Source organism: Ochotona curzoniae, unplaced genomic scaffold (assembly GCF_017591425.1).
Source record: "Ochotona curzoniae isolate NIBS_2020 unplaced genomic scaffold, NIBS_Ocur_1.0 scaffold_2587, whole genome shotgun sequence".
NCBI classification, from domain to species: Eukaryota; Metazoa; Chordata; class Mammalia; order Lagomorpha; family Ochotonidae; genus Ochotona; species Ochotona curzoniae.
In genome coordinates, this window is record NW_024467096.1 from 6771924 (window position 1) to 6843631 (window position 71708).

Genomic DNA, 71708 nt, shown 5'->3' on the forward strand with positions numbered 1-71708 from the left:
TAGCAGTACCCCCAGCTAGCTTGGGGGTTGTTCAGCAATCTCCTTTTAGGCGGAGGGAGCAATGCAGCCAGCCCCATGGGAACCCTGATCACTAGACTCAGGCTTGTCTCTCCCCTGTAGAATACATCTGGATAGTCAGCTTTGTCTCAAGGATTTTTCCAGAAACCCCAGGCCCTGAGCACTCTCCCACATGACTGACTAATGTCCACTTTGGCATCATTCAAATTCCCCAGAGAACTGAGCAAGGAACTGCTGCAATCACCCAGACCAATCAGAAACAAGCACCTCTTAACCCTATCTTCAGTCTATAGGAACCTTTATATCCAACCCCTGGAGGAGCCTGGGAATTCAATAGAAATGGCCTGGCTCCTTGCTAAACTTTGTCCCACCACAGGGGTGTCAGTAATTGGTTCGCTGTGCAGAATGGTAAGCCATCCCAGCAGAAGGAAGAAAACAGAAATTGAGGTGAAGTAGAAAGGCCCGGGTCCCAAGGCTTGTCACCCCGAGTGAGGGAAACAGCAGCTTTTGGAGGGAGGGAATCTGGCAAGATGGCCCTTGAGCCTGGCTGCACCCTGGCACACAGGGAGCGTTGAGAGGTCCTGCTGCCTTGGACCCCAGAGACTCTTCTTTAATTGACCCGGAGCCAAACTGGCATAAGCTCCCTGAGTGATTCCACAGTGTAGTGCAAAGCAGAAAGCCACCATTTCAGAGGGGAGCACTGGTACTTCCGGTCCTGCCTCACTTGTCTTCACCTGTTACTTCTCCCCCATCTCCCTCTGGTCTTTTTTTGCCAGCTCCATTGGCCACGAGGGCTCTCTGCAGAGATAAGATGTGGAAGAGTACCCACTGACTACTCTAAGTCTGGGAGGGTAAGTCGGTGCCCCAGGGCTGTGCCCTCTAGCCCAGCAGGCCAGACACTCAGGCCCCTCTCCCAGGCATCATCCCTCTGTGATGTGAGCAGAGGAAATCCCAGCTCTGCTGGCATTCAGAATACAATCTGAGGAAGAATGCTGTGAGTAGATGAGAAAGCTTGGGATAGAAGGCAGCTGGGGTGGCAATCCAAGTCTATCCAACCAGAATTCTTCTAGTTTCTCTTTAAATTGATTTCTAGTGGAAGAAAATCCCTTAGTGTGAGTAGGAATTAAGGATTATTTTCCTCACTGAGAAGTCTGCACCCAACACCATTCTGAAGAAGTGGAACAGGTGGAAAACAGTTCAAAATTCTCTGAAAAGTTAACCAGTATTCTTTCGGGGTCAGATCAACTCTTTCTGCTGAGACTGCTTGAAAATGTGGAAAAACTCTTTTTAGAAAGGAAATAACTGGTGATCAAGCACTTTCTACAGAATTCTACATTCTACACAACTATAGCTTTTCATTGCCAGAGACCTGATTACTCTTTGTAAAATAAGTGGGGCTGGTGCATGTGTAAATCAGGAAACTCATTGTGGAATACATTATGGAGTTTCCTCAAAACACCAGAAATAGAACTACCATATGATCCAGCAGTTCCACTTCTGGGTACATTAACCAAACAAATCGGTATATGAAAGAAACATCTGCACGCAAGAAATGGAAACAACTTGTGTGCATCAGCTGATGAACCGATTTTTTTTTTTTGATGAACAGATTTTCAAGTGCTATGCATTTACACAAGGAAACACTACTCAGCTATCAGAGTGACATCTTGTTATCTGTGAGATAGAACCAGAGGTCGTTAAGAGAAAGAGCCAGGTGCAGAAAGACATCACAATCATGCCATTTGTGTGGTTGAAAACAGCTGATCTCACGATGAGTAACATGGTGGTTATCTAAGGCTGGGAAGTGTAGTGTAGTCAGGTCAAGATGAGTCCACCGGCCAACTCACAACAGAGGGCCAAACGTCAAAGCCACAGTCTTTCACAGACAGAGTTTATGGCAAGGTGTCCAAACAAGGCATCTGGAGCAATGCTCCAATCTGATTCCCTGTGCAGCTTTTACCAAAAATGTTTCTTGGGAAGGGAACAAGGAGTGAGGATGGGATGTGAAAGTTACTGGGCTAACTAAGACAAGGTGAGTTTTTGGTTCATCTGTGCATCTCGGGTCAGCTGCATGTCTCTTCACAGATCTCATGTTCTAAAATGGCAACTTTGGCATACTTGGAGGAGGTGGATTTTGGCTTGGTCAGCGTTTCATCCATCAGCTAGTGATATCTGTGCTGTTTGCTGCACCTGACACGCTCCGTTGTTGCAGCCAGCTTTGTCTGCTCTGCAGTAGATCTAGGAATCGGTGAGTCCCCTGTTTCTTACCCTGGAGGGTGTGGTTTCAGTAAGGAGGGTTGGGGAAGGTTAGCTAATGGGCACCAAGTTATAAATACACAGAAGAAAGAAGTTCTAGGGTTCTATTGCATAGTAGGGCAAGTATAGATAATGTTCTGTATTTAAAAATATTTATTTACTGACCTTGTAAGTCAGAGTTAGACAGAGAGATCTTCCACCTGCTGGTTCACTCTCCAAATGCTTTGAATGCACCAGCATCTCCCATATGAGTGCTGGTGCTAATCCTGGCAGCTCCGCTTCCCATCCAGCTCCCTGCTTGTGGCCTGGGAAAGCAGTCAAGAACAGTCCAAAGTCTTGAGACCCTGCACCCACGTGGGAGACCTGGAAGAAGCTCCTGGCTCCTAGTTTTGAATTGGCTCAGTTCTAGCTTCTGTGACCACTTGGAGAGTGAAGGAGTGGATGGAAGATCTTTCCCTCTATCTCGTCTTCTCTCTGTAAATATACCTTTCTAGTAAAAACAAACCTTTTACAAGTTATTTTTTTCAAAAAGAAAGAAATACACATTCTCAGATGCCCTGCCAGACCCACTGAATAAGAAACTGGAGGTGATTCAATTACATGTAAGGGTCTGGGAGCTGCTGCTCCAGGTGGTTCTTAGGGCCCTGCCTGACGCCTGAAGTCAGAGAGAAGCAAACTCAGGACAGCTGTTCCCCTGCCGCCCACCCACAGCCCTGGGGTCCTGTCCAGGTGCCTCATGCCACCCATCTCCAGACTTGCGTGGACTTGCTCAAGCCGGAAGCAGCAGCCTGACTGTTACCTAATGATTTGTCCGGCCAACACCACTCTGCTAATGCAGACCACGTGCATTACACACTTGTTACATGACAGGTTCCGGAGTGCTTGACTGTCAATCATCTGGTCTCGTTTAGTTTTGCTCTGAAGAGAAACAGTTACGTCTTATGCTTCTAATTGGATGCCTTCCAAATGGAATAAATCAGAAACACTCCATTAATTTTGTTTTCAAGCAATGCAAAATATTTTTACATTCCTATGTTACTTTACTTCCAACCATTCAGTCCCCTAAGTGCTGTCCTGTCCTGTGGCCAATCATTGCAGATTGAGAATTCCTTAAAGGAGCAATTTAAGCCAGGCCAAATGTTTAGAGTCTCCAATTGGAGACTGGGGAAAAAGATTGTCCATCGCAAAGGATGAGGTGGGTGTTGACAAAGATGGTCTGGACCCCTAAAGTCACGGCCGCCACCCAGTCTCACCTCCTGAAGTTAGATGTCTCATGCATTTCCAAGCTTTCCCTGAACAGCGTGGACCTCCAATCACCGGCTTCTGCCTCTCACTGCTGGGCTGGACGGCTCCCGCGTCTCTTCAAAGAACTACCGCCAGATGTCGCCCTCCTCCAACATCAGACCAGTCTGGTTCCAACCGAAGGAATCGCCACGTCCTGTGGGAAGCGAGCAGCCAGGCCACCAGTGCAGGTGGCTGCCCCTGACCACCCGCCACAGGTGGGAATCACTACCCTGGGGCAGAAGCTGGGTCGACCAAGCTGTCAGGGAGGCGCAGGAGAGGCTGTGCTGGGTTGGATGCTGGGAGTAACCTAGCTTCCTGTAAGGGTGCTTCAAAGAGTTCTCAGAAAATGGAATAAAAAGATACACCTGTTTTGATGCCAACACTTTGAAACCCATGAATAACTTTTTTGTAATATGCATTTTCTAATTATTTTATTTTTAAGACATAGAAAGGGGGACCAGTCTTCCACGTGCTGGCTCAGACACTCCTTGAGCCATCTGCTTGCTGTCTCTTGGGATGCTTTAGTAGTAACCTAGAACTGGAAGCAGACTTGAGCCTTGAATGCAGGTCCTCCAACATGGGATTTCAGCCCAAGTGGCATGCAGCCCAAGTGGCGGTTAACCACTGCGATGAATCCTGCTCCCTCCTCTTCCAAAAGAGTAAAATAAAATAAAATAAATAGGGCCCGATGCGATAGATAGCCTAGTGGCTAAATCTTTGCCTTGCATCCACCAGGATCCCAAATGCACACCAGTTCATACCCTGTTGCTCCACTTCCCATCCAGCTCCCTGCTTGTGGCCTGGGAAAGCAGTCGAGGATGACCCAAAGCCTTGGGACCCTGCACCTGCATGGGAGACCTGAAAGAAGCTCCTGGCTCTTGGCTGCAGATTGGCTCAGCTCCGGCCATTGCAGCCAATTGGGGGATGAAGCAGCAGATGAATATCTTTCTCTCTGTATCTTCTCTCTGTATATCTGCCTTTTTAATAATAAGTAAGTAAATAAATCTTAAGAGAAAAACATTCCTCTGCGAGCCTTTTGAATATATCTCATAGACTGCTCCTCTGGCCTATGGGGAGGATGCTAAACCTGCAGGGAGTCCGGTGCCTTGGGATCCTGTTTCCAGGCACAGGGCTGTGAAAGGCTGAGTCCTTTCCACGGGGATTAACTCCCAGGAGCAGGGCTGAAATCTGCAGAGCGCAGCGTGCATGAACTGCAAGGCAACAATTTTTAACCTACGGAAAGGAGGCGGGGCGGGGGCTGCCTGCATCGCCCTAATGCTCTTCTTGGCCAAGTTTTTTCCAAGCAGAGAGGACGCCTGCTCAGCTTGTTTTCACCTGGGAAGTGAGAGATGGGAATGGCGAGGCTGCAAGGGGTGAGGCACCCACAGCTCCGAACTGTCTGCCCTCCGTCCAGGCAGATACCCTAAGCCTGGCCGCCTGCTCCACATGGGGCGCTGAGGGCCTTCCGTAGCAGAAGAGGGCCAGGCCTCGGGGGAGCGTCTACACCCAGCTCCCCACAGGCACCCAGGCGGGCTGCGTTGGCCATCACCCGGAGCCCTGGGTCGCTGGCCTGCCCAGCCGCGTGACCCTTGACAGTCTGGGCTTTGCATCCACTGGAGATGCGTGACAGTCTCCAGGAACCGAGGAGGACTTCTGTGTGGTCAGAAGCAAAACAGGTGGTTCTTCAGGACTCCAGCCAGGCCTGTGGCCACACCTCCTCACCCGAGGAGGCCACGGCGGGGGGTGGGGGGGCCAGGTCCCAGCTCCAGGCTGATCCCTCCAGGCAGGCTTGCTGAGGGCCGAGCTGCAGACTGTGGAAAAGAGAAGCTGGAAGCTGCCTGACAGGGCTGAAGGCAGCGTCCCGGCCATACCCCCACTGCACTCCTGATATGTCCCAGCTGTCCCTGCTGCGCCCAGGCTGTGTCCCGGCTGTGTCCAGGCTGTGTCCCGGCTGTGTCCTTGCTGTGTCCCTGCTGTGCCCAGGCTATGTCCCGGCTGTGCCCCTGATGTGTCCAGGCTGTGTTCTAGCTGTGTTGCTGCTGTGCCCAGGCTGTGTCCTGGCTGTGTCCTGGCCATGCCCCTGGCTGTGTCCTAGATGTGTCCCTGTTGTGCCCAGGCTGTGTCCTGGCTGTGTCCTGGCCATGCTCCAGGTCATGTCCTGGCTGTGTCCTGGCCATGCCCTGGCTGTGCCCAGGCTGCGTCCTGGCTGTGTCCAGGCCATGCCTCAGCTGTGCCCAGGCTGCGTCCTGGCTGTGTCCTGGCTATGCCCTGGCCGTGTCCTGGTGCTCCACAGACCTGACTGAGCTTCCCGAGGGCATCCCCCTCATGCCCATGCTGAGGAAACACGTGCCTGCCACTCACGTCCACATTTACGTTATCACGTTGATGGCATAAATGCTCACATCACACATGTTCTGGGCTGAGCCAAGGCCGACCTCCCTGGCTTTTTGCTGGAATTCAGGGAAATCCTCAGAGATAACAAAATGGATGTTCTGTAACACCTTTTGAGAGACATGTGTTACTTTGAAAATTTTATTTATTTTATGACACAGTTCCATAGGCTCTGGACTGGAAGTGGATCAGCTGGGACGTGAACCTGCGTCCATATGGGGTTAGCCGATGAGCCAATGTGCTGACACCTTTGATTTTATTATTGGAAATTCAGATTTACAGAGAAGAAGATACAGACAGAAATATCTCCCATTCACTGGTTCACTGACCAAGTGGCCGCAGTGGCCAGAACTGAACAAATCCGAAGTCAGGAGCCAGGAGTTTCTTTTGGGTCTCCCACATGGGTGCAGGGTCCCAAGGCTTTGTGCCATTTTCTTCTGCTTTCCCAGGCCACAAGCAGGGAGCTTGGAAGGGAAGTGGAACATCTTGGACACAAACCGGTGTCCATATAGGATCCCAGTGAATGCAAAATGAGGATTTAACCACTAGGCTATCAAATCAGGCCCTCTCTGCTTCTTAAATAAAGAAAAAGCTTATTTTTAAATGATTTATATATTTATTTGAAAGGCACATCATCAGAGAAAAGGGAGTGGTGGAGAAGTTTTCTATTGCTAGCTCACTCCCCAAATGGCCCCAAAAGTCGGGAGCCAGAAGCCCCATCCAAGACTCTGATGTGAGTGGCAAGGACACTTGGCCCTCTTCTGTTGCCTTCCCTGGCACATCAGCAGTGAGCTGGATCAGAAGCAGCAGCCGGGAGCTGGGCCAGCACTCACGTGAGATGCTGGTGTAGTAGGTAGAAGCTGGACTGTGGAGAGCGGAGCTGCGCCTCAAAGATGGCACTTGTTGACCATTGCTTCGTGGCACAAAGGTGGTAAACAGGTTTTGGGAAGTTACTGAGGATTGGGCTGAGCACGCAGGGAAGCTATGTGACCTAAGTCATGATTGGTGTGCTTAGCACATGATGTGAGGAACTGTGTATGGATTGGTTTGTGTAATGTAAAAAGGTCTGGGTGAAAAATAGTTAATGAGGAGATTCCACCAGGCGTGCTTCAAGGCTAGAGCTAGAGCTAGAGCTATCGCTATCACTTCAAGGCTATTGCTAGCTAGCACTAGGCTGCTTTTGCTTTACTGTAATAAATCTTACAAGTGCTGTAACTGCTTTCACTTTGCCACAACGCTTGAAGTCTTACCCAATAAACTTTTTTAAGAATCTTTACTGCATCGGGGTCTTGCTCGCGGGACGAGGGACCCCGATATTTGGTGCCGTGACTCGGATAGAAGATATTTAATGCCGTGACTCGGTGGAAGATATTTGGTGCCGTGACTCCTTGACTTGAGAGAATTTGCATCATAATAGGTAAGTAAATTTAGATAAGAAGCTGGGCAGCATTCGCCCAGGAAGAAGCTGGGATTAATACCCAGGAAGCCGCAACAGCGGAGGGCCCATTTAAACTGAGGTCTTGCTTACCTCAGGGAGCCACTAATTGCAGCGGGGACGTGCACGTCAGGTTCGCCAGGGTTACAGGTTGGCGACAATCCAGGTTCCCGGTAAAGGGACGAGTCAAGTTCCCGGTAAAGGGACAAGTCTGAGTCTGCAGTGCTGAGCAATATGGGGAACTTGGCTTCCTTGGCACGTATGCAGAACTTATTACAGAAACTGCTACAAAAGCATGGAACGCCGGTAAAGGCGGGGACGGTACTTTCATTTCTGCAAACAGTGCAGCGACATGCCCCTTGGTTCAAGTTTGCCTGGCCACCTGCACTGTCTCCTCGAGGCTCTTTGTTGCCTAGTGCGCCACCTTGGCCACAATCAGGAACCCAGCAGATGACTGAGGCTTCGCCTTGTTGTGGCAAGGTGGGCCTTTGGTCTGGGTATATTTACCTATGCAGCCCTCTAAAGTTTTAGCTACTTTTCCAGAATTAATGGACCAGGTAATTCTTAAAGCAGTAGAATGAGCTCGTGAGCAGTAATGATTGATAATCAGATTTTTCCTGTTGCAATTGCTACATCTTCTCCTTAGCCTGCAGAATTGGCTGCTGTTGCTTTAATTTTAAAATTAGTGCCTAACTCTTTGAATATTCTCTCAGACAATCTGACTAGCCAAAAAAATGGCCTCTAAAGCAGTCTAACCAGACCCTGCGAGGCCTTGGAGTAGCTAACTAGCCACAACAAAGTGCCTCTGTTATCTCCTGGGTGGACCGTGAAGGTCACAAAGGATTTTTTCAACCTTATGTTTGTGTCATTCCCATGAGTTCTTTTTGCCTCTGCCCATACTGGAGAAAAAGTTCGGGATGTTATTTCCCATTGTCTGCAAGCTTTTGCTGCTTGGGGTGTTCCTCAATGTTATAAGACAGATAATGGACCTGCATATACAGCCAAAGCTTTTGCCACCTTTTGTACTGAATTTGGCATAAAGCATTCCACAGGCATACCTTACAATCCTACTGGTCAAGCCGTGGTAGAGCGTGCCCATTCGGTCCTTAAAACATTAATAAAACAAAAAGGGGGAATAGGAGCCTCCCTATATCCCTCTAGTCCTAAGCATCAGCTGGCTTTGGTGAATGTTTTAACAAAACAATGGATGGGCCCGCATCCTGTCTTACGACGGACGCGAGGAGCGGTTTGTGTTTTTCCACAGGATTCAGACAGACCAGTGTGGGTGCCGGAACGTTTGAGGCCAGAGCAAGATGAACCTTTAGATGTGGTGAATGCTGACCGGGTTGATATTTCTTCAGATGATGGATGCTTGGAACTCTGGGTTCTCAATGACTAAGTCTATTACAGCCAAGCATGTTGTCTGGAAGTGGGGATGGGTGAACTCTACCCACAGTTGAACCCAGGACAGCTTCACTTGTGCCGCAAATCAAGTCTACTTTCTCCACATCAATGCCTACTGTGATCCCTCATCAACAAACTCTTGGTTGGACCACGTGCTCTATGCTAAACATCTATGCGCTAATACAAACAGAGAATGCCCAGTGGCTGCTGATGCAAGGATATGCGGACATGTGGCGTGTTATGTTACAAATATCTGAAGATGCTTGGATTGCTAAGACACACTCTCCTGCTAATTGTACCCCAACTTGGTGTTATGGCATGGTAGTGTATTATGTTCCCCAAGTTACCAAAGTGTTGTTTTCCTTTCATGTGTTACCTGTATTAATTGATTCCAATTTTCTGAAGCCTCAAATTGATGGAACCCATATTGATGGACATAATGTTACTTATCAATTGCAAGATTGTGTCCCTACTGACAGAGGTCCAGTGTGTAATGGTCTTGTTCATGCTGTGGAACCTTGTTTACTTACACATGCTATCAATGTATGTCATTTCACTGTGTTTCCAGTTGCTAATTATTCAGTGCTGTATGAGATTGAATCTCAGCATGATTTAATTCATATGGAATTGCCCTCTCCATTTGTTGGATGCATAGAACACCTTGAGGTTCTTTTTTGGTTTGATGAAATGTTCTTTTTATTCTGGTATTGTTACTCATTTTTAATTGCTACCTTTATTGTGCCTCACGTAAGCAGCTTCAGCAACAACAGATCATGGCTCAAGCTGTGTTTGCTCTCCACAAGCGTGATTCCTCAGGTACCTGGCTTAATATGCTGGACCGGTAGCCAGAGACGGGTAAGTATCTGATACAGCTTTACCGACCTAAGACAGGCGCCACGCCTTTAGCCACGTGGTTAGCCCATGACGGGTAAGGAAAGTCTGGATTCGGAACACCTAAGACAGGCACGGTCCCTTATTTTAATAAAACAAAAAGGGGGAGCTGTGGAGAGCGGAGCTGCGCCTCAAAGATGGCGCTTGTTGACCATTGCTTCGTGGCACAAAGGTGGTAAACAGGTTTTGGGAAGTTACTGAGGATTGGGCCGAGCACGCAGGGAAGCTACGTGACCTAAGTCATGATTGGTGTGCTTACCACATGATGTGAGGAACTGTGTATGGATTGGTTTGTGTAATGTAAAAAGGTCTGGGTGAAAAATAGTTAATGAGGAGATTCCACCAGGCACGCTTCAAGGCTAGAGCTAGAGCTATCGCTATCACTTCAAGGCTATTGCTAGCTAGCACTAGGCTGCTTTTGCTTTACTGTAATAAATCTTACAAGTGCTGTAACTGCTTTCACTTTGCCACAACGCTTGAAGTCTTACCCAATAAACTTTTTTAAGAATCTTTACTGCATCGGGGTCTTGCTCGCGGGACGAGGGACCCCGATACTGGACCTTCGCCACAGTGCTGGTCCACGAAGAAAATTGTTAAAAACGAAAACTACTTAATCCAATGCCTCCCAGTAGAGACTATCAGTCAGGTTTAAGTAAATGAAATTATATAAGCTTTATTGGGTAAAATTACAAGCTTCATTGGGTAAAATTATATATAAGGGACCTGGAAAATCAGTTTAATATAGAAGACACAAAATCTAAGCTGGGTTACTTTTCTTTCATTTCTTTTTCTTTCTATTAAGGTGATTGAATTTTCATTTTCTTCCAAAACCTGTCCCTGCGGAGGGCTGCTGCAGGGGAAGTGGCTAACTCCCTGATGGCATCGCCAGGTAGTACAGTAACCTGACATGGTTCCCAGACCCCGTGCTTCTCTCTGAAACCCAACCTGCCTTGTGCAAGCACTGGCCTTGGAGACGCCCAGGCTGCCCCAGCCACCCAGGGTCATGCCCCTACTGGCTGCCGCGTTTTCAGTTCATGTTCTGGCCGTGGAATTGTCCGTAAAACCTGTTTCAAGCTGAAGTCTCCTGGGGCATCAAGCCTGCAGAGCAGCCTGCCACTGGTTGCAGGTACTGGGGAAGACACACAGCACTGTTTCCTGTTAGTCTACCCCTGTCCTGCTCACAGACTCACTGTCCATCTGTGCGTGGGCTGTGGGAAGCACTACCCTTCTCAGAGGTTCTCCCAGTCACCCTGGTTCTCCCAGGAGAAGCTCTTACACTCCCAGGGGTGGGAGGCTGAGTCAATGGGGGTCGTGTCTGAGCGGCCCTGTCTCCTTGGACCTCACTCTTCTTCCACAGACCTCAGACATCTCACGCCAGCACTCTGGAGGACTTTGGGAAAGCTGTGAGAGCCCTGCCCCTGGATGAGAAGCATTCATTCGCTTTGGGAAAAGGACAAAGACCCCCTCCCCCATGGAAGAAAGCATTCTCCCCAACCCCCTCCTCACAGAAATAAAGGGGGGGGACTCAGGTGAGCCGCTTTTGCGGAAGAACAAGGTGCTAACCTGACGCTCAGCACACGCACCCAAAATGTCACCCTGTGTCCTGCCAGTAGAAGCACTGGTCGCTAGTGTTCAGTGAATGTGCTCCAAGTCATGCATGCACTATCCCATTTAATTCTAACAATCTCTGAAGGTGGAGGCCCATCCTACAGGAAAGGTTGATTTAAAGAGAAAAGAGACACAGACAGAGATCTTCTATCCACTGGTTTACTCCTCAAATGGCCACAATAACCAGAGCTGAGCCAATCTGAGGTTAGCAGCCAGGAGCCTCCCACTGGTCTCCCATGTGGGTGCGGGGGCCCAAGGAGTTGAGCCTTCCTCCACTGTCCTCTCAAGCCATAATCAGGGAGCTGGATCAGGAAGTGGAACAACCAGGACTTGAACTGACAGCCGTAGGCGGAAGGTTGGCCTTATATACCACTGTACTGGCCCCCATTATCTTCTTATGTTTCTCTGCTGTCCATATACCATCTTTGGTGGTGTAGATCTTTTAACCATTTAAAAAAATTATTATTTATTTTTATTGGATTGTCAGATATACAGAGAGGAGGAAAGACAGAGAAGATCTTCTGTCTGCTGATTCACTACCCAAGTGGCTGCAGTGGCTGAAGCTGAGCTGAGCTGAAGCCAGGAGCCAGGAACTTCATCCGGGTCTGCCACATAGGTGCAGGGTCCCAAGGCTTTGGGCCTTTCTCCACTGTTTCCCCAGGCCACAAGCAGGGAGCCAGACAGGAAGTAGGGCCTTGATATATTTTTTTTAATTGTTGAGTTTTTAAGAGTTTTGTGTTTTGGACTCAATCCTTTATCAGATATGTGCTTTTGTAAATATTTTTCTCCAAGCCTGTGGTTTCATTCACTGAACAAAATAAACCAACCCTGGTGGGCAGGATTTTTTTTCTTTTCATTTTAATGAAATCCAAAGTCCATTTTTCCCTTTTATTGTTTGAGTTCTTGGTGTTGCATCTAAAAAGTCACTGTCAAACCCAAGGATATTTAGACCCGACCCTGGTGTCTTCTCCAGACCTCATACTCGTCGATGTTATAAGTAGGTCTACGATCTGCTTGAGTAAGTGTGTGGATTAACATCTTTTTTCGCACACGCGTATCCAGCTGTTCTAGCATCACTTCCTCTCTCCGTTGATTTTGCCTCTGCTCTCTTACCAGAGCTCAGTTGGCTGTGTTGCATGGGTCTTCTCCCAGCTTCTCACTCCATGTCTAGTCTGTCCTCCAATACAATTCTGATGACTGTAGCTTTACAATAAGTCTTGAAGTCAGGAGGTATCAACACCCCAGCTTTGTTCCACAGTAATGTATCAGCTAACCTGAACCCAGGCAGGAGTTTGGTAAGAGAAGTGTAAGTGACACCCAGGAAAGGAATCTACACAATGGGTGAAAGGGGGAGAGGCATTTGTGGCCACCTGCTGGCTCCAGCTACCTGTGCTCAGATTTGAGAAAGTAGGAAGAAGGTGCTGCCTAGAAATACTTGCTTCCGGTTGGAGATGTTCCTCCTGATGAAAGGCAGGAGGGAGCCCTCTATCTCTCACCCTCCCACCCCAGAAGCACCTAGGACCTAGCCAGGTTGATGGCATTGTGCCAGCTGGGGAGGTCAGGTCCCTCTGGAGGTTCTCAGCGGCAGCGAGTCAGAGGTGAGTGAGGACACTGACCTGAGTCCCAGCTCCGGCTCTGCCCACTGCTGGGCTTGTGTTGAGGTGAGTGCACTCCACGCTGCCAGGCCTCTGCTCAGTCACGGCTACAGGAGGAGCACCCAGCTCTCAGCTCTTAGGGAAGACGCTGTGGACTGCAGAGGCCTGGGTCACCCCAGGGACTGTTTTACAATGATGCCCTGCTGCCACTCCACAGATGCATGACGGTTTTGCAATAGAGTTTAACTGACCCAGACACTGGTTGCTAAGGGGTGGCGTTTTGCATAGTGATCAAGGCATCCTTTAGGATAGCTGCATTCCACACCTGAGTGCCTGGGATGGAGGCCCAGCCTTGCTCCCATTTCTGGCTTTCTGCTCAAAGACAGCCACGAAGGCTCAAATAAAGGAATCACTGCGAGGGACTGTGGATTGAGTTAGCTCCCTGTGTTGGCTTGGCCCAGGCCCTATTGTTTCAGGCATTTGGGGAATAAAACAACAGGTGTCTCTGTTTCCTCTGTTTTAGTCTGTTTCATATTAAAAAGGGGGAAAAGACATCTACTGGCCATTAAGAAGTAGGCTTAACATTTTAAGGCCTATATAGGGAACGTGACTAATGATCCTCTGCCCTCTTCCTGGGTACAGATGACATCAGAGAGTGAGACTATAGGGCAACCCCTTCATCAATGATCAAGGCAGCTTTTGATTTTCCATGTGATTAATAGCCATGATGTAAGCCTGTCTGGTTTAAACCAGACTCCATGCACGAACACAACCTGTAGGAGGAGGATTAACTTGCAGAAGCTTGTGGAGCAGTTCTCCAGGCTGCTGCTGGCTGTTTCCAGGCTTCATGCCTCACCCTGACTGCTGAATAGACTCCAACCAGACCCTAATCATTTTAGTTGGTGAGAGAATAAGCAGCAGCTGGACAATGTGAATGCAGGCACTTTGGAGGGCCTGACGGTCCATCCAAGCATACTGAATTGCAAAACTAAAGGAGGTGGTTATGGAGGGCAGGTGCTGTTGGCCACGTGCCAGGTTGCAGGTTGTGTATCTTCACTGGGGCAGCAGGGTAGAGGGGAAGTCTTCAGGCAGTGGTGGAACAGATGGGAGAGCACTGCACCTGCAGACCCAGCCCTGCACAGGATCTGCCTTCAGATGCTCATGCATTCTTCCAAGGCAGAGGACCTGCCATCTGACCGTATGCCCACAGTGGGTATGGAGGGAGCTCTTATAGGAGCCATTTAGTTCAACGCAGGGCCCGCTAGGGAGACTTCCCCCTGTAGGGTCTTGTGTGATGAAATTTGCTGACCCCACACTTGACAGAGATCAGTTGATGACAGTGTGAGTGTGCAACAGCTGGTAAAGGAGATGATGTCATTGACCTTCATTGTTCCCCACCCCGCTAAACCACCAGCCCACAGTGTCAGGGTCAGGAACCCTCGCTGCAACATTGTGTAAGATAACAGAAATTCCCAGCTGCTGGAAGAAAGATAAATACATTGTAGACAGTTCAATGGATAATGAAGTAGCAGTTAAAATGCATCACTCCAGATCAGTCTCAGACACTAAAGTTACAGAGACACATTCAGCGTGTCCCGGTTTGTACAAAGTGAAACATGAAAAACAATGCTGTCTCTTTGTTTTCTCACTCATGCATTTAGACAAATAAAATCATGAGTGGGAAAGGCAAACACCAATGTCCTGATAATGATGTCCCCAAAGGAGAGGGGTGGGTGTGTAGAGCCAGTATAGAGGGCTTCTCTTTGCTTTGAAAAGTCTAAGGCAAATGTGGTACCACATCCAGTTGCTAAAACAGAAGCCGTTCTTATGTGACTATTTTATTCAGCGTTTTAATATAGTCGATCTGTATCAAAAATTTTAAAATGATTATTTAATAAAGGCAGGGGAGTTGTCTGTTCTGAGTTATTTGAAAGGCTGGGTGACCCAGCGAGATCCACTGGTTCACTCCCCGAATGCCCACAGTAGCCATGTTGGGATAGGCTGCAACATGCACTCCACCTGGTTCTTCCATGGGGGTGATGGAACTCAAGCACTTTGGGACGTCATTTGCTACCTGCCAGGCACATTAGCAGGAAGCTGGCTTTGTAGCAGAAGAAGCAGAAGTACGGCTTGCCTCCAGCAGGACATGTGGTGACTCAAGTGGCAATGCCTATACTGGACACAACATTTTTGGTGAAACATAGGCTGTGTGTTAGAGCATGCACTGCAGGGCACTGACCACTGTCTGGATTCTTAAATGCATCTGAATGAGTTAAACCAAAAGAGCAGGAACAGTGTCCTGTAAAGAGATGGAATGACCACAGCCCTCAGGGATGTGAAGTGGACAGAGACACGTCTTCTGTTTGATCCACAAGGAGGGCAAGGGTGGACAGGGAGAGTAAGAGAAGGGACCCCCCCCACAGTCACAGGTGGGAAGGCATGCTCCCCTAACAGCCTATCTCTTATGTTGTTACCCCCATGATCTTAAGCATTGCTACAGTCACAATATGATTTGGCTCCTAAGCTCATGCAGATACTTAAATCCCAGCTTTAACTACCCATATCCCACATAAGGTACTAGAATAAGCTGAAGACGTCACCTCATGGCAGTGTTTGGAAGGTGGTCAATGGGAGGTCCTTAGGCTGTGAAGGATGTGGTCTGTGAGGGGAATTCCTGCAAAAGCCTTAGGTTCCTTAGGTTGTGAAGTCTGAGTGAGGCCCAGCTGCTCTCTCCTGCCTTACTGTGTGAGCCCCTTGTTGCCCACTCTGCCATTCCCACCTGCCCTTCCCTCCACCCCTCCAGATGCCAAACCAGGGGGCTGCCTGAACTTGGACTTGAACTTCCACATGAGCTCAGTAAACATGTTCTCTTCATAAAATTCCTTTCCTCACATATGTCACTACAGCAATGCACAACTGGGAGCAGGTGTGTAGCCTGTTAGTGATGACACTGGACACCCATGTTCCATGTTGGGGTCCTGGATCCCATTCTCAGCTCTGGCTCCCGACTCTAGCTTCCTGCTGATAGAGTTCTGCCACCCACATAGAGCACCTGGACTGAGTTCTTGACTCCTGGCAAGGCCTTGGTCCACCATTTGGGAATTGCTACCATTTGGAGAGTGAAGAAATGAATGGGGCCCGGCGGCGTGGCCTAGCGGCTAAAGTCCTCGCCTTGAATGCCCAGGATCCCATATGGGCACCGATTCTAATCCCGGCAGCTCCACTTCCCATCCAGCTCCCTGCTTGTGGTTTGGGAAAGCAGTGGAGCACGGCCCAAGGCCTTGGAACCCTGCATCCATGTGGGATACCCGGAAGAAGTTCCTGGCTCCTGGCTTTGGACCACTTGGGGAGTGAAACATCGGACGGAAGATCTTCCTCTCTGTCTCTCCTCTTCACTGTATATCTGACTTTCCAATAAATAAATAAATCTTAAAAAAAAAGAAATGAATGAGAACACTCTCTCCCTCCTTCTCATACTCCTGGCCTCTCAAATAAATAATCTACAAATTTTAAAAAAGACATTTACTCAATACAACTACTATAGTCTTACAGTCAGTCTTGAAGTTAAATCTCTTAAGTTCAACTTTATTCTTTTTAAAAATTTTTGCTTCTATTATTTGACATTCCATATAAAATGTTAAATGATCTTATCAATTTGAAACAACAAAGGTTGTTGAGATCTCGACATTGTATTAAAGCTGCAGGTTGATTTGGGGAGGACCAACATAATTTTGAGTCTTCCGATTTTTAGTGTGATACATACTTTTCTATCTCAGTTTTTACCCATTTGTTCTTTATATTTGAAGATTTTGCTGTTTTGTAGATAACATAAGGTTAGATTTTTCTTTGTATTTTTTGGTTTATTTTTTAAATTACCTTATTTGAAACTCAGAACTTGCTGCACAACAACACTGGTCCCTAAGGCTTACATTTTAAATATAATCTGACAAGCCTTGATAGCTGAATTATTTACAACATGTCTTAGTTCATTTTGTGTTACTGTAAAAATATATCTGAGGGGTTTATAAAGAGAAGCAGTTGATGGAGTCCACAGTTGTAGAAACAGGAACACTCAAGGTGCCAGGTGCAGGTGCTTGGCAAAGTGGTGAAGATGCCACTTGTGATGGCCACAGCCCATGTCAGAGTGCTTAGGCTCAAGCCTGGCCTCCTTGTCCAGTTCTACCTTCCTGCTATGGTGTACCATGGAAAGTAACAGGTGATAGCTCAAGTAAAGGAGACCTGGCTGAGGTCCCTGCTGTTGTAGGCATTTGAGGATGGAAAATCTCCATCTCTTCCTTAAATATATACATATTTATATGTATACACATATAAATATACACACATATAGATAGAGCCAGTATCTACTCAGCTGTTGCTAAGGTCCTCATGGTGGATGGCGTGTTCAACAAATGCGTGCAGAAGGAACAAACGCCAGGGCTAAAACTTGCTTAATAACGACCCACTACCACAGTGATTAATCAGTACTGTGAGACACAGCTCATGCCTGCGAGCCCTAGTCCAGTCTCCAAAGACCTAACCGACTCTCCTGAGAAAGACACAGATGTTCTCATGAAGATGGGAATTCCATGCTCTAATACTTTTTAAGGTTGTATCACTTTTCTGTACTGTTATATTAGGAGTCATCGTAGTATACCATTTATATTTAACATGATTTTTAATACAATGAGCCAATAAAATAGATACATTGACATCACAAAGACAACTCAACTCAACTCAACAAGAAAATAGGAAGAAGAAAAACACCAAATAGCAAACAGTAGTAAATTAGCAGGTTTAAACATGCATTCATATACACACATATGTACATATAATGTTTAATGGTATTCTGTCACCAGGTAAGTCTTAGTTGAAAGACGCAACTTCATTGCTTCCAGCTTACATGCGTCCTGGCTAGAAGCCTGTTATGTTGTGGGAGGCGAGAGAAATCATGCCAGACAAATCTAGGATTTATTAAGGAGTCTTCATTAACCAAGTTTGATGATAACAGGGCCCACTAAAAACTAACAAATGAAAAGTCCATGTGATAATTCAGTCTGAATCAAGACCCTGAGAGGAAAAATGGTCATTACCCTTAAGTCCATCCATTAAACTAAAGACCTATGTCCCAGCTTCCTCAGCAACATAAGTTCGCCTAAGAGACACACAGCAAACAACCTGGGCACACTTACAAAGCTACAGACATTTGCCTTTCCTTCTCTGCCCACATTCTATCACTGCTGGGCCTCGCCTCTCCTGGAACTGTAGAAAGTACACACATTAGAAATACAAAGCATCTTAGCACTAACATGCTCCCTGATTAGGCCAAGCAGTGAACAGAGGGTGAGGAATACAGACACAGAGGGGCCATGCCCAGGGGCTACCCATTCTCAGAGCCTGTAGGAACTGGGTACAGGAAGCAGGTACTGGGAGGCCAAGAGTGCCAGAACACGCAACCAAGAGAGAAAGTCCCTCCTCATCGTGGGCCTTTATGGGAGTTTGCAAGGGGAGTGGACACTGCAATACTGCCCCCTTGCAGGTTCCAGTGATGACATCACAGGTGGGCAGGAGGGGACACCGAGGGGACAGGGGGAATGGCTTCCAAGCTCACGACCCTGAATAGCTGCCTGCCTCACCACAGTTGCTACTTCTTTATTTCTCTTCGTGTATTATGTCCCTTCCCTGATTTCTCTCACAATTTCCTCTGTATTGTTAGTTTTCTGCATTCTGACTCTGATGTCCCTTGCATCTGGGCTTTTCTTGATGCTGATCTTCCTTCTGGCTTTTTGTTGACTCTGTGCATTGCTCTTTGGTTTGTTTTATTCACTTTGGAGAATTCTCAGCTACTATCTCTTCCAATGTTTTGCTTCCCAAATCCGCTCTCTTGTCTTCTTGGAAGGTGCCATGGAAGGCAGAGCATTCTGGTTGATGATGGTTCAGAGCTGGTTCTTGACGTTGTTATCTTGTTTCCTCTGCGTGTTTCAGTTTGTGTAGTTGCTCTTGGTCTTTCCTTAAAGCCACTGATTCTGTGTCCTGTCTGATATGACAGTCAAGGTCTGTCTGTCTTACTTTCTGATGTTGTTTTCTGCAACATTTCAGTGTAACTATTTTAGAGTCTGCTGTAATTCCCTACTTATGTATATTGTACACCTTTTCCAATAGCTCCTCTAAACTTCATGTTATAATTATTGTACGGACTTCTTCACACAAAGTATCACACACTTTAAAAATGTGTTAAAATAACATAAATTGACTTTCCCATAGTTCCAGAGGTCAGGAATCTGTAAGGAATCTTACAAGGATAAGAAGGAGGGGAAGGGGGCAGGCGGAGGAGTCTAATGGGGCAGCAATTCTTTCTGGGGCCCAGCAGGGGGAACTCCTTCGCCTTCTCCTATGTATTGTGGATTTGCACCACAGGAATGTGAAAGTTGCTGCTTAATTATAAGTTCACTTCTACCTGAATTTCAACTCTCACACCTTTCTGTTCCCTGAATGGGTAATTCTATTCCATGGCAAGATGAATCTCCGTGTTTTATACACTATGTTTTATTGCTTATATAAAAGAATAGTTCAGAAAATTTGAGGGACATTTTATTTTTAGATCTATTTTGGTGCAAAATTTTGGAATGGAGAGAAGGACTCTTTAAAGAGTGGATGGAAAAGGCATATTATGAACACATTGTGGAGACCCCTTATGGGAATGGATTTCACAAAATTTTTTTGCACTAAAACCAACTTCAATTTTTATTCCATTTTCCATTGACTCTTTGAAAGTACCCTCACGTGTAGGCTTTAATGATAAAACTGGCAGGTGGTTCCTAGTGTGATATCTTACTTTTTAAGGTTTATTCATTTTTTGTTGTTGTTGGAAAGTCAGATTTACAGAAAGGAGGAGAGACAGAAAGGAAGATCTTCCATCCTATGGTTCACTCCCCAAGTGGCTGCAACAGCAGGAGCTGAGCTGATCTGAAGCCAGGAGCCAGTAGTCTTGAGTCTCTTCCAGGTGTCCCACATGGGTGCAGGGTCTCAAGATTTTGGGCCATCCTCCACTGTTTTCCCAGGCCACAAGCAGGGAGCTGGAAAGGAAGCTGGGCTGCCAGGATACGAACCCGGCGCGTGCAAGGTGAGGACTTCAGCCCCTAGGCTACTGCACCAGGCTGATGCTTTACATTTGAACCCCAGTTCTGTATTGTTACATGCACAGGCTACCTTTTGCTTCCACCTGCTGGGCAGCTCTTCAAGGCGCACATCCTCCAGAATTGCTCCTCCCATTTCTCCCATGGTGCACACCCAGATTTCCTCCAGTTCCTCAAAGATCTCTCTGTGCTCACGGCCCTGTGTGAGCTTACCTGTGACACTCAGCGGGAGAGGATCTGTGGGTTCCAGGATGTGTAGTGTTTGCCTGCACCCTGATTCTCCCCAGAAAACAGCAGCCCAGGCGTGTCCCTACAGCCTCCCACCCCGCCGCATGAGGCGTGAGTCAGCTCTCTGGCCTCTACCAGTCTAAGGGGCCAGCTATCTGCTACTTAACTTTCATCCTGCTCTGTGACTGAGGCGGTTGATCTTTATCCGTGTGACTCTCAGTTGATGTTTCTCTCTTGTGTATTCTCAACTGGAAACCTTTCCCAGGCCCTCTTCAGTGTTTCCCTCAGGCGTCCTTTGGTCTTTCGGCTTTGTTTATTGTTTCGCTGTGGACAATCGCCTGTAATCAGAGGCAGGCTACTTCCTTCCTGCCATGGTGGGTGGCTTACACAGTGAAGAGTCCTAGGAGGCGTCAGGTGTGTGCGTTTCACACGGAGGTTGTCATCAGCCAGTCTTTTTGCTACCAGAGTGTTTGCTTTTCTTTTAACTGCAAGAAGAAATTAAATAACAAGGACTTTTTCATCAGTGTGTTTGGAACTCTGTACTCAATGAAGGGAAACTATTCTCTTGAGGTGTCTGCAGCCTTCCAAAGTCACCCGTTTTGTGCCTTTCCCACAGGAAGAAGACAGAACTTGGATGTTTGTGCTCATATGTCCCGGCTCCCAAGGCTGTGGCTGTGAACATGTGTGTGCGCTGGGAAGGCTGTGCTGTGGGAGAAGTCAGCTCATCAGATGTTGGAAAATAGTTGGAAGACAGCCCTTCACACACATACACACGAAGAATTTGGAAAATAAACATGACTTTGCTTGAGCACTCTAACAAGCCACAGCAAAAAATGATATGAATTTCCTTTAAGCACTTCAACATTTCTGAACAACATTGTGATCTGATTATGCAGGACTGGCCCTAAGGGTTCCTAACACTCATTCTAAGTGAATGATAATGTTAAAATTTTGTTGTCTTAGGCTGGCGTTGTGGCACAGAAGGCTAAGACTCTACCTGCAACACCAGCATTCTGTATGGGTAGTGGTTCGAGTAACAGCTGCTCTACTTCCAAACCAGCTGCCTGCTAACATGCCTGAGAACACAGCAGAGAACAGTTCATGTGCTCAGGCCCTTGCACCCACATGGGCAACTTGGGTGGAGTTCATCGGTCTTCAGCTTGTTCACTCCCCAGCCAATGTGAGGAGTGAACCAGAGAAAGGAAACGTTTCTTTCTCTCTATTTCTCTGTCTCTCTCCATGTATGTGTGTGTGCAACTGCCTTTCAAAATAGATCAATCTTTTTCAAAAATAAAAGAAAGTGGAAAATGTGACTCCCATCTTTCGCCCCCATGGATGCAAAGCACCTCAGCCAAGGATACACTAGAGAATGAGGCTGCCATGGCTTTAGGAGAACTTACTGCAAGTTGCTCCAGTACCTGGTAGCTGGCAAAAGGGAGGATGCTGCCTGAGGCTGTAGTACCCAGTTGTCCAGTTTATGCACTGCACAAAAAGACCCCACAGAGACAGAGAAAGGTGACTGACTGGCTGCCTGCTTGCAAGCTTGGTGTCCTAACTCGGAGATGGAAGAAGGGGGCAGCATAGGCATGTTCTGTGGACTGCAAGGCCCATCAGGTCTGTATTGGATCTCGCAGAGCCACACTTGGCCCTGGGTTGTTGGATAGACCCTGCAGAAATGTGAAACATTCCCAAGAGTCCTTTCAGATCCTGGGAGAAGCGGCCTCAGCAGTGGTGGGGAGAAGGAACACTGCGCAAAGCCCGAGATAGTTTGGATCATTTGACTTGGGGGCTGCTTAGGGTAAAGAAGAGCCACGGGTGCTGCCCAGTGTCCTGCACCCTGGGGGAACCTGTCTTACAGGGTGAACAAAGTCCAGACATCAGCAGTGCTGCTGTGGAGGGAGACGGACTCTATAGCCCTAAAAAGGAACTTTACCTAGCCTTGGTGGAAGGACCATGCTAACAGCTTATTTTAATCTAACAGATATGGGGAGCTGGCTATGCATTTTTAGATTTTCCCTCCAAGTGTGAGCTCCTCTCTTACTCCCACCCTCCCTATCCTCAAGTCCTCCTTCCCAACAACCACCCCCATTGCCCCAGGAAGACAAAATGCTCCAAAGAAACTTTACATGGCGGTGTGTGAGTCTGTGTGAGAAAGAACAGACTCCCAAACAAACAAATAATAACCTCAATGCTGCAGAAATAGTGCAGAGTGATGGACGGTGGAAGGAAAAAAAAAAAGAAAAAGAAATACAGCCTGCATTTAGTTCATTTTGTGATTGTGCGGACAACAGAATGCAGGCTGACCTTCGCAGGTCCCTGCTCTGAGTGAGCCCAGGATTTTTCTAACAGAGCTGGAGGTGGAAAATGCCTGGCTGAATCACAAAGCACGCTGCAGGGGGCGCGGGGGTGGGCAACATCAGGGGAGGTGAGTGGAGGAGCAGGAGGAGGAGGAAGAGGGAGAGCCAGCTGAGCAGGCACTGCTAAGGGGTGGGTCTGGGAGAGTGAGGTGAGTCAAAAGGTGAGGATGTGTGGTGGTCTTGGGCAGGGAAGGGGCAACAGTTGCAAGGTTGAAAGGACAGCTCCCACCCACATACCCGCAGGGCAGGGTTAGACCCAGAAGCTCTACTCTGGACTTGCCCCCGGTAATCCACCTTGAAACCTGTCCACTGTATGTAGGTGGGGGGTTTTCAGCTGGGACTGGAGGCTTATAAAAGGGCTGAGGAGTACCAGCTAGGTGCTTTTTGCTCTCTTGTGTCCTTTCCGCCAGGCATGGGGCCAGCAGCTGTGCCCTGTGGAAGAGGAGGCAGCAAGGTACCACCCTGGGTGCAGACCACAGCCCTCAACTGAATCTCCAGGTGCAAAAGTCTCCATCTTAGTCTTCCCTGCCCCTATAACTGTGAGAAAAACTTCCTGGTTCCTGGGTCTCCAGTATTTTGTTACAGCAGCAAAATCAGACCATGACACCCACTCTAGTTAACAACCATATGAAAAATGTCTACCCAGCCCCCTGGTACTCCCAGCCTCTTACTCTGTCTCTCTTTTTCACTCTCCCCACATCTCTCATCTGGAAACTTTCTAGACATGAACTTATTGATTTCTGGTTGTCATCCTCCCACTAGAAGATTAACTGCATGAGAAAAGGACTTTCTTCATGGGTGCATCCCCAGTGCTACAGAATGCTTACTGAGCAACTGATGAATGAATGAATGAAAATGAAGGCTGGAGGCCTCCCCTGGCTATGAACTCCTCAGAATATCACAGTTATGGGGCATTAAACTGTGTAACAAATTACCATAGGCTTAGAGCTTACAACAGCACATGTATTCTCTTATGGCTTGGATGAGTCAGGAGTTTGAGACAGCTCAGCCGGAGATTCTGAGTGGGGTCTCCAAGCTGTAGTCCAGGTGCTGGCTGGAACTCATTCTCACCCGCTTCTACTGGGGAGGGACTCACTTCGACTCACAGTCCAACAGAGGTCGATCTTGGCAGCCACAGGACTGGGGTCTTCAGGGTCCTGTTGGCTGTTGCTGGAAGTCGCCCTCAGCTCCTACAGCCCACCTGGGCTTCCAAGCCAGCGTCTGAGCAAGGGACCCAAGAGACCTCAGCAAGGCATGCATCATCATTTTAGGTAAAGTGAAAACTTGGTTATGGCACAGGCTGCCCTGTCATGGTGGCTGGCTGTGGGCCCCAGAGCATCTCCACCCCCCTTGTTTCCAACCGTCTCAGCATCCCATTCATGCACCTGTCTCCCTAGCTCCTGACACCATGGTTAGCATCACAGCCCACAAGGGTGTTGACATCCTCAGCAGGCACGGCTGTTGGCGGCCTCCAGGTGGTGGATCTGATTCCCCATTGAATTTCGATGAGTGACTCAACAGAACACGAAGGGCCTTGGGGGAACAAAGAGAATGCCCAATTTCCCCCAGCCAAGTGGGCAGGTGGCCACTCTGGTGGAGGCCCAGAGGATCCTGGGTCATCGGGACTGTGAAGAAGGAAGTCCTCAGTAGCCAGAAGGGAAAAAGTGATATGCATGAAGACAGGGTACAGCCCTGCATGCCAGCCTGTGGCAGAGTGAAGAGGGGCCTGTGCAGGTGCACTTGAGACCAGCTCTCAACCCCTACCCCAGCCAGGAGACTCCCCAGGCTGGTCCAGGGCTAACGCCCACTCTGACATCTTGTTTGTTTGTTTTCTCCATACTTGTGACCAGGACACCTTGAGCCTGACAGCATGTGTTTGGAACTTGTTTCATTAAAAAAAAAAGAAAAAAAGGAAGGAAGAAGGGAGTGAGGAAGGGAAGAAAGGAAGGAAGAAAGGAAGGAAGAAAGGAAGGAAGGAAGGAAGGAAGGAAGGAAGGAAGGAAGGAAGGAAGGAAGGAAGGAAGGAAGGAAGGAAAGGAAGGAAGGAAGAAGGAAAGAAAGGAAGGAAGGAAGGAAGGAAGGAAGGAAGAAAGGAAGGAAGGAAGGAAGGAAGGAAGAAAGAAAGAAAGAAAGAAAGAAAGAAAGAAAGAAAGAAAGAAAGAAAGAAAGAAAGAAGGAAGAAAGAAAGAAAGAAAGAAAGAAAGAAAGAAAGAAAGAAAGAAAGAAAGAAAGAAAGAAAGAAAGAAAGAAAGAAAGAAAGAAAGAAAGAGAAAAGAAAAGAGAAAAGGGAAGGGAGGGGAAGAAAATAGCAGGTATCTTGGGCACCCTCTGCAGGCATATGAGCAGCAAGAGGCAGGAATTGAGGGATCACAGCAAGTGCAGAGGGAGCACCCCTGGAAGGCCAGCTGAAGGTGAGGCTCCTCCTGCAAGCACCTGTGGTGTCCTGGTGCTATGAGTGTATCAACTTTTGCATGGAATCATGGGTACCATGGCAGGTGTCTGCCTCATCATGAGCAAGATAGTTCTCCCTTGACTTTGCAGTCAATATCTATCATAGAGCTCAGCAGAGAAAGATGCTGAACTTCATGAGTGGGTAGCAGCGAGGCACAGAGGACAATGCACAGATGAATGGTGAATGTGTTGATGGACAGACAAATGGAAGGAGAAAGGAAAGTGTAAGGTGGCTGCAAGCCCAGGCTGAAGGACCGAGGTCCTCAGGCAGCAGGGCGCCAGTCAATGTGCAATGAGGATGTGTCAACAAGAAGTGACACAGCTGTTTATTGTTCCTGCATCTGCCAAGTTGGCACAGTTCTGTTATCATGGCCAGAGACCAGGGCAGGCCATTTCTGCTTCCCAGAACCGAGGCTCTCCCCAGGGGCTGGGTGTGGGGAAGTTCATGAGCATTTGCTAGATGCTTCTGCTATGAAGGCGCCTGTGAGATCGCTCAGCCTCTGTGCCTCCAGCAGGTCTGGAGGGAATTTTCTAGAAAGCCAGCATGCCTTGGCAATCCTTTCCCAGGCTCCGGGCAAAGGCTGTGATAAGAAGGAATTTTCAGAGAACCTCACACTTTGAACCGAACCTTTTTGAGTGCTTGCTATGGTGCAGAGCCAGGTTTGGCAGGAGGAGGCGGGAGGACTTATTGTCTTAATTCTTCCCTGATGCCTGATATTTTTATTATCTTGAGAAAACTCTCATATTTAATGTTAACTGTAAATCTGACTGAACCATGGTAGGATGCTGCTGCTCTTTATACATTGGACTCAATTTCTACAGCTTTATCCCATCCTAAGCACTTTGTGATTTCCTTATCTTTAGGTCTCACTAATATTATTACTCCTATAGGGTCCCTTAGAGCTTCCACTACTGAACTGGTGCAACATGTTTATACAGCTGATCATGATAATTCCCTTTCTCGTAATGTTAGTCTTGTGTTGTTTACTCAAGAAAGTTTCAATAAATATTTAGAAACCAGAATTAATGCATTAGAAGAGGCAGTAATTTATATTGGCAATGAAATTCAACACTTAAAAACTAGATTTAGTACCACCTGCCATAATAATTATAAATAGATTTGTGTTACTCCTCTTTATTATAATGATTCACATATGGCTTGAAATGATATTAAAACTCATCTTCAAGGTATATGGAACAGTACCTCCACTACTCTTAATATTCAATAATTACACTCTCAAATTTCTGCCATCTTACATTCTCATCTTTAAGCCCTTTCTGCAGGAAATGTTACTAAACAATTTTTACAGTCTATTATATCCTTTGTTTCTGGAAAAATATTTACTTCATTTTTATTAATTTAGGAATCACACGCAGAGAATTTCACACCCTTCAACTTAATTATAAAAGAGGGGCAGATGTGAGGAGCCATGCAGTTGGGTCGGATGGCATGGGTGTGTGATGAGCACCGCTCCTCAGTTAGCAAGGCTGCGAGGAGTTTCTAGCTGCGAGGCAAGGCCCGGCAGAATGTCTCTGATCACCTCATTGCTGCCTCACCCGTTATATGGAACTCAATCACCTCTCTGATGTTTCATAGAATTCTTCTGAGGGTGTTGTTGTTGTTTTTCTGCTAATGTGAAGTGATTCCTGTAACTGGTATGACACCTCAAATTGATCTATCATGTTATGATAAAAACACCTATAGTAACGTAAGGCTATAACACACAGCTAAAAGTATACAATAGTACAATTGAGCCCACTATGTTTCCAAACATCCTGTTATGTGCCCACTTTTGTCCTGAAATTTGCCCTAGTATAAGTAATGTTTTCCTTAAGAAACGGCTTGATAACATCCTGGAATAGATGGCAATCACGGAGGCACAAAGAGTTTGTTTACCATGCACCTCGAACTGTTACAACACATGATATGACGCATTTTAGTTTCTTAGCACAAGAAAGCAAAATATGTGGGGCATCTTCTAAAAGGAAACAAAACAAAACCCCCTCAAAATGGCTTAAATCTCAATCTTATACTGGCACTTACATTTAGGGAAAGAAAAACAATTTATAAAAATTTCTATCTTATATTGGCATTTATATTTAGGGAAAGAAAATAGTTTATATAGATGAAAGGAAGTTTCTTGTAGAGGCCCTCTGTTTGTAGATTAGCTGAATTGCCTTGATCCCTTTCACTGCCCTTTAACAAAAGAGTAAAAAACAATTGAATCAGGACTAGATGAAGGTGACCATAATGAATGCATGATTTGATTATAAGATTTAGCAAAGAATCTATGTTACATGCTTTTATAAAATCCTTTCATTTATGATCTTTTAATTCTGTATTCCTAATATTTTAATCAATATTAGTTTGTGCTTAGTAAAAATTGATTTTGAGTATAAGTAAACTACTTGTCACTATGTAACTGTATGCGCTGCCAACCGTGGAGTTCCTGGCTTCAGCCAGGTGACTGCAGGTTTCAATGAGTAATGGTTTTTGAAATAGAAAAATATTTTTTAGGATTGGTTCTTGCATTTTCATAACCATGATGTAATGAAAAATGAAACAATTGGATGCTGTGCAAAAACTTCTGATGATTTATGTATAAATAAAGAAGGCAACTTTTCGAAATTGTCCATTATGAGCATCAAGTCATAGTGGTCCGTGTCTTATCTCTTCCTATCATCTCACCGATCCATGCCTCCTTTGCAAGCTCTCAGTCAGCTGGAGCTGGTCTCCGGCAGCCCTGCTTCCCATCCAGCTCCCTGCTTGTGACCTGCGAAAGCAGTCGAGGCCTGCCCAAAGCCTTGGGACCCTACACCCATGTGGAAAACCTGGGAAAGGCTCCTGGCTCCTAGCTTTTGATTGGCTCAGCTCCAGCCATTGTGGCCACGTGGGGAGTGAACCAGCAGATCCAAGATTCTCTGTGTGTGTCTCTCTCTTCCTCTCTGTAAATCTGCCTTTTTAATAAAGTTTTTAAATTTTTCTCTTTTTTTTAAATTTATTTGTTTGTTTGAAAGGCAGAGTAACAAAGTGAGGAGAGATTGAGATAGATAGATAGATGGAGAGAGAGAGAGAGAATCTTTCACCCACTGGTTCACTCCATAAATGGCTTCAAAAACTTGAACTGGGCCAGGAGCCAGGGACTCCATCTGTCTCCCATATAGGTTGCAGAAGCCTAAGCACTTGGACCATCTTCTGTTGCCACCCTAGGCACATTAACAGAGAGCTGGATCAAAAGTAATCTCTAGCTGGGACTCAAACCAGTACTCATGTGGATTCTAGCATCTCAAGAGGAGGCTGAGCTTACAAAGTCACAATGCTGGCTCCAGGAATAACTAGTTCCAAGGCCAAATCAAAAGGACAAAATCTTCCAAATTAATATTGTTTTTCCTTTATTATTCTCCCTCCCTATTGGTGGTCTTTTTTTCCTTCCACCCTACCAAGAATTAAGACAGAAGGAAAGCTTATAAAATTTAGCTCTCTAAACTCTGTAACAATCTTTATCTTCCATAACCACTATGATGGTTAACTTTATTCATGAACTTGGCCTAACTAAGCAATGTCCAGTGAGTTGGTAAAAGATAATGTTCCCAAGTCTGTGCAGATGCTTCTAGAAAAGGTTATCACTGGAACTTACAGCCTGAGTGTAGACTACAAACCTCTTTCCTCTCGGTGTCCCATTTGTGGGCGGAAGAAGGGCAACTCCTCTGCTTCTCTTCTTGAGCTGGGACATCCATCGACACCTGCCACAGCGCATCAGAGCTGCTGGTGTCAAGCCCTTCATCTTGACTGAGACTCACCATCAACATTCCTAGCTGGAGTTACTCTCTGCAGCAACAATAGATGGACTTCTGTTCTCTGCTCCCTACACCTGCACTGGTCTCAGACTGAGGCATAGACAAACCCGAGGCTTAAGTGACAGGTCCAAGCCATCTCTGCTAGACTTCAGGCAAAAAGACTTTCAACTGAAATGCCATGCTAAGAACTTGCTGGAAGCTCTGAGGCACCATGATAAGGAAAATGAGAATTTCTGTCTGAAAGACTTAGCACACATTCAGGAAAGGATTCATAAGTCCAGAGGGAAGCTGGTTCAGAAAGAAAGTTTCCAGAAGTCCAGGCCTGAGTCAGATGTCTGCCCCCTGCAGTTGGGTAAGGATGAGTCACCCCCAACTGCATGCTGTGGACTGAGCAGACAGCTATACAATAGAGAAAGAGAAACTTCCCAAAGGAGGGACAGTCAGGAGGGGCAAGCTTATTCTGACGACAGGTCACAGTGTGGTCTTCCTCTGGTCCTCCTCTCTCTCCCAGGTGTCACTCGCTGTATGCCCTAGTTCTGCTGCTGTAGCCTGGGGTCTGCTGAGCAATGGAAGCTCAGAGTATAGACTGCTCCCTGCCCTCTGCCACCACTCCCACGCATCCAAACATGTAGACCCTGAGCACAGAAGGCAGCCCTAGGGAGAAGTGAGGGGGCTGAGACAGAGGCAGAGCCGGAGAGGGGAGCCAGAGAGGGGACCAGCCCTGTTGTAAAGCCAGAGTGACAGCACCACTATGTGTACCTCTGAGGTCCCCATCTGGCAGGTACTACTGAGGATCACCTCCTGTCCCCACAAAAGCCTTCTGTCCAGGGTCCCCTGGGCCCTTCTTCTTCCTCTCCAGATGGCCCAAGGCTCTTTCCCCCACCCAGGGCTGGATCTGGTCTGAGCCCTCGGAGCTCATCATGTAAGGCTCTTTTACTCCTGGGTTTCCAGGGCTCCAAGTCTTAGATGACCAGGATCCCCCAAAAGTCTCACACACACAAACATGCACACACACATGCACGTATGTGCACATGTATACACAAAAAACTACAACCATGCACATATATGCACAGAGAAACACACAAGCACACGACCTAAGAATGCACACTGTGACACACAGACACACATGAATACACACACCAAGAAACACAAGCACACACGAACACATAAACACACACACATGAGGGAGCAAGGCAACGGTGTTCAGCAAGAACCACCAGAGAGTCCGGTCAAGCATGTCTGTTTATTATGAGGCATGCAAAAACTTATATAGACTACGAAAGGGGCAGGCAGAAGGGTGTCTCCAAACAGTCCTCCCATCCAACAATGACACTGTAATTGGCTAGAAGGCCCTCCACGCAAGTCACAGGACACACACACACACACGGCTGACAGGTATGCTGCAGGTCAGGTCCACCACATGTGACCATGGGTCAGCTGAAGGTCATGCACACCATGTGTGGCTGGCAGGTAGTGTGGACCATACCTTGACTTCTCAGAGTTGCTTATCAAGGTTTTCCCAGCACAGCTCATCCAAAGACAGCTCTTGCCTGCATGGCCAGTGATCACATCAGGTTGAGGTCACAGCAATCCAAGATCATTGTCAGGGTCCTCAACAACATGGTGTGCCTCCCACACAGGCCAAATAGGCAGAGATCCAGGGCCAGTCTCCCACACATACACATTCAGGCGTACATGCACATACACAGTGACACACAAACATACAGAGGCGCAAGCACACATGCACATGTACAGACACATATGTATATTTTAGACACACATACACATGTGAACATATACCAAGACACAGAGATGCAAGTACATGCACATAGAGACACATACACACACACACACACACACACACACACAACACATACCCAAATCCCTCCAGTTTGGGAGACTCCATCAGCCTGTTTGTGTCATACAATAAGCTCCTCCACAGCAACATGAGCCATTCCCAGTCCTCACTGTGGTCACTCTGTGCAGGGAGGGCAGGCCACCCTGTTCACCTCATGTCCACCCTACTGAGTACAGGACGAGCTTGTGGGGGTAAGACCCTGAGAACAGCACACACGGGAAATCCTCCTGGGGTCGGGACAACAGCGTGAACTCAGGCTGCACTGGGAGTATGAGCTGTGCTCTGCAGCCTGCTGCTGGGTTACTTGAGTTCACTGGCCACACAGTTTGGAATTTGCAAAACCTCCAGATCCTGCCCTGGGCAGTGTGTGTCTGTTGGCTTCCTTACAGTTCCTTTGTGACTATAAACTCAATAACCACACAGTGGATTACACAACTATTATTAATCCCACCAGGCTAACCAAGGACAGAAGGTCAGTAATCATCGGGCTGTACACCTGGGCCTCACACAGGAGAAGTGTCTAACTGGGAGCCTGGAGAATCTCACTGACTCACTCCCTTGGTGCGACATGTAGCATGATAATGACCTTATAGGACATCCACATTACATGAAGACAGACTGTGGCCCAGTTGGTTGTGACATTATCGAGAGAACAGTCTAGCCTTGTCTCAGGGGATCTGAGCTGGGTTGGCCACCTGCTGCTTGTTGCTCAGACACTAAACCCTGCCTTCCTCACCTGCCCACCAGTGACCCTCCACAGCACAGTTTGTCCCTAGTGCTGGACCGCTCTGAAACTTCAGATGCCCAGGAAAGCAGGAGTTCTCCAAGAACAGGGGAGGGGAGGGGTTCTATTCAGCACAGGGGAGCTCTATGAGTTAGAAGCAAGTATAGTCTGAGAGGCTCTCTCTCTAGAGCTGAACCTACAGGTGTGGCCACAGATCCCAGTAAGGCCCAAGATGTGGTAGTTAGTTCTCTGGTTGGTGAATGTGAACAGCTGACAGGTTGTACCAATCAAGGCTGGGAAGTTCACCAGGCCTGTTGAGTCAGTCTCTTTGGCATTCTCCAAGGCAGGGTTGCTAAATGCATCTATGTGGCCAGTGTTGTAGCTTGCAATGCCAGCATCCCATGTGGGCTCTGATTTAAGGCCAAGCTGCTCCTCTTCCAACCCAGCTCCTTGCAAATGGATTGGGAAAATCAGCAGATAGCCAAGTGCTGGGCCACTATCACCCACATGGGAGACGCCCAAGAAGTTCCTGGCTCCTGGCTTCGTCTAGCCTTGCACTGAGGAGTCAGTCAGTGGAGGAAAGATGTCTGTGTGTGTGTGTGTGTATCTCTCTCTCTGTAATTCTGGCTTTCAGATAAATAAATCTTAAAAAAAAAAAAAACGTGGTTCTGGTACATCCCCTGCACTTTTTCAGTGACCAAATCTACAGTTCCATGTGTGTGCCTAGGCTCTGCTGGACTCCTGTTGTGGGCACTTATCCCTGCACCTGCTTTCACACCCACGCTGATCCTGAATCAGAGAGCGGCATCCTCCCAGCCCACCACAGATGACATGGGAGGCCTGGTATAGTGACCCAGGCTGGGCTGATCCCGCCACCCCATCTGTTCATACGGCTAGTGCTTCCTTTGTACCATTGTTTTCGCTTTTCCTGGCTTTGGTTCTTAAACATTTCCCTCTCCACTCCCCTCATACTCAGTTCTTTGGGATTCAGTTGAAGGCCACCGAACCAAGAACATCTCTGCAGCAGGACTTGTCACCATTTCCTCAGCAGGTCACAGGCATCTTTGCAAATGGCCCTGCTAGGGGGAATGGAAATCTGATCACGGCCCCTCAGTTGGAGGCATCAGTCCCTGGGGGTATCCATAGCCTCCCATCCCTGGGTCCTAGAAGAAAGAAGCAGAGTGCAGGTTGAATGAGGGACATGAATGCCTTCATCCTCTAGGCTGCCAACTGGGTTCTTGTCCAAGAGTTAGGGTGAATCTCCCAGAAGTGAAATTCACAACCTAGAATAGTGACTGTGATACCATTAAAGACTATCCCAGACCAAGAGAAGCCAATTGCTTGTTCATCCCCTGGGGCTGCGAGGTGGGAACGTCCTCCATGCCCAGCAGCCTGTATTAGATGAGCCCCTCTGAGTCTCTCACAAGAGAATCACAGGTTTCTATGCCTCATTGAAACTTCCCTGTTGCAAGCAGAGCTGCTGAGCCTTTTTCTTTGCTTTAAAACATCAACTTTGTTTTCCCAACTTTTTATTAGTTCTAACTGCATCAAAACAACCCTGTGCGAAGAAACAGAATGTACCAGACACACAGGCATTTATTTGATATCGTTAAGGGGAGAATATATGAGTCATGTGGGCCAGAAAGCTCATGACACCAAAGTCAGAAGGTCTGCCTCAGGTTAATAACCCAGGGTCCTGGCCATCCCCAGGGCATGTGGAGTGGAAGGCAGCAGAGCTAAGCTGCGCCTCTGAGGCCCAAGGCTCCAAGGGATTTGTCCTTGTTGAGTGGAGGCGATGGTAGGAGTAGACCAATTGCAGGGGACATCTGCAGGGGACAGCACAGCCTATGGGATCCCTGAACCTTTGGGTTTGACTACTGGCCACATCCACCTTCTGGCCCAAAAGCCCTGGAGCCAGGCTCTGCTCCAGGTGGGAAAGAGTGTGAGTCCAGGCTGTGGGCAGGAGACAAGAGTGCCATTCAGAGGGAAGGGAACTGAAAGAGCAAATTCCATGGAGACACAGAATCTCATCTGTACACCACCTCTTCTGGGCTAGCAGAATGCCTAACCCACGGGAAGCAAATATTTGTTATGTTAAAAAAAAGTTGGTGGGGCTGGTGAGGTGGCTCAACAGGCCAGCCCTGCAAGTACCAGCAACCTAGATGGGCACAGGTTCGTGTCTCAGTTGCTGCACTTCGCACCCAGCTCCCTTTTTATGGCCTGAGAAAGCACTGGAGAATGGCTCTAGTCTTTGGGTCCCTGGACTCATGCAGGAGACCCAGAAGAGGTTCCTGGCTCCTGGCTTCAGATCGGCTCAGCTCTGGTCATTTAGGGAGTGAACCAGTGGATGGGATACTTCTCTGTTAATCCTTATTCTCTCTGTAAAATAGATTTTTCAGATAAAAATAAATCAGTCTTTAAAAGCAAACCAAGAAGCTAATTTTTGAGAGCCGGTTAAATATTCAGGTTTGGGTGTGGTAAAGTCAGATGGAAATCTAAGGGGACAATCTCTGTAGGGCTCCTGGTCGTTGACTCGAGGGAGGAGTCCCTCGAATCCAAGACATGGGACTGGATGCAGCTCCCTCTGAGGCTGTGAGCTGGAGTGCTAACTCAGTAGTGACACTTGTATCTGCTCATGCTACACCCCATGTTGGCCTAAACAAGGCATTACCAGTGAGGAGGGGAGAAGCACTGCGGGTGGAATTCAGGAGGAGGAGCACAGACTGTAGGGATCAGCAGTGTGCGGGGGATGGGTGGAGGACAGTGACACACTGGGGAAACAGGGGTTGGGGCTGCTACAAGAAACAGCAAATCAACATGGCAGAGCGCCTGGCCAGTACTTAAATGCCATTGGGAACATTCTGGATCAAAGCTGTTTTTTTCCTGTGCTTTTTCTCTTTCCCTCTTCATTTGTAAAATTAGTCTTTGTAACACTAGCCTACCTGGAAGCCTCAGAGCGGCCACCTAAAGCCACCCATCACCAGGGTCTTTATTTGAACTTCACAACTAAAGGTCATGGCCCAGCTTCTGCTGGTACCCACCCAATAGACAGATAGAAAAGCACCCAACAGCCAAAGTCCTTACTGAAAAGCTGGGGTCACCCAGGTACGTGAAAGAGCCGTGACAAGAGCCTCATCTCCCAATCCTGGACCCAAGCTCTTCCACAGTTATTTATTGTTTCAGAAAAGTAGGAAAAACAAGAGACATCTTGATGTATCTGCATGGAAAAGTCCTGCATTGTGTCCATATGGAAGGTGTAAGGGAGTCCGACTGGCCATCTGGGTATCCATATGAACTGGCCTTGGGACAGGCTTCAGGCACAGTGGTTAAGTCAGTTGGTATGCCTGGATTGGAAGCCTGGCTCTGTGCGGCATTGCAGCTTCCTGCTGCTATGCAGGAAGTTCAGGTGCTTGGGTCCCTGCACCCATATGAGAAGCCTAATCCAAGTTCCACTACCTCAGCTTTGACCTGGTCCAATAGATGGGTGAGTGCTCTAGCTCACTCTCTCTCTTTCTCTTACTTTCAAATAAAATGAAAATGATTTTGAAAACAGAAATAACCTTGCTTTATGCCTATGCAGAATTGCAAAACTAAAGTTGATTTCCCGGTAAACATCTGGAAAAGCTTAAGGCCACAATAGCTGAACTGAGCAGATTCTGCCAGTGCCCTGAAACTGGCTGCAGATGTCCTAGTTCCCAGAACATGATGGATGGCTGTGCTGAACTGTGGATGGAGTGAATGGCTCTAATTCATCTGCTCCCTGGTGTCCTCTGTCAAAGCGTCTGGAACACCAGCCTTGAAGCTTTAGCGCTCCTTAGGAACTAGTGAGTATGTGCTGTCACCCTGTCCTTACAGAGAAGGCTGGCTGGTGTTTAACGCTGGATCAGTCTCTCAGCTGACCCTTTTCATCTCCTTCTCTCCCTGTTGGGAGATGAGAAGGTAAGAGTTAGAAGAGATTATTTGGATCAAGGTTCACCTCTAACTCTGCAACGTTGGCAAGTGGTGTGACCACCTCCCTCTTCTGCTCCCTCAGTCTTCCATCTCTCTGATGGGAGTAGTAGTAACACTTGCATTTGAGGAAGGGAGTGGATAATCAGAATGCATATACAGCTCCCGATAGGTTCTGCAGTCAGGAGCTATTACTCTCTCTAACTCACGCCAGCTTGAATGCTACACCTTATAAACCAAGCAGATGTAAGAGAGGCATGCCTAGAGCAAATCCACATCTCTAACACCTCTCAGCAAAATCAGGGACTCAGCCATCGGCCCACAAAGAAGAGATCCTTCCTCTTCTCACCAGCAAAGTACTTGGGCCCCTGCCACCCATGTGGAAAACTCAGATGGAGATCCTGGCTTTGGTCTGGCTCAGGTCTGGCTACTGTCTCTCCCCAACCCCTCTTCTCTGTAACTCTGACTTCCAAATAAACAAATAAATCTTTAAAAAAAAAAAAAGATATCTGGTTAAAAGACCAGCCTTGAAGGACCAGCAGGTACTGTGTAAAGTGGAGGGTAAGTAAGGACTCAAGAAGATGTTACCAAGGGTGGACTGTTGAGTTGGGTCCTGGAGTACAAACACACTTCATGGAAACCTCTCCCTTTGGGTTTTCCAATGCAAAGTACAGCTGTGTTTCACTTTGTCTTAACTGACACCAAAAAAACAAAAGGAAAAAGGAGAAAAATCCCTTTATAAGGACGTCTAGAATGACTGGTGCTTCAAAGAATCACTGAGAATAAGAAATGCTTTCATCAGGAAAGATTTAACTTTTTGAAAAAGAAATGGAGACTCTCTCTCTCTCTCTTTTTTTTTTTTTTGCCATAGTGTCCACAGAAATAGTTTCTTTCTGTGGGTCTCATAGTGAAGACATGAGAAAAACATCAATAGGAAGGAAAATCACCCAGCCAAAGAACTATTTTCCTGTAAAACCATATGGTATCTCAAGGCCTGGCACAGTAGCTTAGCAGCAAAGTCCTCGCCTTGAATGTGCCAAGATCCCATATGGGCACCAATTTGTGTTTCGGTTGCCGCACTTCCCTTCCAGCTTCTTACTTGAGGCCTGGGAAAGCAGTAGAGGATGGCATGGCAAAATAAAAAATAAATAAATAATACATTGCATCTTTTTAAAGAATTGTGCTGTCAAGTAAAAGCAAGGTTCTATGGTAGGCAAAAGAAGGAGGCAGGCATGTGTGAATGGATAGAGCGGAATACACAGCCACAGCAACAACAGAAGTTTCTGTCACTTAATACATCATGAGCTCTACAAAAGCGCCTAGGAGAATAAATGAAACATAGTGATGGTTATACCCAAGGTGTTTATTTATGAAATCCACACTTGTTCTGAGTCCTACATGTTGGTATTATTCTAATTATTTAGGTTCAGTGTGTATTGGTTTTAGAGTCAAAACAAGACTTGTTCAGAACATAGGTGTGATTGATTCTATGACACCTTAAACACTGGTGATTGGCTAGACAGGATTTCCCTAAACTCTATCACTTTCCACCATTTACAGGAAAAATGAACAGAGACCTTAAAAGGTGTGATTTTTCTCATGCTCTGTTCCTTGACTTCTGTTGTCAGCTCCATGGTTACTGGTTAATGCTGGGAGATAAAATACACGGATTCATGGAACAGCCACTTGCATTTTTACAAGTCTTTGGAATGTTACCTTCTGGGAAATGGCTTAGAATTGCTAAATAAAATGTTGGGGGGTGGGGGGGAAAGCACTGATTAAGATTGAACCTCCTGCACTGGGATCCACAAACCAAACCAACTAGGAGTTATCTGCATTCAAATTCCAGGTTCCCAAACCACAATTGAGCTATTTATTTGACCTTCCAGGAAATCAGGAGATACAAAATAGCCATATCCCTAAGTGGAGAAATTTTGGTCAGAAAGTTCATTTTGTTTCATCCTTGACAAAGAAAGTAACTCTGAAAGGATGAACCTGCTTCCGAGCACTGCTGCTGTGGGCATCCCCCCTTTTTGCCTACCAGCCAGGCTCCCCTGCTTAGCTCACTGGTACACATGAGTAGAGACTTGGGATGAAACAAGGTGTGCAGAGAACACTACAGAAGCCTTGCAAAAGCCAGCACTCAGGGTAGGGGTTGGAGTCCTTATCTTGACATAAAGGCAACAGCATGCAAGGTAACAGCTGTCGTGGTTGGAACATTATTCAGCATTGGGAGCAGGGACTGTGGTTGTTTTAATCCTGACAAGGCCCATTGCTGCTGGGTTTTTTTTGCTTGCAAATGTGTGGAAAAGTTTTCATTAGGAGTCTAAGTCTACTGCACAGGTGTTGTTTTACCTACAGCGATGGGGCTAAGTCAGCCCCACCTGAATCCTTCGGACTGAGCAGATCGCTAGGAAACACAGAATGCCCATGTGAGGCAAGCTTGGTCTGATAAGTTTCAGCTTGGTCTTCCTCTGGTCCTCCTCTCCCAGGTGTTACTCGCTGTATGCCCTAGTTCTGGGGCTGTAGCCCAGGTCCTGCTGAGCAATGGAAGCTCAGAGTACAGACTGCTCCCTGCCCTCTGCCACCACTCCCACGCATCCAAACATGCAGACCCTGAGCACGGAAGGCAGCCTTGTTCTGAACCACATTCAAAACCAACCCAGAAACCGGGTTCTGACCAAGCCCTCAAGGCCCATCATGAAATGCTGCTTTACTCCTGAGTCCAAGTGATCCAAGCCTCAGGTGACTAGCACCCCCATAACACATACACATACACATACACATACATGCACACACACACACACACACACACACACACACACACACACACACAACACATACCCAAATCCCTCCAGTTTGGGAGACTCCATCAGCCTGTTTGTGTCATACAATAAGCTCCTCCACAGCAACATGAGCCATTCCCAGTCCTCACTGTGGTCACTCTGTGCAGGGAGGGCAGGCCACCCTGTTCACCTCATGTCCACCCTACTGAGTACAGGACGAGCTTGTGGGGTAAGACCCTGAGAACAGCACACACGGGAAATCCTCCTGGGGTCGGGACAACAGCGTGAACTCAGGCTGCACTGGGAGTATGAGCTGTGCTCTGCAGCCTGCTGCTGGGTTACTTGAGTTCACTGGCCACACAGTTTGGAATTTGCAAAACCTCCAGATCCTGCCCTGGGCAGTGTGTGTCTGTTGGCTTCCTTACAGTTCCTTTGTGACTATAAACTCAATAACCACACAGTGGATTACACAACTATTATTAATCCCACCAGGCTAAGGAAAAAGCAGAAAGGGGAAGAACTTGTGTTTTGCATTGCTTGTTTAAGGTAAATGATTTCATCTAAAGACAACAGCATCTGACGTGTGTGGTCTCCTCCTCGTGCTGGGCTGGAAGCCCCTTTCCCACCTGCCCTCCTTCCTCAAGTTCTCTCTTTCTCTTTTTCTCGGTCTCCTTCCTCCTGTAGATTGCATGGGCGGAAACACTGGAGACACAGCCCCAGAAGGGGTGGGTGGTTTGGGAACTGAAGCACAGCAGGTGGGCTTCTAACTCTGAAAGGTGCTGGCTGAGTTGATTAAGGCTGCCACAGTTTCCATGCTTCCCCGGCTCTCTGTCTCTCTTAGACTCCCCTGACCTGCTGGCAACGTGCCTTTCTTCCAGACCAGGTGTCACATCCTAGTCACAGGACTTTCAAATGCCAAGAAAGGATGGGAATTTGACTTAGTAGAACGAGTGTAATACAAGGCAAGTGGCAAGTCACCTGGGCTTCACACAAGAGAAGTCTTTAATCAGGCGCTTGGGAGAATCTCACTGACTCACTCCCTTGGTGTGACATGTAGCATGATAATGACCTTATAGGACATCCACATTACATGAAGACAGACTGTGGCCCAGTTGGTTGTGACACCAATGAGAGCACAGTTCAACTTTCCTGGTTCTCCAGCCAGGTTGGCTACCTGCTGCTTGTTGCTCAGACACTAAACCCTGCCTTCCTCACCTGCCCACCAGTGACCCTCCACAGCACAGTTTGTCCCTAGCGCTGGACTGCTCTGAAACTTCAGATGCCCAGGAAAGCAAGAGTTCTCCAAGAACAGGGGAGGTGGCGGGGGGGTTGGGGGGTTTCTATTCAACACAAGAGAGCTCTATGAGTTAGAAGCAAGTATAGTCTGAGAGGCTCTCTCTCTAGAGCTGAACCTATAGGTGTGGTCACAGATCCCAGTGAGGCCCGAGATGTGGTAAATAGTTCTCTGGTTGGTGAATGTGAACAGCTGACAGGTTGTACCAATCAAGGCTGGGAAGTTCACCAGGCCTGTTGAGTCAGTCTCTTGGGCATCCTCCAAGGCAGGGTTGCTAACGTGGATCTGGAACATACCCTGTGCTCTTCCATGTTCCTACTCTCCTGTCCTGAGATTGTTCTTCTGCCCTGCACGATGTCAGTATGTGTCTGCACCAACACTGCTCCCCCTGCACCCTTATCCCGGCCAGCACACCCGGAGAGGAGCTGCTGAAGACATTTCTGGCTTTCTCAACATCATAGAACTGGTTTTCCCTCCCATGGCCACTCCAGGTGAGGACAAAAGTGTCAATACCTACTTCATTACAGTGAAGCTGCTAAGACTTAGGGATGTGGAGGGCTTGCCCAGGACTCTGCTCAAAAGCCATTCTGATCCCTACTGTTCTCTGCTACCAAACCCCGCTGCAGTCCAGGCACCATGTGGGGTGGATCGAGGCCATGGTCTATATTCAGAAGTAGGCTTGTTGATTTTGCATTTACCCAAAATTGAAAACAGTATTTGCCAGATGTTTGAAAACATAGTGCAACTCATCTTGCTGGAATTTAAAAAGGGCATCTGACTGGAAAAAATAAACTAGAAAAATCCACATAGTAAAAAAAAAAGATGTTTTGGATTAAAATATTGCTTCCTCTGTCATTCTCTCTCCCTGTCTCCGTTGTACACAGACAATATATCCTTGTTCCTTCTTTCCAGGGCAGCTGTGAAGGAAATTGGCAGGGCGGGGGATGGACACCACATACCATCTTTGTGTTTCATACAGAGCTGGGCTTTTAGGCCAGCTCTCTGGACGCCAGGGGGTGTGGCATGCATGAGAATTAAGCACTAATGATCACGCTTATAAAACAACTCCGGAGCTGCCGGTCTCCATGAGAGGTATCTTGGGTTGGAAAAATCTGTGTGTGGACCCTGCCTTTATCTTGGGGAAAAGGTACGTACTATAGTTCATTTTTTTATTGCTTATAAATAATGCTTCAAACAGAGATGGTTGAACTTCTGTTGCTTCCATTTGGCTAAAAATAATAACAACCTCCTATTGAGGGCTTGAGAGGTAGCTTCACAAACTTGGTTTCATTTTGCTCCTAAAACTGACTAACAAGGTAGGTACTGCGAGTGCTGTTGTTCAGGTGAGAACAGCTATGGGAAGCTTCACAGACCTTGAGTCAGATCCACGTCAACACTGACTTACTTCCAAAATTTTCTGTGTACACTCTGCCTTCCCCCAAGCAAATGAAACAACGAGACAATTTTCCATGTCCCAGTACCACCCTAGAGGGGTTCTCAGGGAGTTGTCCAACTGTGCAGTGAAATGAAGTGCAGCCTAGAACTAATCGCGTGAATGGAAAACACATTTAATGATATGGCATAGAAATGCTTTCTTCCAAAGTTATGCTTCTTGTTAGAGTCAGGGGCTCAATAGGTTGTTTTGCTTTGTTTTTAAGCTCTGTTTCCCTGTGGCAACATATCTTATTTTGTTATGTGCAAGCTGCAAATTTAGTCCCGCTAGATTTGTGTCCTGCTTCTCCAGGACTCTTGGGAGACCTGAGCTTAAATCCTGGCTCTACAGTTTACCAGGAAGGGACCTGTGAAATTGTCTTTGCTAGGACAAACACAATGTCCCCGAGGAGCATTTCCAGGTCCGGTAGTGTGGAGATTCAGGGTGGGACACACTCTAAACTGGGAGGTCACAGCTTCTCTGGGAGGAAGCTCCATGACTGTAAGCAGAGGGAAGCTCATGCAGCGTGCCTGGTCCATGGTGGATGCACTGTTGCCAAAGTAGAATCGCTTTTTAACTATTTAATGTCCAATTTAAGGTGGTATTCATCTCCTTTTTAAAGTACTTAAAAATTCTCATTGGATAAAACCTTCCTATTGGTATCTGAAGCAACAAATGCAAGTGCATGCCATAATCTATATTTTACCCAAGGTCATGGGCATACCTTAATAAGATGCTTAGGAAGTGTAGGGCAAACCCCAAAGTGAAGGGGCATTAAGGAATGCCGTGGATGTTATCAACCCGTGTCTCACAAGGGGTTTTGTTTTCTTTTGTTTGATTTTAATGATTTACTTATTTATTGTTGGAAAGTTAGATTTACATAGAGAAGGAGACAGAAAGATCTTCCATCTGCTGCTTCATTCCCCAAGTGGCCACAATAGTTGGAGTCAGGAGCTTCCTCCATGTCTCCTACGTAGGTATAGGGTCTCAAGGCTTTGGGCCATCCTCTTCTGCTTTCCCAGGCCACAAGCAGGGAGCTGGAAGGGAAGTGGAGCAGCTGGAATTAGAATCCCATATGGGATCCCGGCGCAAGCAAGACAAGGATTTTAGCCACTAGGCTATTGTACTGGGCTCTCACAAGGGTTTTGACTGTCGGAATTTAACTTCTGTGACCTAGAGACATCTCTGGAATAGATACAAGCAATAGGAATTAGCCTTGTTCTGAAATCCTCCCACAGCACTAAAGAGTATGTGCCAGTCCACCAGGAACGCTTTGTCGCAAGTCATTTGTCAGAATCACATGTACTACTGCCTTTTGTTCTAGTTGTAACATGGTGATGCCAGACTCATCAGGTCACCAGAGCAGGTGTTTCTTGTTTTTTTTTTTTTTAAGATTTATTTTTATTAGAAAGACAGATATACAGAGAGGAGGACAGAGAGAAAGATCTTCCGTCTGATGACTCACTCTCCAAGTGACTGTAACGACTGGTGCTGTGCCAATCAAAAGCAGGAGCCCAGAGCCTCTTCCAGGTCTCCCACATGGGTGCAGGGTCCCAAGGCTTTGGGCCATCCTCCACTGCTTTCCCAGGCCACAAGCATGGGAGCAGGGATAGGAAGTGGGGCTCCTGGGATTAGAACTGGTGCCCATATGGGATCCCAGTGCCTACAGGTGAAGGCTTTAGCCACTAGGCCACTGCTCCAGGCCCAGCAGGTGTTTCGTGAATGGAGTTGTGTGTAGGAGATAACCTGCGGTCTGGGGTGCTACAGACAGGAAGCTGGCTAGGAGGCCCCTGTCGTGGCCTCAGTGTCTCCCTCTGCAACCTTGGAAGAAGTGTGGGGTTGGCTAGGTGCCCCCCCAAGGTCCTATCCACTTTGGAGATCCTGCAGTACAGACCTCAAGTTTGGTCCTCTGTGTAAGGCCTTGGTCTTGGACCTCCTGAGATAAGCTCCCAAGGTTCTGAATGTCTCTTGAAGACAAACACAGATTGTTATAAGTTTGGGTTGCAGTTCTATAAATCCATCACCCCAGGAAAGGTTAAAAGACAGGAGGTAGGCACGAATGGGGACAAGGAGCTCCCTGGAATAAGCAAGGTGGTCCCACTCTGACTTACCCGAGGTGGTGGGTGGAGGTAATTGCCCCCCACCCGCCCGCCCCAGCTGGTAGCTATCACACATTACATAACTGTTCTTTTGAACACCAGGCAACGAAGCCTCCAGAAGACAAGCTATTGATTATTAAAGTTATTTGGAGGTTTCAAGGCTCATAATGAAGCAGCTATAATTATTCCTGTTATGACACAGCCTTTTCAGTGCTCAGATCTGAGAACATTTTGCATGTGTTGACTCAGTCATCATCATCATGGCGAGAAAAGCAAGGAGCTGGAAATAGCTCATGGCACTCACAGGCAAAGCAGCCACAAGGACGGGAGCTGACTGCAGGCAAGCCAGAGGCGGCAGCAGGGAGAAGCCCCAGGAGTTCTAGGCTGGCCATCCCACAGGGCAGCCTTGGTCCCCGCTCATCGCCAGCCCACTGCCATTCCTCAGAGCTGGCCAACGCAGGTACAGGACCCTCTGGGTTGGCGTACTTGCTGCACCTTTATCTATCAGCTGATGGTCCTTTCCTGGTGGGACGTGTGATGTCTATGGAAAATGCCCTCTGTGGGACGGCAAAAGTGAATGGAGATTCAGGAAATGCAATGATACCATGGTTCTGCTTTCTGCAATGAGAATAGCTACTGCTCCCTGAATGCTCACTGTCTGATGCTGTGTGATGCACTCTGTCGGCTCTTGGAAGGCTCCTAGAGACTGACAAGTGTGCTGCTCCCACTTAGCAGACAAGGAGACTAAGGCACGAAGGGACCCAGTCACACCTATTATGCATCTCAGCCAGAACTGGGATCTATTTAGGGTCACCCTGCACACATACATCCTGCTCCCCGTTCTCAAGCCTACCCCTAGCTTTCCAAACAGCCCAGCAAGATGGAGGCTGGGGTGTACTGGGGGAGAAGTGGAAGACCTTTTCCTTCAGAAGTTGCAAGATGTTACAGTTGTGCATGCTTCTGTGTGTTACCCTTGCTCCCGTCAGCCTGTGGCAGGGCCACCCTCGCCCCCTTTGCCTGCCCCTTGCCCACGCTGTTCCTGTTGTTTTTCTGAGCCTGACAGTCCAAGGTCCTCAAGTCTGAATCTCAGGAGATCCAGGCCCATGGGGGGTAAGAGGGCACGGAATCAAGTCCAAGATCGCTCTGAAACCTCACAGAGGGTGCTGGAAGAACAGGCTTGACACGAGGGACTCCATATTGAGCTGGGCTCCAGCTTAGGTGAGGTACCACCCCCTTGTCCTTCTTCAGTGACTTGTGAGATTGTAATCCATTTGAGAAAACCACTTCCTGTTTGGTAAGGATGCACGAATTCCTAGCTAGGCTGATTAAGCATGACCAGGAGAAAAATGGTTTTGACCTGATACAGCAACAAAGCATCAAGTTTGCAACATTTTTCATCCCTAATGTAGTTCTGCATTAGCTCACTCCTCCTGGGGCCCTCTCAATTTGTGTTTTTTGATTTGTTTTGTTTGCTTTTATAAATCCCACTGTTGTGTAATTTGATATTGAAAGATATTTAGGGCATGAGCCCATTTTCCACCTGCGACCATAAAGGACTTTCAAATATTTATCAGGGGGTGTTGCTCCTATATATTGGCTTGCCTGGATACAACAGCACCTTAGGGGAGGCCAGGCAGTGGCACTAGCAATAAGTGTCCCCTGAGAGGGAGGGATCTCCATCGTGGAGAGGGTGGGCTGAGTGCATGGGGACCTGGGGCTGGGTATCCACAGAGGGGTCAGAACCATTCCATCTTCTTTGTTTCCGCAGCTCCAGGTTCCCAGTGCTCTGCCCAGCCCTCAAATGGCGCCAATGCTCCTGCTGCTGCTCCCCTCCTTGGCCGGCCTGTTTGCCCTGGCAGAGGGGCAGGCATTCCACATGGGGAAGTGTCCAAACCCTCCGGTGCAGGAGAATTTTGATGTGCACAAGGTGAGGTGAGAGGTTACCCTGTCTGTTCTACCATCACAAGTATCCTGCGAGGCTCACTGATACAGTTCTCTCTGATCTCCCAGCAAGCCTGGGGACCCCTGTTTACCTTGCTTGGGGTCTCCAGACCCGGAGGTGAGGACCAAGGGCAAGAGGATATGTGCCAAGTGACCTGGGCAGGAGCCAGCCAGGCAGGTGGGAAAGTGAGAGGGCACGACTGGGACGCAATAAGGGGATGCGAACTAGCAGTGCATGTGGTCTGGGTTGGAACTTGGGGAGATCTGCAGGACACACAAGTAAAGCCCTTGAGGCGCCAGCTGGCCTGGGGACTCCTGTGCACCGGCCAGGCCCGGGCTGAGCTTGGGAAGTAAGCCTGTAGCCTGTGGGAATTGGGTACAGTGGAGGAGGTGAACTTGCAAGCCTACACCACCCAAATACAGAGAAGCCAATGGCCCTCCTTCTGCAGGAAGGACAGCCAGCCAACCGGCGTGGGGTGCAAGAAGAGACTTCCCAGGCTTGCAGAGTGCCCCAGCACTGCTCTGACAAGACCCTAGCTAAGGCCAGCACCACCCTCCCTCACCCCTCTGGAGTCGGGGCTTTGCTGCACCTGCCCTAAAAATGATCCATATAACCAGCTCTCCCCAAAACAGCTGTTCTTCCTGGGATTGGGAGGGAGGAAAAGGAGGAGGCAGCAGACAGGGGCAGGTATTTGGCATCACTCAGGGTTACTGCCTCAGCTGCCTGAGGCCTGGGGTCTTACCTTAAAGACATTTTCTCCTAACTAGAAGGATTCCTCTGTGTGTGGATGTGGAGGGGGGAGGGTTGTCAAGGTTTATTTTTAGGCATTTGAAAGGTAGAATGAGAAAGAGAGAGCGAGATCAATCTTCTGTCCCCTGGGTTATACTCCAAATGCTTACAACAGCTGGTGCTGGGCCAGGCTGAAGCCAGGAGCCAGGAACTCCATCCAGGTCTCTCAGGCATGTGGCAGAGGTCCAAGTACTTGATGCCATCACCGGCTGGCCCTGAGGTCCAGTCACTACTCCTCGCAGAGCACATGGGACATTACAGGAAAGATCAGGGAACATGGGTCACATTTTACTTTTAGGGTAAAACTTCCAAACACTTTGGAAATTATAATTGATCTGCATTTACAAAAGTCCCTTGAGAACCAAAGCAAGATTTTTAAAATAGCACGTGCCACTATTGTGGTTCAGTGGGTTATTAAGCTGGAGTTTGTGATGTCAGCACGCAGTATGGGAGTGCTGGCCCAGGTCCCAACTAGTTGACTTCCAACTTACGTGGCAAGGACAGCAGCAGAAAGCAGCCCAGTTGCTGGGGTCCCAACTTTGACCTGGCCTAGATCCAGTTGTTTGTGGCCATTCTCTCTGTCACTCTGCCTTTCAAATAGAGAATAATAAATTAATAATAGAAGAAATGAATCTTAAGTAAAAGCTTTATCAAAATGTGGTTCATACACTGTATCATTGCCATATTTAAAGTGGTTTCTCATTTTTAGTGGTTTTTAGCAGTCACAATTGTGCAAACATTACACAATTTTTTAAAAAGATTTATTTATTATTATTGAAAAGACAGATATACAGAGAGGAAGAGAGACAGAGAGAAAGATCTTCTGTCCAATGATTCACTCCCCAAGCGGCCGCAACAGCCAAAGTTGCGTCAATCCGAAGCCAGGAGCCAGGAGTCTTCCATGGCTCCCATACGGACGCAGGGTCCCAAGGCTTTGGGTGGTCCTCCACTAGTTTCCCAGGCCACAAGCAGGGAGCTGGATGGGAAGTGGGGCTGCCGGGATTAGAACCTGTGCCCATATGGGATCCCAGCGCTTGCAAGGCGAGGACTTTAGCCACCGGGTCCACCACAATCAATTTTCACACATTTTTATCACCTCACGAAGAGAAGAAAACCTACACCATTAACAGCTACTGGCTTCCAGCCCTAAGCAATCAATCCTCTCCTTTCCATTTCCATGAACTTGGCCTTTTGTGTCCAGCTTCTTGGACTGAACATAATACTTTAAGGTCTGTCCATGTTAAATATACCTCAGCATTCTATGCCATTTTAAGGCCAAACAATGATCTACTGGATGGATTCTGCTGTTTTATTCATCTTTTGTGTTGTTATCACTTTTTTAGTGTTAGGGCTAATACTGTTGCTATGAATGTTTATGTTCAAATTTTTGTAGAAAGTGGTGACAAACCTTTTCAGTTCTCCTGATGATACAGAGACGAGTGGAATTGCTGAAGTTATAACTCCATTTTTATCCCTTTGAGAAACTGCTAGACTTTACCAGTGTGCACCAGTTTACATTCCTACCAGCAGTACAATTCCAATTTCTCCATATCTTTGTGTCTAGCCATTGTTATTGCTGTCTTTTTGTTTATAACCAATTTTAGTGGATGTGAAGTGGTGCCTCCTTGTGGTTTTGGTTTGCATTTCTATAATGGTGACAAGTGTTAAAACATCTTTTAATATGCTTATTGACTACGTGTATGTTTTCCATTCAAATCCTTGGCCCATCTTTTTTCACTTAAAAAAAAAAAAAGCTATTTTAATTATTTGAAAGGTGAAGTTACAGAAAGGAAGAGAGAGATTGTCTATTTGCTAGTCCATTCCCCAAATGGCTGCGATGGCCCAGGCTGGGTCAGGATGAAGCCAAGGACTCCATTCAGTTCTCTCACGTGATGAGTGGTAGGGGAGTCCATATAAATGGGCCTTCTTTTTCTGCTTTTGTGGGCCCACAGGCAGAGAACTCATTTGGAAGTAGAATGGCCAAGACTCAAATTAACAATAGCTTAACCCACTACACCCCAGCACTGGCTCCCTTTGCTCATCTTTTAATTGGGCAACTTATCTTTATAACAGAAATGTGGCAGTTCTTTATATTCTGGATTTCTCTGGCACTCAGTATGGGATGCCCAAGCCACAAGCAGCAGCATATTCTGTTGGTTGCATCACAGCACTGGCATATTCTAGTGGTTTTCATTGAGAGTTGTGTCTTAGTAAATGAGTGAGAAACGTGTGGTCGGAAACATGGCTGCGTCTTTGTGACTAAAGCAACCCTATCCCTGTTTGCTCGCTCTCTTAAACGCCTCTTTTAAAAAGAAAATTATTCATTTTTACTGGAAATGCAGATTTACAGAAAGAAAGATCTTCCAGCCACTGGTTCACTCCCCAAGTAGCTGCAAAAGACTAGAGCTGGGCTGATCCGAAGCCAGGAGCCAGGAGCCTCTTCCAGGTCTCCCAAGCAAGTACAGGATCCCAAGGCTTTGGGCCATCATCTACTGCTTTCCCAGGCCACAAGCAGGGAGCTGGAAGAGAAATGGAGCAGGCAGGAAATGAACTGGTGCCCATATGGGATCCCGGTATATGCAAGGGGAAGATTCAGCCACTAGGCTATTGAACCAGGTCCCTCAAATACCTCTTTTAAAGAGGATACCTACTGATCGCCACACACTAGCCCACACCGAAGCTATGGATGGGGGCCTCTTTGGCAGTGTTGGGTACCATTGCCTGACTGAGTGTTGGAGTTGTGGAGTGGTCACATTTGGCAGGATCAAGACATTATCCAGCACGCAAGAGAACTTGGGCTGGGGGTAGACTCTGTGGGGTTGTGTGGGCCCAACCCTTTGGAATACAAGTCCCCCGGGTTAGCTCGCAAGCTGGGGTTGCAATGGTCAAAGCTAGATGTGACCACGCCACCTGCCCTCACTCATGGGTAAAGGAATCCACAATAGTCAGGGTAGGTCAAGGCAGCAGCACCCAAATGTGCATCTTTAAACAGGATGTGGGGTGGGCCGGGCTGCCAATGGAAGGGGGCAGAGTGGGCAGGGCTGAACAAACCTTAACTCACAAGAAACAACAGAAATCAGGTTGGAGCACAGCTCATGCCATGTAGGTCCTTGCACATACTGATCTGCGTGAGGCAGAGGCACTAAGCCACAGCATTCAAGGGGCCAGGACAACTGAGGGGCTCTGCCAAGCGGAGACAGAACAACCACCGGCCTACACCTGCTCTATGGCAGGGAAGAGGCCCGGTTGGGGAAATAACAGGACACCCTAGCTGGGTTGAGTTTCCCACCAAGGAACGCATGGGCTGGAACTGAGGCTGCATTCTGATCAGGATACGATTGTAATCTCAAGTGTGGACAAGTGTGGCACAAGTGTGGACTGGGACAGGAAGCACCAAGCCAGGCCAGATTCCAACACCATCTGGTGCTCTGGAGGACCGGGGAGAGATGTGTGACGGACTAGGCTAGGTCTCAGCCCTTACTGAACCATGTGTGAGCTGTGTGGGGCTATGGAAGAGCCATGGCTGGGTTGAAATATCCAACAACAAGAACCAGCTTGGGTCAAAGGCCAGTCAGGAAAAGCCACTGTTCCACCTAGGATAGGAGGCGAACTGAGTAGTGCTGGCTCATGGACCCATTGGTATGCGCGAAAACTGGCATTGGGAGAGGTTCTGGTGGAGGATGGGCAACTTCTCTGGCAGGACACAGTCCCATGCAGGTAAGCGCAAGAAGCACAATAGGGAACAACTCAGAACAGACAGTGAAAATTACCCACTGGCATACACATGGCATGGGTTGGGGACAGACCAGCCTGAATCTGTTCACATTACCTTCTGGTGAATTCGAGCACCAGAACAGAGTGTGGGTCGAGCCAGGTTCGGTTGCAACACATACCAGTACACAACAAGTAATGCCAAGGTGAGATGAGCCGTACCAGATGTGGCTGCAGCTCACAAACAGCACATGTGACAATCGGGGCGGAGGCAAAGCCAACAGGGGAACGTGGGCACCCCTGCTGGATAACTACTTCCATTGGAAAGTGTGAATACGGATGGGGGCAGTTCAGACTAGGCAGGGCTATAGCACCTGTGGGCCTCACGGTGAGCTGACTGTTCTGACTTGTGCGAGTTAAAATTAGAGTGGGTTGAGGGGTGTTTGGGCTTAGCCACAGCATTAGTTGGCAGAGGCTGGTACTGGGAGCTAATTCTGTCAAGTCAAATACCAAAACCACCTGGAGACTGCATACTCTGGGAGTGGGTGTGGCCTAGTAGGGAAATAGTGGGCACCTCCCTCAGGGTTACCACTCTCACTGGACAGCACGAAACCCAGGCTAGGAGCAGGGGGGGCTAGACAGAAAGGCACCTGCCAGTGGGTGTATGGGCTGGATAATAGGTTGGTTGGGTTGAACCAGGCTTCAATGTCCATTGACGTGTGTGAGAGCTAAATGGGATGTGGGACAGACTGGACAAGCCTGCGGTGCATACTGGCAAGCATGGGAACCAGGGCAGAACTGGTAGAGGTTTTGGGGAGTCGCCCCAACTTGGCTGCAGCTCTAACTGGTTTGCATGAAGACCGAGTATGAAGTGGGTAGAATCGAGCTGGACTACAACACCCATTGGTTCACAAGGAAGACAGGGCTGGAAGCCGAACGGACCCAGCAATCGCAACGACCAGCATATGCATAAGCTGATTGGTGTGACGAACAGTGTTGGAGTATGTACTAGCAAACTCACTCAAGAATCAGATCTGGGATCAACTCAGATGAAGTTTCTTTGGATATTTCTCCAACTGAACAGCTGATCTTGGAACCCCAACCATCAAGAGACTGTCAGCCAGTGGACTCTGAATAGATTTCATTGCGGTTGGGACGGTGACATTGGCAGCAATCCAGAACTGATGAACTATCAAAACTGTTTGAGCAGGACCTTTGGAGAGTGCCTCATGTTGGGGATCGGGGATGGGTGGGAGGTAGGGTAGGGCTTTTCCCTTTGTTACTTCCCTAGCCCCAGATACAGGGCAAAATGATTATATTAGTGTGGAAACAATGATATTACCCACTTTCACCCTGTAGCCCGTGACCCTTTGTACCCTAATAAACTAAGATTATTAAAAAAAAAAAAAAGAGGATACCTGCAACTCCATTGTCTGACTATACCAGCATTCATTTGCCCAGGTCCCTCCTGATCTTACTTAGTTGGGTTTCAGTCTTCTGTTGTTACCGACAGTCCTATAACATATCACCTGATCCTGCATCATTTCATTTGTCAAGAGGTAACATTCTCAGAAGTAGAATTTCTGGGACACACAGTCTGGATTTTCTATCTTGCTAGATGCTAACAAGCTGCCTTTTTCAGACATTGTAAATTGGTCTCTATGGGAGGAGTGCATGGAAGGAGGCCTGAGTATGTCCTTCTGCTTGCCCCTCTGCACAGTTGCAGCCTTAGGAATTGAATGTGGTACTCAACCCATACTCATACATCTGATTTATTTATTGGCCATGAACTTGGCATGGTGCTCAGTGAATGCCAGGAAGGAAGCCTTACAAGCTGCCCCTGGTTTCCCCAGGGAAGCCCTGCTTCTCATATATCACAATGGGGAAGAGGCTATAGGTTCCCGGCCAACACAAGGCTAGCTCTGCCTATTGTTGTCTCTGCAGTATCTTGGAAAATGGTATGAAATTGAGAAGATCCCCGTGAGCTTTGAGAAGGGAAACTGCATCCAAGCCAACTACTCGCTAATGGAGAGCGGAAACATCAAAGTGCTGAATCAGGAACTGAGGTGAGTGGCTGTACCCGTGGCCCAGAGCCAGGCACAGAGTGTGGAGCATGGAGCATGGAGCCCAGCGCATCTGCTGGGTCCCCACAGCTGCTCACTGCAGGCACCAAAAACGAGACAGGGCAGTGGGGCTCTAGACACTCATTCCTGCACTCATTTGTTGGGCACTTTTTGCCTACCAGACCCGGTGAGTCATACAGGGGCACTCCACGGTGGCCCATCCTGGCGGTTCCCTGCCAACAATACAGTTAGTTACTCTGTTAGCTAAGGACTTTAGGGAGTCCCTTGTTGTGACCTTAAACCAAGACAGAAGTTCCTTCTGTACCAATGACTGTTAGGGGGTACCTGGCCTTGCCAGAGGCTTCTGGAAACTGGAAGCTCATTGCCTTTCACAGTAGGTGACCTCATTTCCAGGTGGCCTCACCTCTGCTTTTCCAAGCAATAACCCAATAGGTACATGTTACGGTGTCCTGGAGAACTACATGTTTCCATTACTGAGGGCTTCCAATGTTAACACATAAGTCAAAGATTACACACGGACAAGCAAACCCATGCTCTTCTTTTTTGATGAAGTTTATGTAAAAGATTAGGAAATCACGGACACACCTGGGCTAGAGGGGGCGAGGAGGCAAGAGGTGGGAAAGAGATGTTTCTGCTCTAATCTTGTAAACAGAAACTTTCCAAAAGCCTGGAAAGAACCCCTTCCTCCTTCCCTTTCATCAACAAAGATAACAGCAACATAACCCGCCTTTAAGTTGGCAAGGGACCTCTCCATCTGCACCACTCCACCACGCACACCTGTGTGTGTATGTATGCATATGTGTGTGTGTGAGCCAATACATATTGATTTAACCCTTGCACCCTGTGGCAGGTGTTATTACTAACTCTGATTTTGTAGACTAAGACACTGAGATAAATAGAGGTAAAATAATTTGCCCAGCAGTCACACAGCTTGGAAGGAATGACAGATGAGGTTCAGACCCAGGTAGAAGTAAAAGAAAGAAATCAAATGGAAAGAAGCCTGGAGTCGAAAATTGTCCTTCCTGTTCCCTACAGTGTGTGAGAATGGTGTTCAACTCCCTGAGATACCGACTAGCATGTCTGGGTTGGGAGAGGCCCTTTGCCACCACCATTCCCTCTGGAGCCTTCCTGTGAGCCAAAACCCAGCAGGGGATACCTGACCCTCCAGTAACTGACAAAGTCAAACAAAGACCTTGTAGATCCCTAGAAAAATACCCAGCTGCGTTCAGAACCCCAGGGAATCTGTGCGGGTCCAGACAGATTGCAGGGGAGTTTCAAGAGCCAAGCCAATACAACCCCACTGCAGAGGCTGCCCCATTCCAACAGTCAGTGTGACACGATGGCACAAACCCTGAAGCCCCTGAAACTCCCACCCCACTCCCACCTGCTTATGGGAGGCAGAGCAGGAATGTTGTTTCATGTCTCTCAAGTATTAGGTTGCCCCACCTCTAAGGTTACTCCAGTTTTGGACCCAGGGGCACATGGAAAACAAGTTTGTCAGTTCAGGAACATGGCACCATTTGTGCTTGCTTCTAGAGGGGTTGCAGAAGGAGCGGAGAACACGGCAGGGGCTCTGAGGTGGAGCATAGCATTGTGCAGGATCACAATCTGAACCCAGCTGGGCATTTCTCATCTATAAAATGGTGATGATAATAGACTCCACCTCCACAGAGCCCTTTGAGTGTTAAACAAGGTAGCACATGGGAAGCTCTTAGCAAAGCAGGGTTTGCTGTGTAATAATCACTTAGTAAGTGTTAGCTGTTACTGTTAACCTCCTGCTGTCCATGAAGATAAAAATGTGTCTTCCCCATTAACAAGGCATGTGATCAGAGATGGAGACCGAAAATTGCTCTAGAGAACAATGCAAGTGATGGTCGGTGAGGTGAGAAAGAGGAGAGGGCAGGATCTGAATTGTGGCCAAGTTACTGTGTGGAGAAGGAGACAGCCCATCTTACCCAGATGTCTGAATTGCAGGTGAAATTGTAAAGCATGGTCCCAGGTGACCTGGTAATTGACCAAAGATGCAGCTAGGACAGGAGCGTTCAGCCTCCCTCAGCCTCCCTGTTAGTTCTTTCATGTAGCTAAGTTCTCTTTTGGATAAGTTTGCCACAATAAGCCAAAATATCAGACGCAGCAAGGCACCTAGGAGGTATTTTATTCCAGCAGGCTAGGGGCAGAAAGGAGTTGCAAGGGTGGTGGACGGGGACAAAATGAAGGAGGACAGTGGAAGAGCAGGGCAGGGGAAGTGGCGATACACCAAGGAGAGAGAGACACTCAGACCGGAATGTGCCTTTTTTGTGGCCAGGCGCAGGCATCACAGGGCCATGCGGGATTGGTGGATAAGATTGTCGGAGCTGCAGGGAATTGGTAGGTGGGCAGGCTTTAGGAGAGGGTTGTTGAGTACAGCACCATGACCTTACAGAGGATTGGTGGGAACAGGGTTACAAAGTTACAGCTAGCTGATTGGCAGACCACAAAATTTGAACCTGAATGACACGTAAATCTCAAGGACACTGAGACCTAGAGGAAGCAGGCATTTAAAATTGTACTAAGTCCCAAATGGTGAGGGTCTCCAGGGCAAATGTTTGAGTCACTCCTCACACTCCTGCCCCTGTTGCTGATGGTTCCTAGAGGGTCCACTACCCCTAACCCTCCACACCAAACCAACCTCACAACTTTCTAGCACATACAATCTCTCCAGTACCTGTTTGCCTGTTCCATTTGAGGATTGATGGGTAGGCAGCTCCTCTGTAAACTTCCTAGGAAGAGCATCACATCCCAATACCTAAGCACCGCCCCCCTTCACTGGCCCCTTTTCCAGACCTTTCTCCTGGGTTTATGGGATGGGGAGACTTATTCTGAAATGGACTAGGTCTCTTTGAAAGGGTATAAATACTTCCTCCAATCTAAGCCTCACTCTGAAGGCATATCACCATTTCATATACCACTAAGAAAGAAGACCGAATGTGAGATGTGCATTTCTCTACATGTCCCTGACATCTAGGTGCACCTAACAATCGCTGCAATAATCCTTCACACCCTGTTTTTACCAGGCCTGTGTCGAACCCTCCTGCACTGAGATGCTTGCATACCTAAAAGGAGCTTCCATGTTCAAGCCCCATGTTGGGGCAGATGATGTCACTGAGGCCCAAAAGAGGGAAAACTTTTGTCTCTCCAGACTTTATTTTGCATTATTTTTGCTGTTAACATCAGTCTTTATTCCTTTGGGCTCCTCATTTTTAAAAAATGTTTGCTGATTTATTCAAAGGGGGCAGAAGAAGTGAAGGGGAACCAGTATTGTGGTACAGTAAGTTAAGCTGTCACTTGCAAAGCTGGCATCTTCTGTGAGAGTGTTGGTTCAAGTTCCAGCTACTCATGTTCAATCCAACTTCCTGCTAATGCACCTGAGAAGGCAGTGCAGGATGGCCTAAGTACCTGCACCCCCACCACCCATGTGGGAGAGCAGGATAGCGTCCTTGGCTCCTGGCTTCTGCCTCACCCAGCTCTGGCTATTGCAGCCATTTGAGGCAGGGATGGGCAACCTTTTTCTGCCAAGAGTCATTTAGATATTCACAACATTGTTTCCAGGCCATACCAAATTATCAACTTAAAAATTGAAATTTGACTCCTGCCTGAGGTTGCCTTGGTAGAATCAAGGTAAATGCTTTTGTAAGACTTACACATGTCAGATTCACCGACCACCAGGGAAAGAAAATTGTCAGCCAACTGTTGAAAAAACGGCCTTTACTGAGGGGAAGTCCGTTTTCAGGTGTTTCCTCCACGCAACAGAGGCAGGGAGGAAGAGGGGAGCTGCGGGAAGGAAAAGGCGTGCAAGGGAGCGTGCAGGACATGGAAGCTGCAGCAGGTCCTGCTCTGGTCCTTATTAGGTTAGGAAATGCTGGCCTGAGTTCTTCACTGGTCCATCAGGGCTCCGCTGCCCTGGTGATGCGCCGGATCTCTACCGCCCTTCAGGATCCGGCCTGAGATCCTGAGGTTTGGGTCTGATGCAAACTCCGCCCTCCTCCATAATCGCGGTGACCATCAATACAACCTGCAGGCTGGACCCCACTCTCTCTCCACCCCCAGGACTGGGCAGTGAGCCAGCGGCCAAAAGTTCTTTCTGGCTTGCATTCTGTGTCATTTTGCCTTTCAAATAGAGAGTGATAGTTCACATTTACTGATTCAAATGCCCACAGCAGTCATGGCTGGGCTGGACCAAAGACAGGGCCAGGAACTCAATCCAAGTTTCCCACTCAGTGGCAGGAACTCAATTACCTGAGCCATTACCACTGCCTCCCAGGGCCTACATTGGTGGAAAGTTGCAGTCAGGACCCAGAGTTGGGTATCAACTCCAGGTACTTCAGTGGAGGTTTAACCACTAACTAAACAGTCACCTCCCTTCTCATTTTTTTTTAAGTAAATTTTTTTCATGTGTTGAGTTATTTACTTTCTCATTGGAGCCTGGGAGGAAGAAATGACTTTTTAGGTCATGGCCATCAAAAGATACAACATTGTAGGGCAAGGGTTTCACATTTCATGCAATCCTGGAGCATTTGCTGCTTGTACCCTGCAACTCTTCCTCCATCTAGGTTTCAGGGTCAGTCATTAAGCAAAGAGCAGAGTCTGGTCTACCTTAGAGAGCCTCCCCCACCAGAAGTCACAATGTTGGCTGCCATAGTCCCTAATGTCTTGTTTCTCACATATCCAACATAGTGCAGAACACTTCACCTCTTGTCAACGAGACATCTGGAGATGTCTCCCTACCAACAGGCAGTTCTCCAGAAGAAATCATTGGGGATGCTCTTACTCAGTTCTGACCCTATCCACCTGCAGATAGTGTCAGGCCTACAAGTTAAGGATTTAGTGTCCTTAAGATTATCTTCCCTTCAAAAAAAGCCAATTGCAACCCCTAGACTATGACCAGTGTTTTTGTCAGATCATCTATAAACTGAAGTTCCCATCACCCCTTCCTGGAGTTCAGCCAATGTTCTAAAGCAACTCAGAGAAGGCTTACATTTTCCCAATTATTGTAAAATATATTACAGAGGATTTGGATGGAGGAGATGCTCAGGGGAAAGTGTGTGGGAAGGGGCTTCTACATCCTACTTAGGCACACCACACCCTCCTGCTGCTTCCACACATTCAGCAGTCCAGAAGCACTTCAACTCCTATCCTTTGGGGTTTTTGTGAAGGCTTTAGGATGTAAGGCAATGGCTAATTAAATCATTGGTGACTGGTGACCAACTAACCTTCTTTCCCTTCCCTAGAGATTGGAAATGGAGCTCAAAGTCCCAGCCCTCGGCTACTTCCTGGAGCTATGAAGGGGTCCCCAACCACACCAGTCATCCCATTGTCGTAGAAGACACACTCATCACTCTGAACATTCTGGGAGTTTTAGGAATTGTGTGGCAGGAACTAGGAGCAGAGACTAAGTCAATCAGTATTTATAATACTACTATGTCCCACACTGATTTTCGGCTTTCCAGGATTCCAGGTTAATTTTTCTCTTTGTTGTTGCTTTTTTTTTTAAACTCATCGTAGAACCGATGGAACTGTGAATCAAATTGAAGGCCAAGCCACCCAGAATAACCCCTTGGAGCCTGCCAAGTTGGGAGTGAAGTTTTTCAAGTGTGAGTATCCACTCCCGTCATGAGGTTTTAATGACAGAAGCCAAACCAACTGAGCTAGAGCTGGAGGTTGAACGTATCTGGAATGATTCAACACAGTGGTCAGTTGTTGAGCACCTCCAGCCTTCCTCCCACCAGGTGAGGCATTTCTGGGAATGCCACAAATGAGCACGGCAGAGCCAGCCTGTCCTTAGGAATCATATACCCCAGTGTGGCCACTGGCCAGGAGATTTACTATAAAACTATAGTCAGTGTTTGGGGCACAAATGGAAGGACATGGGCATGAGTCATCAGAGACTCCATCCAGTCTGTTTTCCCAGTAGAAACGGAGGGTCCCCGAGCTGGTAGAACACATGACATGCAAAAACCTAGAGGCAAGAGATGATGAGGTCAAAGGTTAGTGTGAGTGCTGGCTCTGCCACTGTCTGTTCACTGTGTTGGAGACTCTAAGAGAGACTTTATAACAGGTATTGAACCTCTGAGTTCTGGGCTGACCAAGGAACGGACACTGGCAACAGAGAAAGTACCAAATCTTACTTCCAAGGCTAATGCAGACACACTAGCAGATTTAGCTTGGAGTGTGAGATTTTTTTAATGATGGAAGTGCTGGGGAGCCCTTCTCCCCAACTGCAGGAATGACACTGAAGTCACCAACTGTGAGAGCAATCCCTTCCAGCTCCTCCCACTGCCACTCCACTCTTGTATTCCAAGAGGAGAGAAAGGCATAAGAAAAGGGCTGGAAAAAGTCGTGGTACGTGAGAGTGTGGTGTGGAGTAGACTAGGGAGAGCCTGGAATGCCATGTTGGCTTGCAAGTCCTTTGTAAGCCAAAAGAGACTCACATTTTATAATAAAGAAAGAGATGGAAGCTTTTCATACTAAGAGGAAACATCTGTGGGTATTTGCTTTTGAGAGATAGACCTTGTGAGAGGAAACAGATGCCTGGAATGTGCAGGAGGGCCAGAGCGTGGCTGCTGGAAGAGGTGGAAGACATATTCATCCAGGATCACTCACTCCGCTGAGAATGCACAAAGCAATTTTAGATTTCAGAGAAGAGATTAGTGATGGGTAACAGCTCACTCTCGCTCTCTCTTCCCATCTCTCTCTCTGTCTCTCAGTGAGTGAGGCAGGCAGGCAGGCTACCAGCAGGGCCATAAAGGTGAGCCAGCCATTCCACTCGGTGTCGGCATCCATCCAGACTGCTGCCAGGCATTTTTCTCTTTCCCTATTTATAGAGTCAGAGGTAGAAAGGCCCATAGTAGCTGGTTATCCGAGCCAGCCCTCTTGTGTTGTCCTGTAAACCAGCTGGGTGTCAAGAACCCAGCCAAGCTCCAACCACTCACTCATTGCCTACTGTCTCCAGTGGCTTCTCACATCACCCACAGTGCTGAGTTCTGCTTTTGATTTGACAAACATAAGGATTATTTTTGAGTGGAGGAGGTGGGAGGCTTAAAAGCTGGGAAAGAAAATCACTACAGATTGCATATGTGCCCAAAATCTCTCTCATGCCTAGGAGATCGACTCATAGCTTTCTCCTACCTAGGTGCAATTTCCACTGAAGGCTGGGCTGTGGGTTTTCCTTAGCTTGAACCTTAGCTGAGGAGGTCAAGCTCACAGGATTTAGACTCAAATAGAGAAGATAAATCCTCCATCTTATCTCAAGGACCCCGTTAATCTTGGCTTTTAATACATTACAGATGTTGGTCAATGGATGTTTGCAGGAACATCCATTGTTCCTGCACTCATAACTTGCTGTAACTGGCTTGCCCTGTTCTCAAAAATGGAAGGATTTTCAAAGATCATTCAGAAAGACAGAAACAAGAACCAAAAGTTTAGCTTCTGCCTCCTTCATGATGCAGGTCCTAAAAGAAGTGGAGTAGTAGAGATTCAGAAGTCTTGCCACACTCACTGGCCTTACATTTTCACTCTTCTTCACTTGGTGATGCCCTTGTGGGCACAAGTGCTGAGTGGGGTCTGTCAGTCCAAGAGTTCAGCCAAACTCGCAGTTATCCAAGGAAAACCCCTGCTACAAAGGACAAGGACCATAACAATGGTTCTTAACTTGGGTTGCCTCTTAACGTCACTGCTGAACCTTCAAAAGCATCAACTATCTCCCTATCCACATCAGGAAAGATAGATTCAGTATCTTTCAAACTCCTTGTACATGTCTGAGTTGGGTCTATAAGAAAGAGAACTTCCAGAGATCTGAAGACAGGGTTTCTCTCTTGCCCTGGGCTCTCCTAATGCTGCCATTCTCCTTTTCTCAGTGATGCCAACGGCCCCATACTGGGTCCTGGCCACCGACTATGAGAATTATGCCCTCGTGTACTCCTGTACCACGATCATCTGGCTTTTCCACATAGATTATGTTTGGATCCTGGGCAGAAACCGTTCTCTCCCTCCAGAAACAGTGGCCCATCTGAAAGAAATCCTGACTGCCAATAACATCAGCACTAAGAAGATGACTGTCACCGATCAAATGAACTGCCCTGAGTTCAAGTAGCAAGGCTCAAAGAAGAGGCTGCACCTGTTCCACGTCACTTCTGCTTTGCTTTCCCCCATGCCACTCTACCCTTCCTAACAACAGACCAACGGTCCAGATAAACCGTTGCAATTACTAGAAGGGAGGTTTAACAGCAATGGAGCCAATGGGGGGGAATTCAAGAAAGCTTGGCTCAAATTCAGCCATGCCCCACCTTGTTATCTTGCTGGCCTTACAATAAACTTGTTGCTGACCTGCTGTGCTCACGTACACTCTGAGTTGCATCAATTATTGTGAGTTGCACATTGTAAGCTTTATTTATAAATCCTTAACCAGGTGTGCTGGGAAAGCACTAAAGCACTGACTTGTGCTAGGGTAAGGATAACAGTCCTATTCCTGGAAGATCAAAACCAACAGCAAAGACATATTCTGGGTGCCCTGAGCCTGGGTGCCCATGCTGTACTAGATTCCCCTTTAGCAGGAGGTATTTGGGGTTTTGGAGTCTTTGTTGGGCAGTTTTCCTTGAAGAAGTTTTTACTTTATTTTCAGGAGGTTGTCACAGTCTTTGTGTGGCAGAGACAATCTGGAACCATTGAGACTGTTGTTAAGACAATGATTTCTTCTTATTCCGATGGGGGAGGGTGTTTGCTTTGATTCAACTGACATTTACTGAGACCCAACTGCATTCTAGATATTGAAATTTTTTCCATGTCCTCTGCTGTTCTCCCCGGTTCTCACAGACTGGAGACAAACAAGTAAAGATGTCATCAATGTCCAAGGTGTCCACAGCAGGGTGGGGGCCTGTGGAGGGTGCCAGGGAATTCTAAGAAAGTGGCAGCTCAACAAATGCTGCAAGACACAAGTAACCACAGGGCTATTGTTGTGGCTCTAGGAGTGAAGTTCCCCTCTTCCCTGCACAAACAGGAGCTCAGGAACCACCCTGGATTTCATTTTTCTTTCTTTCTTTTTTTTTTTAATTTACATTGTGAGTTTAAAATCATATTTTAGAACTAACCCCATGTAATTTAACTTTAGCTTACAGGCTATTTATAGTCCACTAATGTTTGGGGAAATAAATAGAAATTTTAACTATTTGATTAGACTTTTACTTTTTTTTTTAAAGATTTATTTATTTTTATTGGAAAGGCAGATATATAGAGAGGAGGAGAGACAGAGAGGAAGACCTTCCGTCCGATGATTCATTCCCCAAGTGACCACAATGGCTGGTGCTGTGCCGACCTGAAGCCAGGAGCCAGGAGCTCTTCCCGGTTTTCCACACGGGTGCAGGGTCCCAAGGCTTTGGGCCTTCTTTGACTGCTTTTCCAGACCACAAGCCGGGAGCTGTATGGGAAGTGGGGATGCTGAGATTAGAACCGTCAACCATGTGGGATTCTGGTGCCTGCAAGGTAAGGACTTTAGCACTAGGCTACCACACCAGGCCTAGATTTTAGATTTTTTAAAGCAAGAACATAAAGTATTAATTTCCATGAACACTTGAGGATCTTTCATGCTTTATGTTAAAGGTTACAAAAATTCTGAGAACATGAATACATATCATTTTCAACTAACTAAATATGACTTTAAAAATGATAGCTTCGGGCCTGGCGTGATGGCGCAGTGGTTAAGGTCCTCACCTTGCACACCTGGGATCCCATATGGGTGCCGGTTCTAGTCCCGGCAGCCCCGCTTCCATCCAGCTCCCTGCCTGTGGCCCGAGAAAGCAGTCAAGGATGGCCCAAGGCTTTGGGACCCTGCACCCATGTGGGAGACCCGGAAGAGGCTCCTGGCTTTGGATCGGCATAGCATCAGCTGTTGCACTCACTTGGGGAGTGAATCATCGGACGGAAGATCTTCTTCTCTGTCTCTCCTCTCTGTATATCCGCCTTTCCAATAGAAATAAAATAAGTCTTTAAAAAAAATGATAGCTTCCAATTTACAATTCCAAGAAGCTGAAGAAACAGGCAAAAGAATGGGAAAGAGGAACAAGTGTTGTGGCAAACAGGATTAAGCTGCCATTTGAGACACCCACCTGCATCCCATATTAAAATGTCCAGGATCGAGTCCCACCTTTGCTTCTGATTTGGCTTCCCTGCTGACATAATACACATGGGAGACATCAGATGATGGCTCAGGTTGGGCTCCTGCTACTCACATGGGAGACCTGGATGGGGTTCCTTGCTCCTGGCTTCAGGTTGGCCAGCCTTCAGCTGTTACAGTTATTTGGTGAGTGAACAACTGTTTGGGAGATTCTTCTCTGTGTCTCCTCACCCACCCCATTACTCTGCCTACTAAATAAATGAATGATCAGTAATTTTTTTTAAATAAAAAGATGGGAGGAAGTGATGGGGATTGCAGAAGAGCATCTCTCCCAGCTCTGTGTTCAACACATGCCCACCCAACAGAGGACACGTGACTGTCCTTCGGAAGCACTATGTGGGTGAGGCGTGCCAACCTGGCTGCCTGCCTTTGATGCCAAGGCACAGAATAAGTGGTGACTTGTTTCCTCTTTGCAGCTGGGAGGTAACCTCAGAAGCAATGAAAGTGTCCTCACTTTGCATGTTTTAAAATCCTGCCCAATAGGCTTCAATTTTTTCTCATTTGAATTCATTAGTGAATGGACGGATAGATGGATAGGCTTGAGAATCCAGAAGGCAGTATGTAGCTACCAAGCACCCAACAGGAACCTAAGGGAAGACTATGAATAATCCAGAAGGAATAGGAAGAGGTGGGAGGTTGGAAGTAAGGGCAAATTGAGACAATAGTACAGAGTAAATCCCTGGATACCCGCTGCCCACTCCAACAGCTGGCATTCCCCTAATCTGGCTTCTACTATCACCCGCCCTCCTCCCGGTTTTCTTCCCTGCATATTTTGAAGCAAGTCCCAAACATTACATCTTATTATGAGCTCATAGTTGTCTTAGCATAAATCTCTAGCAAACTAGGCACGTTTTTAACAACAAAAAATAAATTTCAAGGTTCTGGGAGTTGGCATTGTGGCACAGCAAGTTAGGTAGTGATATAGGCAACCATATTGGAGTGTTCATTTGAGTCTTGGCTGTTCTGCTTCTGATGAAGTTCCTTGCTAATGCCTTGGATCATGGCCCAAATGCCTAGTCTCCAGCTGCCCGAGACCAGGATGGAGTCTTTGGCCTGGCCTGGATCTGGCTGTTACAGTCATTTAGAGAGTGAAACAGTGGATGGTAGAGATCTCCGTATCTCCTTCTTACTCTAATGCGTTGCCTTTAAATATATAAAACTTTCCAAAAAAAAATTTTTTTGCAAGGTTCTGGAGCTGGTATAGTGGTATAGCACATTAATCTTCCACCTGCAGCACGGGCTCCTTAATGTGTGCCTGTTGGTGTTCTGGCTACTCCACCTCTGATCCAGCTCCCTGCTTATAGGCTGGGAAAGCAGCAAAGGATGGGCCAAGTTCTAAGCCCCTGAACTCACATGGGAAACTCAGAAGAAGCTCCAGGTCCTGGCTTCTGATCAGCTCAGCACTCGCCATTGAGGCCATCTGGGGAGTACACCAGTGGATAGAAGATCCCTTTCTCACTCTGTGTTATGTAATGCTCTGTTCGATGTCATGAAGATGTTCACAGAATGTGATTTCAATACCAGCTTGTATAATATAGATGAAAAAGAAACAGTGTACATGAATACATTTAACGTGGTTTTACTTCTAGCAGCCCTCAAACAGGGAAGAGTTACTAACAGTAGTAGAGGAATAGTATTCCAGATCATGGACCCAGCAGGGCCATAGTCAACTGAAATGTGCAGTTCAGAGGCTTATGTAGGCCCAGAGGAACCAGTTTGTCCACCAGGCTCTCTGCTGGAGGAGTCCGTACCCATGGTCTCGCTGCCCTTTACTCTAGAGGGCAGAGGATGGGACTCCATCTTCCCAGGCGCATACTCACTGGACCAAGGTGTGTCCATCTGAGCTAGTGACACCCAATCCACAACATGAACAAAAACCTCCGACTTACGTGTTCTAACTGGGTGAAAACATAAATTGGGACAAATAAATCAGGATCTGACTTTTAAGAGAGAAAAAATTATCTCTCTCTCTTTCTGTAATTCTTTCAAGTAAAACAAATAATTTTTTTTTTAAAAAAATGAGGCCAGTGTGGTGGTCTATCCGCCTAACCTGCTGCCTGCAGCATCAGCATTTGAAAGAGGTGCCAATTCTGTGTTCCGCTGTCCTACTTCTGATCCAGCTCCCTATTGCTGGCCTGGGAAAGCAGCAAAAGATGGCCCAAAGCCTTGGAACCCTGAACCTTTGGGAGACACTGGAAGAAGTTCTTGGCTCCCAGTTTCAGATTAGTCCCATTCTGGCTGTACTGGCCATTTGGGGAGTAAACCAGCAGATGGGAAATCTCTGTTTCTCTCTCTCTCTCCCTCTCTCTCTCTCATTCTGACTTTCAAGTAAAATAAATATTTAAAGAGAGAGATTGCAGAGACAGGGCAGGTGTTTGGCATCCCAAGACAGGAGGCCTGATTTGAGTCTTGGCTTTGTTTCTGATTCCAACTTCCTACTGATGCACACCTGTGGAGGCAGTAGGTGATGGCTCAAGTCCTAGGGTTCCTGTCACCTACCTGGGAGACTCAGATTGGATTCTGGGCGCCTGGATTCAGCCTGACCTAGCACTGGCTGTTACAGGCATTTAGGGAGTAAAGCAGCAGATGGAAATATTGTCTCTCTTTCTCTCTTTCAAATAAAATGAAAAATCATAATTAAAGAGAAAGGAAAATAGGGGTTGAGAGGATGGTTGTAAACTCTAGAATGGGGCGCCCATGAGGTTTGTAGTGACATTGCTGGTGATGTGCCCCTGCAGTTAGGAGAATGCAGAGACCCACTTTGCCCCTCCCAGGGTCCTAACACAGCAGCCTCAGAAGCTGATGGCTCCTGATCTTGCAGAGCTTAGCCACTTTAGGCTTCTGTGCTTAGATGTCTATAAGGTTAAGAGCACACACACACACACACACACACACACACACACACACACACACACAACTCTTCTCTGAGATAATTTAACATGACTTGTTCTTTGCAACCAAAATAGTCCTAAGACAAAAGTGCCCACAATATCAAGTTGAGTGAAGAAAAAGAATTCAGCATTTTAAGTACGCTGTATTTATAGCAGCTACACGAAATAGATGGCTTAAAATCAGGGACTAAGAACAAAGAAAATGAAAGCAATTAATGTGTTAGGGAGGTAGAATTTTAGATTTTTCTTAACTTCAGCTACTTTTTTTTTTTGTATGAAGAATTTTAAAAATTTAGATACTTAAATCCTCCTGCTAGTTCATACTGACCCTCTGAGAAGTCTAGCCCTGGGCACCCAAAATGTGCCTCTTCCTCTAACACCAACCTCTGGCTTTAAAACTTTTCTGGACTATTTTCCGATTCCATTACATATATAACTCATCTGAAACAAAGCCATGATTTGTTAATCAGGATATTTTTTAGTTCAAAACTTCCATATTAAAACAGTCCTTATTCCCTACTAATAAGGTCCTTGGTACACAATTAGGAGATGAAAATAATGCAGAAAAACATGTTTTTACAGTTGCTTTAAACATTATTTTCTGATAGATTTTTCCAAAAGTGATCATTTCCCCTTTGATAAATATGAGAAATTTTACCGTTGTTAATATTTGTTAGATCTGGTCAAGGCTTATATAAAAATTCTGATTTTGATTAAAATAGACCCAAGAGTTACATAATATGAATAATATGATTGTAATGGCTAGGAAATACCAGGGAAGCAGGGAAATGATATTCAGCCCTGGTCCAATACCATTAAGTGGTTCCTGCAGACCTATCTAGGGACTCTTCCAGGTCAAATGTGTGTAATATTACCATGTACACATAAACGAGAAGGTGCTGAGGAAGATGAGCTAAGTGTGCCCTTTTTGCTTTAAGTAAAATAAGCCATGAAGGTATTTTTTAAATAAAATATTTATTTCTATTGGAAAGACAAATATACAGACAGGAGGAGAAACAGAGAGGAAGATCTTTCATCTGTTGATTCACTCCCCAAGTGGCCCCAATGGCTAGAACTGAGCTGATGCAAAGCCAGGATCCAGGAACCTCCTCCAGTACTCCCACGCAGGTGCAGAGGCCCATTGCTTTGGGTCATCCTCCACTGCCTTCCCAACCACAAGCAGGGAACAGAATGGGCAGTAGAGCTGCCGAGATTAGAACTGGTGCCCATATGGGATCTTGGTATGTGCAAGGTGAGGACATTAGCCACTAAGCCACCCTGCCAGGCCCCATCAAGGTATTTCTAAGACCAACTTTTTATATAGTTGTTTCTTCTTCTAAACTATACCAGTGCATACATTATTTTGCTGTGTATGCACTTTCATGGGGATACGTGTATTTTGCTCATACTCCATGTTATATACCATGAGCACACTAAAAATGTTACACTGAGCTTTCCTAGTCTGACCATTATAACCAAAATACAAAAATGCCACCCTTAAACCAACTCTTTAGCAGCCTTGATGCAGGCAGACATCAATGGGGAGAAACAGTCCAGTGCATTACAAAATGACTCTCAATAGGGTAGATACCAAGAGGGTGGAAGTCTATTGTGCTACAAAATGACCATCTCAGTGAAGTGGGTTAGGAGGGCTCTGGAGAGCTGAGCAGAGCCTGGGGCTTGATTCACGTGGTCAAGCTCACACTCCCGCCGCCCCCCCCCAAGTCTCTTTCTTTCTCTCTAAGATTTATTTGTTTTTATTGCAAAGTCAGATATACAGAGAGGAGAGACAGAGAGGAAGATCTTCCATCCAATGATTCACTCCCCAAGTGACCTCAAAGGCCAGTGCTGTGCCGATCTGAAGCCAGAAGCCAGGAGCCTCTTCCAGATCTCCCATGTAGGTGCAGAGTCCCAAGGCTTTGGGCCAGTCCTAACTGCCTGCTCAGACCACAAGCAGGGAGCTGGATAGGAAGTGGAGCAGCTGGAATTAGAACCAGTGCCCATTTGCAATCTCAGTGCATTCAAGGCGAGGACTTTGGCCACTGGGCCACCGCGCTGCCCCCTCCCCAAGTCTCTTACCCTACAGGAGCTGAAACCTGAATGATGCCTGCATGCCTGGAGTGGAGACAGTGCTCGGCTTTTGCTCAGAAACTTTCTGTGGCTCTGACTAACACACGTGCCCCTGGCCTGGCAGCTCAGCCCTCCTAGGGTCACTTTCTTGCCTCTGCTCCCTTAGCTCCTCCTTGGGCACCGTGTGCTGGTTCCTGGCCTAGGCACGGCATGCTCTGCTGAAGGGACAGCTATTCCACTGTGAACAGGTGCAGTCATCCCTGGCTTCTACCATGAGGCAAAAACCCCATTTCCTCCCATATCTCAGTTCCTTGGGAAAATATCCCAGAATAGAGAGAGAGTGGGCAAAGAGAGCAGGAGCTTCAAAAAGCAATGCCCTACATGGGTCAGTTTTACACTCTTGGGAGAACCACTGCTTTTCTGAGACCTGACTAATGGCTACTCCCTGTGTCTGCTGTCACCATTCCTCTTACTGAAATACCCTGCTGTCAAATCCAACATACAGCACACACCTCATGTGCACCGATACTTGCTCAGAGCAATGCATCCATAATGGGTGAATCTGAGGATGGTTTAGTCTTTTCATAGATGAACATCCTAGAAGCATTACTGCTCTCCAGCAGAAAGACACATATTCATTAACAGAAAAATTGCTTCAAAAATTTTGTAGGGACTGGTGTTAGGGCATAGTGAGTCAAGCCATTGCCAGTGACATTGGTATCCCCTAAGGGAAGTGGCTCAAATTCTGGTTGCTCCACTTTCAATCCATCTCCCTATTAATACATCATGGAAAATAGATGATGATGACAAAGATAGTCAGGCCCTTGCCACCCATGTGGGAGACCAGATGGAGTTCCAGGCTCCTGGTTAAAGCCTGGACCAGTTTCAGCCATTATAGCCCTTTGAGGAGTGAACCAGTCAGGGGATGAAGATCTCTCTTGATCTTTCTTTCTGTAATTCTGCCTCTCAAATAAATAGAATATTTCTTAAATTATATATTATTTTAGAATACAAACATATGTAATAAAAGTATAATGAAATTCAGGGAATAATAAATACCAAATTCAATGTTGTAGATATTTCCAGAGAGTGGAAAGAAGGGACTTTGTTCAGATCAGAGAACAAAGGTGATTTTCATTGCATTTGTGGTTACATTGGTTTCTACAGATGCTATGATAAATGATCACAAACCTGATGGCTTAAAACCACAGAAATTTGTTTTCTCACTATTCTGGAGACCAGGACTCCAGAATCAGTACCACAGCTTGGGAGTGGAGATGTGAGCAGGGCTGTGCTTTCCCTGGGGCTGCTAAGTGAGAATCTGCTCCTTAACTCTTTTAGCTCTTGCTGATGCTTGGTTTGTGGCCACATCACTCCAACCTTCAAACGTGCTTTGTTCTGTCTTTGAAGCGTTGCTCTGTGTGTGTGTGTGTGTGTGTGTGTGTGTGTGTGTGTGTGTGAACTCTCTCTGCCTCTCTCTTGTCAGAGTGTCTGTGAGTGCATTTAGGACCTACCTATATAATTCAGGATTTACCTACCCAATTCAAGATCTTAATCTCTTTAATTTAAAAAATCTTTTTTTTTCCAGGTTTTACATTTACAAGTTTTAGAGATTACAAGGATCTACTTGCAGCAGCTTTTTTGGGGGGACGGGGGGAAGGCTACCACACTAACATTTTATTGCTTAAGCTGAATGGTAGGTGAGAGCAGACATAATTTAACTTGGGCCCAGCAGAACGGCTCTGGCGAAAGCAGATGGCAACAAGGAAAAGAGCTGTTCTACCACCCCAGAAGGTGTACCCAGAGAATACTCAACATTCACAAGCATAGCCCTGCGATAGGTTCCAAGAAGTGGACTCTGTAGGCTTTCAAAGAGATCTGAACATTTGCCATGAAGCAGTTGGGGACCACGACTGAGCACATTGATACCAGGCTTAGTGAAGCTCTCTGGGCCACAAGACTGTCCTATACCCATTCACATGTAATCATCTAGTAACCATGGTAAAGTGGTAAAGATGCATTTCCAGATTCTTTATTATTATTAATTAAAAAAAAAAAACTTTCATCCTCTGGTTCACTCCTCAAGTGGCCACAACTGAGCTGATCCCAAGCCAGGAGCTAGGAGCTTCTTCCAGGCGTCCTGGACCATCCTCTGCTGCTTTCCCAGGCCCCAAGTAGGGAGAAGGATGGGAAAGTAGAGCAGCTGGGACATGAACTGGTGTCCATATGGGATGCCAGTGCTTGCAGTTGAAGGATTAGCCAATTGAGCCATCACACCAGTCCTGTATTTTCAAATCCTTTTGTAAATCTCATTTAAGATATTAAATTGTGAGGCCAGCTCTGTGGCATAGCAGCCAGCATCCCATATGGGCACCAGTTTGTATCCCAACTGTTCCACTTCCGACCCAGCTCTTGATAAAGTAGTGGACAACAGCCCAAGTCCTTGGTCCCCTGCATTCACGTAAGAGACCTGAAAGAAGCTCTTGGTTCCTGGCTTCTGACTTTAGACCAGCCTAGCCCTGGCTGTTGTGGGCATTTGAGGAATGAATTAGCAGATGGAAGATTTCTCTGAGTGTCTCCCCCCCTCTCTTAACTCTGCCTTTCAAACAAATAAATATATTTTTTAAATATTAAATTATGTTTTTTTTAAAGATTTATTTTTATTATTTTTTCATTGGAAAGGCAGATATACAGAGAGGAGAGACAGAGAGGAAGATCTTCCGTCCGATGATTCACTCCCCAAGTGAGCGCAACGGGCCGATACTATGCCGATCCGAAGCCAGGAGCCTCTTCTGGGTCTCCCACGCAGGTGCAGGTTCCCAAAGCTTTGGGCCGTCCTCGACTGCTTTCCCAGGCCACAGGCAGGGAGCTGGAAGGGAAGCGGGGCTGCCGGGATTAGAACCGGCGCCCATATGGGATCCCGGGCGTGCAAGGCGAGGACCTTTAACCACTTGCGCCACCGCGCCGGGCCCTAAATTATGTTTTAAGAGTAGCCTCTCTACCCAAATTCTCATGAACAGATTTTAAGATGAAATCTTTTTTAACATCTTTTCAAAGCCAAGTAGATTAGATGTTATTTTTTTAGCAGCACAAGTTTAACTACAGTGGACAGGTCAGAAGGAAAAATTTCCAGTTATGTTACATTGACTGCTTCCAATTCCACGGGCTCTCCTCCAAGCCTTCTGTCTAACTAACCTTCCCAGGTCAAATTGGCTATCCGGACTCTGTGAGTCAGCTCCATCTCCAGAGGGTGATGAATGTGCCCAGGAACTCCCTGGCTGGCATGGGCAAGGCTGGAGGAAGCAGGTGGTGGCTCCTTTGTCAACACAGTTGAACTGTGATTAAGTGGGTGTTTGTTCTTTGCCTGAAGCCTGGGCTGAGCAGGGATGGTGAGGGTCAGCTGTGTACCACGTACTCCAAGGATGACCTGCATCCTCCCTTTTCCAAGGGAGGGAGTGGCTGATACAGGATCCAGACCAAGCTATGGAAATCACAGAGCTGAGGCTGACTTCCACAGGGCGTTGCTTAAGGGCAGGTTTGCTATGCACAGGAAACAGTGTAGATGGGTCAAGTTCACATTTGTAGATTACTACTACAGGCAACCTCTCTACCTCAGCTGGCTTAGCAATGTGTGTTGTTGGTGTTTCGCTTGCTAAATCTCAGCTCAGATGGAATCTTTGGAAACAGCTACTTACAAGTTACTGCCCAGCTGCCTCCCATCCCCTGAGCCTTTTGATTTCCTCCTTGCTGCTTTTCATGAGCTGCAATGATCTTATTTTCTCTTTGATGGTGTGTTTATTGTCCACCTCTCTGCTAGAATGCAGGCTCCCTGAAAGCAAGAATTTGGCTTTTAGGTCACTTTTGGATCCTCAGAGCCTAGGACAATATTGACACATATTGAGACCCTCAACAAATGTTCATTGCTTCAATCGATCAATGAATAAGTTAATGGATTCATGATTATAGAGGCTAAATGTCCCACGCCTAAAAAAAATTGGTCACAAAGGAGAAAGCAGAACTCAAATATCAATGCCTTATCTTCACATGCCTGAACATATTTGGCTTAGATCATTTCTCAATTTGCTATTTCTGGTACATTCCCATAACTCACTCCTGGAACATCATCTGCCTTACATGCATGTTCACCTTCCAAATGGGGAAGCTGAAATGCAGCTAAATGAAGTAATTTGAACAAAACTATGTGTTACATTTGGATCCTGACTTCTATCACAGAAATGATTTACTTGGGGACTAGCAAGTTGATGCAGTGGGTTAAGTGGCCACCAGTGATGTCAACATAATACCATATGGGTGCCAACTCGAGGTACAGCTGCTCCAATTCCAACTAAGTCCCCTGCTAATATCCCTGGGAAAGTGGTAGAAGATGGTCCAGGCGCTTGGCCTCCTGCCACCTGTTTGGAAGATCCATCCTGGTGCAGCCCTGGCTGTGCAGAGAGTAAGCCAGCAATGGAAAATTTTTGTCTCTGACTTTCCATCTATTTTGATAACTCTGCTGTTCAAATAAATAAATAAATAATTTTTTTAAAAAATTTACTCACAGGATGATTTAGAATGTTGCCTCATTTTCTTCCTTTCCTCTACAAGCAAAACAAAACACATTCTATATGAGATAAGTGTTTTGATCTCTACGATACAAAAAAAAAAATTGATGCTGTAAATCCAGAGTATGGTTGGCAAGTCAGTAACCACTATGCAGGGGACCAGAAAGAAATAAGGAGGCAACTCAGACTAGGCTGGAGGGTACTCTGTAATGAGCGATGACAAGAGAGGATCCTCTGCTCCCAGAGCTGCCAGGTGCATGAGGTTAGCCTCACAAGTTGGCTAGTTTTAGCTGTAAGAGAGTGTTTACTGATGCTGAGGCAGCTCTCCCAGGAAGCAGGGGAGTAGAGTGGCTCCTGAGAACCACCTGGAGAAAGACAGCATTATAGGCACAATGAACAGGAACTTGGAATATCCCTACTCACATGAGGCTGTGCTGCCTCCTTGAGATCTAAGGGGCAAATACT

At 47.1% G+C, this 71708-nt stretch overlaps 1 protein-coding gene across 1 annotated transcript; it reads left to right on the forward strand.

Annotated features, from left to right (window-relative positions):
• The first annotated feature begins 40463 nt into the window (after nt 1–40463).
• On the forward strand, nt 40464–59890 carry APOD (apolipoprotein D). The gene is made up of 5 exons (XM_041002843.1): nt 40464–40606; nt 44759–44917; nt 51377–51498; nt 57058–57146; nt 59409–59890. The coding sequence occupies exons 2-5, from the start codon at nt 44792–44794 to the stop codon at nt 59642–59644; spliced, it is 573 nt and encodes a 190-aa protein (XP_040858777.1). The 5' UTR covers nt 40464–40606; nt 44759–44791; the 3' UTR covers nt 59645–59890.
• Nucleotides 59891–71708: the final 11818 nt, after the last annotated feature.

What these genes read in the sequence shown, in the direction of transcription:
- APOD (XM_041002843.1), top strand. Translation starts at nt 44,792, where the DNA reads ATGGCGCCAATGCTCCTGCTGCTGCTCCCCTCCTTGGCCGGCCTGTTT. An exon ending in AGAATTTTGATGTGCACAAG is followed by an intron (nt 44,918 to 51,376) that starts GTGAGGTGAGAG and finishes TTGTCTCTGCAG; the next exon opens with TATCTTGGAAAATGGTATGA. An exon ending in GGGAGTGAAGTTTTTCAAGT is followed by an intron (nt 57,147 to 59,408) that starts GTGAGTATCCAC and finishes TCCTTTTCTCAG; the next exon opens with TGATGCCAACGGCCCCATAC.